The 72,089-nt window shown below is 33.4% G+C and overlaps 4 protein-coding genes across 6 annotated transcripts; 2 read left to right on the top strand and 2 right to left on the bottom strand.

Moving 5' to 3' along the window:
- The first annotated feature begins 21,076 nt into the window (after window positions 1-21,076).
- Window positions 21,077-22,627, top strand: LOC142517931 (uncharacterized). The gene is made up of 3 exons (XM_075620455.1): window positions 21,077-21,208; window positions 21,306-21,371; window positions 22,352-22,627. The coding sequence occupies exons 1-3, from the start codon at window positions 21,161-21,163 to the stop codon at window positions 22,397-22,399; spliced, it is 162 nt and encodes a 53-aa protein (XP_075476570.1). The 5' UTR covers window positions 21,077-21,160; the 3' UTR covers window positions 22,400-22,627.
- LOC142517930 (putative ribosome-binding factor A, chloroplastic) lies at window positions 22,366-25,761 on the bottom strand. Of its 3 annotated transcripts, none has more exons than XM_075620453.1 (4): window positions 25,379-25,761; window positions 24,048-24,221; window positions 23,437-23,651; window positions 22,366-22,894 (listed from the first exon to the last, which is right to left on the bottom strand). In XM_075620453.1, exons 1-3 carry the CDS (start codon window positions 25,724-25,726, stop codon window positions 23,499-23,501), a joined length of 675 nt encoding a protein of 224 aa, XP_075476568.1. In that variant the 5' UTR covers window positions 25,727-25,761; the 3' UTR covers window positions 22,366-22,894; window positions 23,437-23,498. The 3 variants fall into 3 exon arrangements, with proteins under 3 accessions (XP_075476568.1, XP_075476567.1, XP_075476569.1); XM_075620452.1 differs by lacking the exon at window positions 22,366-22,894 and adding an exon at window positions 22,973-23,279 and having other exon boundaries at window positions 23,429-23,651; XM_075620454.1 differs by lacking the exon at window positions 22,366-22,894 and adding an exon at window positions 22,973-23,279.
- A 19,106-nt stretch (window positions 25,762-44,867) lies between these two features.
- On the top strand, window positions 44,868-45,293 carry LOC142519796 (indole-3-acetic acid-induced protein ARG7-like). Its single transcript, XM_075622821.1, has one exon. The coding sequence runs from the start codon at window positions 44,868-44,870 to the stop codon at window positions 45,291-45,293; it is 426 nt and encodes a 141-aa protein (XP_075478936.1).
- Window positions 45,294-48,081: 2,788 nt separating this feature from the next.
- Window positions 48,082-51,729, bottom strand: LOC142517936 (rop guanine nucleotide exchange factor 1). The gene is made up of 6 exons (XM_075620461.1): window positions 51,588-51,729; window positions 51,214-51,489; window positions 50,669-50,785; window positions 50,055-50,587; window positions 49,009-49,362; window positions 48,082-48,780 (listed from the first exon to the last, which is right to left on the bottom strand). Exons 2-6 carry the CDS (start codon window positions 51,473-51,475, stop codon window positions 48,346-48,348), a joined length of 1,701 nt encoding a protein of 566 aa, XP_075476576.1. The 5' UTR covers window positions 51,476-51,489; window positions 51,588-51,729; the 3' UTR covers window positions 48,082-48,345.
- Between the last annotated feature and the right edge of the window lie 20,360 nt (window positions 51,730-72,089).

The following is a 72,089-nucleotide window of genomic DNA, read 5'->3' as shown; positions in this document are numbered from 1 at the left end:
CTTTATAAAGTTTACAAAGATGCTCAGGGGCTCGACAAATATGGGACTAATGTCCTGGAGTACCACATCTGAAACAAGAACTTTCATATCTTTTTGAGTGATTCTCATTAACACTCATATTTTCATGATGCCTTTTCTGTGGATGGTTTGGGACGTTCTTTTGAGATGAGTTATAAAAGTAACTATCTCGATTATTTTCAAAACCACGGCCGCGTCCACGACCACTTCCACGTCCACATCCACGACCACGACCACGACCAAGATTTCGTCCACGACCAAAATCTTGTTTATAACTTTGATTTTGGTTTCCAGATTTAAATTCATTTTTGCTTACGACATTTACTTCATGAAATGCCGTTGAACCAATGGGTCGTGCCTGATGATTTCTCACTAAATTCATTTGTTCGAATCTTTCTTTTAATCCCTTCCACAAAGCCATGGGATGCCAACGCAAAAATATCATGGCTTTTGCCTTTTCTTGGGATGTCGATATGCCATTTTCTTTTATGGTCTCATTTAGACTCAATGACTCAAGATGCATTTATACATCGAGAGTCCATGGCATATAATTTTTTTTCCGTGATATCAAGAGGAATGAATTCGAGTTTTGCCAAGTTTGACATGGTGGTACTAAAAAAAATTACGATGCATTTTATTAGTTAATGAATATTGCAATACAAAGTAATGGATAAACAACAAGTACAAGTATTTGTAAAAATAAAAAAAACACACGAGGAGGATATTCTCCGATAAATAAAATACTCGTGAGTATGATAACCAAAATAATTAAAAATAACTTTGAGAAAGTCATCTTCTTTTTTCTTCGAAAAATTTGATGAAGAATAATTTTAGAGAAGAAGAGAAAGTTGGAGTGATTGAATGTGTTTGTGAGATGATATTTGTAGGGCAAAAACTAGCCGTTTTGTTACCGTTTATGACCGTTGGTGTACAAAAAATAAATGTATGTATTTGTATAATTTTATGGTAATAATATGGTGAATATAATATTAATCATGTTTAAATAATTATGTATATCACATTATTATAACGAGGTGTCGTAAGTTATTTTGTTTAAAAATCTTATAGGCTTTTATACTTGTCGTATCCCTTACCGGGAGTGTGGGATGTCGTCTTAACATCCTCCCAGGATTTATAACAAGTTTTTGAAAAATTTATTTTTATTATTTCTAATAATAACATTATATTGTATATTAAATAAATACACAATAAATAAATAACAGTAAAATAAATATAATTATTTTTGTTACCTTTTTCTTCTGTTTGGAGCTTGGAAAAGTATGTAGGACTTTTAGAGCTTCGTGCTGATAACGTGTTGTGAAAAAGTAAAAATTTATGGTAAAAAGTAAAAATCTCAAACTCTCAAAATTTACCAAACTACACACTTTATAATATTTTTCTCTCTACTCAATTGTGATTTTCTTCACAAATGAGAGATCTATTTATAGGAAATCTTTACAAATAATCCAAAAATAAAATACATCATTACCTACATCATCACACACTAATTTTCAATATTTACAACTCTTATTTTCAACATTCAAATATTCAACATTCAAATATTCAATACTCACATTTTAAATATATTTTTCAACATATACTACATTTTCTGATTGAATATTATTCTCAATTTTTATTGAATTGATAATATCATCTTTTTGAGATTGATTTAAATAATTATCCCACCAACCATTAGGTTGGCCAGTAAAACCTGATATAATCATCTTAGCAATATTTTTATCATTATTGCCTGAAGTTTTACACACAGTACTATACATAAGCATTCTGTGAGCAGTATTATAAATTTGCTTATCACTAAAACCATCAATATTCCATTCATAAATACTTTTCCCATTATAACTATTTGCAAATATATATTCTTGTTCTTCAATAAGAACATCCATGGGAGTAGGTCTATTATAATAATATTTATTTTGGATAGATTTATCTGCCCATTTAATTTTATTAATTTTTTCATCAGAATGATTATCAATATTTTCAAACTCTTCATTAACAGTATTTAAATTAAGATTTTTAAATTTTTCTTCTAATAATTTTTCTATATCAGAAACAGAAGATTTAAATTTAAAATCTTTTATATCTGTAGGGGATTGAATAGAAGAAGTAGCAATAGAAAAAATATTAGTTTCTTCTTTAGACTGTATATGAACATCTGGTTTAATTTGATTAATGGCTAAAATTATTTTATCAATACGATCCTTAAGAGAAACTATTTCTTCTCCTATTATCGTAAGATATAAATTTGTATAATTCTGTTTTTCAATTATCTGATTAATATGTTTAACAGTTATTTGTAACATATCATTGTCAAATAATTTTGAAAAAGCGGTAAAATTTAAAATTTTATTATTTTTTTCTATAATAAAAGATTGTTGAGGTGAATAAACAGATTTTTGAATCTGTCCAGAAGAAAGTTTATAATTTATTTCAAGAATAGAAATATAATCTATAATAAATGTTTTAAAAAACCAAGGAACAAAATGTATTAATTTATTCTGATTTTCACAATATTTATAAAATTTCGAAACAATATATTCAAATTCTTTTTCAGAGAAACATTTAAAGTACCAATCTCTGAAAGATTTCCATTTGGATAAATAAAATTCTGCATTGATCTTTGCTCTAGCAAGAGATCCTTTAGTAAAATCAATTTTTGTTTTATTATTCATTAAATACTAAAATTCATTTCTTTAACTGTATAAGTTTCTTTAACCTTTTGAAAGTTACTTTTATGAACAATATTGTTTTGATTAATGATTAATCTTTCTACTGTATCTTGTACAGAAGACTCTACATCTTCTCTTATCTGAGAAGTAGAAGCTCTAGAAGTTTGAGAAACATCCACCATGTAATCTAATGGTGAAATAAAAAAATGACTAGATCTTGATCTAGCATAGATAGAAGATGGTAATAATCTTTTTTGTTCATTATTTAACTGTATTTGAACAGATCCTTCATTATTTTGTATAACTTGTTGTAAATCTCTATTTATTATAGGATTTCTAGGAACAGCTTGTTCAATTATCCAGTTTTCTGGAAATTCAATTTCTTCCCATTTTATAGATCTACGGGTTGTAATATTAAATCTATTAAAATTAGTTTCTATAAGAATAGTTTCATTTAATTTTTTATCTATTCTTTTACACATAGGATTCAGTGTAATAATGGTTTATAATAAATACGATAACAGATACATATAACTTCTGTACCAGGAGTATAATTATAACCATGAGTTTTAATATTTAATGTTAAAGAATCTAATATATTTATATCAGACAAAGATAAAGATAAATTAGGATAAACATCAAAATATATTGGACCATGTGCCAGACTGGATTGTATTATTCCCATAAGAGATTGTTTCCAATTCAAATTTCTACCATCTCTTAAAGCTGCTATGAAGATTTTTGGTAGTCCTTCTAAAGTTAAAGGTCTAAAAGCAATTTGAATTAAACCTATATGAATAAATCTATAATTTTTCCTATAAGGCAAAATATCTTTATTGTTTAACAATCTAATAACCTATTTCATCATTATGAAAAGGTACTGATGATTATGTAGTTTTAACTACCTGTTTGAAACCAATTCTTTCAAATGTTCCTAACTTATAGATCATTTTAGATTCTATCTTAGGAATAGTCCATTTATTCAATAAATCTAAATTTTCAGGTAAATCATATTCTTCATTTAAACTGTTTTGAACTAGTTTCTTTCGTACCAAAGATATTCATTTGAATAAAAGTGCTAAATTATTAACCAGACTAACTTCATGGCTCTGATACCATCTGATTTTTGTAAATATAATAATTTGACAAAAATCAACTTAAAAACTAAAAAATTTAAAAGCAACCACTAATTCGGATAATTTTAAAACTACTTTAATAAAAACTAAATTACATGATTTTATAAAATAACATTACATGAATGGATGAAATAAAAAACATGGAAAATATACAAAATATAGATACAAATACAAATACAATATATTTTATAAAATAAAACATATGATAGTAAAGTGCTCCATAATTAATAAATCAATCTTTATCCATCGTTGTGGTAGCATGCTCATACGTTTTTAACCAAGTCAACTCAAAGCTGATGATGTACTTGATTATCATGTAGCTCACAATTTTTCCTTATGTACTCTCGGAATTCAATTGTCGAGACTTGATTTATCTGTGCGGGAGGGTCGTTGTCATTTTTATCTGACCAATTGCCTATTGCATCTATCTCATATTCAATAATCATGTTGTGCAAAATTATACACGTTAGCATGATATATTTCAACTTGTTCTTAGTACCAAAATCGAGAAGGACCTCTGACTATTGCCCAACGAGATTATAGCACCCCAAATGCTCGCTCGACATTTTTCTTGCAGCCTTATGTCTTTCTTTGAATTTCTTTCTCTTTGTATTCTGGGAGCATGGAAAACTCTTGAAGAAAGTTTCCAATTGCGGGTAGATCTTGTCCATCATATAGTATCCTTTCGTGTATTGTGTGTCATTTACTTTAAAATGAACATCTAGTGCATTTTCTTGCAATGCGTTGTTGAATAAAGGTGATTCATTGAGCACGTTGATATCATTATGCGATCCTATGACCCCGAAAAAAGCATGTCATAACCACAAATCCGCAGACACGATTGCTTCAAGTACAATTGTTGGGATTCCATTATCACATCGAGTAAACTGGTCTTTCCAAGCTACCAGACAAATTTTACATTCTCAGTGTATACAATAAAGGCTACCCAACAAGCAAGGGAAGTTGTGTCTTTCCTCGTGCATTTGAAGCAAACATCGAATGTCAGTATCATTCGGCTTTCTCAAGTATTGAGCCCCAAATACGTCAATTACACATTGGCAGAAGTTGAACAAGCATTCGATGGAAGTTTTTTCAGCAACTCGTAGGCAAGGTTCTAAAAAGCGTGAAGCGCCCCGAAGCGTGGATGTCGAACTCCAAGCTTTTCAAGCTTAAGCGAGATTAGCACAAGCTTAAGCGTGAAAAAATGTTTTTTAATTTTTAGTGTGATTGTAATTATCTCAAACCAATAAATAGATAAAATAATACATAAATATGATAAATTTAAGTCTGGTACATTAGTTCTCATATTTATAAAAGCATAAAAATCTCAAAATTACAATCTTTATTTGTTTTTACAATTAGACCACATTTAAAAATGCTAAATATTTGTCAAATCATTATCAGACATGTTTAATCATAATTAAAATTAAAAAATAAACATCTAAATTATAAACCTAATTTATTATTTTAAAATAAAAAGACATACCTTCAAAATAAAAAATTTAAAAATAAATAGATGTGATAAATTGTGCTTAAGACATTTAATTAAACGCATTAATTACGCTTAATTCGGTCAAACTACAGTTTAAATTGTGCTTAAGCGGGCTTTTTAGAACACTGCTCATAGGTACTCATCGTAATGGTCGGCAGGGGCTCCATACTCCAATTGACAGATAGCAGCCGTACATTTCTAAAGTGGCGATAAACCTTTTTTGCTCGTTGCATCGACCCTCAACTGAAAATATTCAGAATGATTTTTCAAGGCTTAGACAATGCGAATAAATATTTCTTTTTGCATACGAAATCATAGCCGAAAAAATTCACTAGGAAATATCGATGCATCACTGAAGTAATCATCGACAAGACGAGCATGTCTGGCTTCACGATCTCGATTCAAATACTTTCTTCCATGTGTTCCACCGCAAGTACTTCGAGTTACCTAAAGTAGCATATGGTGGTGTTGTTGAATGATTTCCAACATCATTTGTTCATCTGTATCATCCTACAATTATTCTTCAAAGAATTCAATGATTCTATCTGAAACGTCAGCCCTTTTTATTGCTTTAAAAGTACTAGAAATTTTTTTTAAACACCCAATTTCCGGCCATATACATATCCCACATGAAAATATTTTTATAAAATATTTTACCCTTTAAAATAAAACATCAACCAACTAGCATTTTAAAAATCAAGTGAAATAGTCATAAAAATGAAATCGTCGTATGTTTTACCAAACCTAAAAAGCAATAAATTTGAAAAGTATAGCCCATACTAAACCTCTCAAAAATCTCTCAAAAGCATAAATAAATAGTCTTAAAATTTTTAACGTAAATCATGAATCATAAATCGTAAGTGCGGAAGAAGTAGAAGCGCTGGTCCTCGGGTTGTGTGCACCTTCAGTCCAGTCAAATCATCCATCAAGACCTCACTCAAATTCACCTGCATCCATCACACTTACTGAGTCTAAAGACTCAACACACCATAATCTTTATAAAAAATAATACGTATAAAATCACATGCAATAGTGAAAATACTTTTACGTGAAAATAACATTTTCATGACATGCATAAATAAACCTTAACTTTTTCCTTTCTTTTTCCTCAACATGACATAACATAAAACCTTTTTCATTATCATAAACATTTTCCTTTTCCTTTTACTTTTTCTTTGTTGAATTCAGATCGTTAATTGTGACTTTTCTCAAGCCTCAAAAGTCGCTGGATCCATCTACATGAAACCGCAGTACTGGGCGGCGGGGGACACCAGCAACACTCTCACCGGTCAACTGGGCCCTGGCCTATCCTCTTTCGAATAGAATACGATCGTCGGGGCTCTCTCTGGGGCCTTTTCCCATAAATGGGTACCCTCTGGGGCCTTTTGCCCTCACGACATTCTCATTCTTACCGTTACCTCATACCGTTACCTCATATTCGTAATAATGGAAATACGATTGTCGGGCTCCCACTGAGACCGTCGCCCTCATGATATCTCCAACATTATCGAATTAGTCACAATTACTTCACTTCCTTTAACGCTTTACATTCACATCACTTTATAAAATCATGCATAACATAACATTTCTTGTTTTTGAAACCAAGCATGCAACATGTCTTTTAAATGTCTTCCTTAAATCATAAAAAAATCTCATAGACATTTAAAAATCATAATTTAATCATGAAGATTTCATAAACTTTTAAAAACAATCATAATATCATAAAAATAGCATTTAGAACACTGCCATGACGTTTACTAATGTGTAGGTGTAAAATGACTGTTTTACCCCTGCACTTGACATTTTACGTTTTTAACCTTTTCTTGATTTCATTAACTCTAACATGTCCCAAATAATTATTTAAGTTTACATGAATTTTCTCATATTTTTATTTAGCTTAAATCGAGGACTTTTAAATTAATCTTTAAATAAGGCGTATTACTGTGTTTTAATCCCGAATTAAACCAAACCTTAATATAAAATTTCCAAATTAAAAACATTAGACTTTTAATAATTATTTAAGATTAAATCTAATTTTTCCTAATTTTATAAAGCTTAAAACTAGGTGTTTCAATTAACTCGTTAATTAGCGTTTCGTGCGACGATTAAATCCCGAATAAATCCAAAACTCATTATTTTGATCAGAAAATTTTAAACATACAATTTTTCAGATTTATTCTACCCTTCCAAGTCATGAGCCACAACCGTAGACCCATGGATTCAATTTTAGCCTTTTAATTTTCGAAACAGACACCTTATCGAACCACCCGAGCCATCTCCTAATTTACTCGAGCCTACGTCCGAGCCAAAACCTATCCAACCTATCTATGGACCCTACTGACCAAGCCCAGCCCGTAAAACAAGCCCTGGCCCGACCAAAAACTTGCTGGAACTTGACTACATAACCTGCTCGCTCATGGAGATTCTCGCGCCTATATCTTCCTAGTGCCACTAGGACTCTTCCAGCCCTTAACCAGCGACCACCTCGGACCCTCACTGACCCTGGACAACACCTAGACTCGACCCAGACCAGCCCAAGACCTGAACCCAAGCAGCGAAGCCCCTGAACCAAAGGACAGCAGCCTCGCCCCCAATCCTCCATCACGTTCCTGCTGCTATATTTTCGTGGAGGTTCTTACCCAGGCTACCACCGAGCCCAGCCCTTCCTAACCCTCACTGGACCATCCTAAGGCAGCATCTAGACCACCTAGCTTGACCCCAGACCAAGCCATGGCCCCTGGAACTCTCGGCCACCCTGAACCTGCGCGTGAAGATCTCCACTCACGCTAGGACTCTCCCAGCCCACCTAGCGCGAGCCCTATCCCTCCTAGGACTCTACCTAGGACCTAAGCGTGACCCTTAGGACCCAACCTACAGACCTTGTCGAGCCCTCTTGCCCCATGCACCACAACCGAACCTTGCACCTTACAATACCCAAACAACTTCACGGCCCTCTTCCCCTGTTCCACCTTTGTTCTCTTTTTTTTTGCATCGTTTTTGGTGAGATTTAGGACTCTTTAAATCATGTATAAACATCACTTTTTCAACACCTAAGATCATGCAGCCTCTTCACAATATAAAACATGAATTTAAATTATAGAATCATGAGTTTACCTCTTGTGCATGCCATAAATCCAAAAATGCAGAAAATAAGTTCATGTTCTTCATGCATACAATATTTAAAACAATATTATGATATGATGGATGAGAAAAGGATATGTATGGCGTGTCTTTGCGTTTTATACGCACGAAATAACGTTGACGACGAAGAATGGAGTAAAACCTTAGCTAGCTTTTCCTTGAACCCTTCGAAAATCCCTTTACTTTGTGGGGTGTGTGTGCCGTGTGTGCTGAAGGGTTTTTGGGGAGAATTTCTGAATTTTAAAAAAGTGGGAGGCGTGTATAATGATTAGGGTTTTAGGTGATTAGCATTTTAAATAGCTAATTAAATTACTAACTAGGCTTAGGCCTATTAAGCCACCAAATTAAGCTCATTAGTCTTAATTAGGATTTAATAAAATATTAACAAAGTTTTTGTTTAAATAAATTTGTGAATTTATTAGCCAGGATCGCCAAAAATCTCGCATTTTTTTGTTGAAAAACCAACACCGATAAAATTTACGTCTTGACGTATAAAATCACCTCAAAACCCCTTATTTGCAAAATATAAAAAATCATCAACATTATTTTAAACAATTAAAAATAATTATTTAATAAAAACATTTGATGTTTTTAGCTCTCGGTTTCCGTTCCTCGATCGCAACTTGAATATTCCTTTTAAAAATACATTATAATGCAACCATGTAGAAAAATGAATTTTAAACATGTCAAAATCCACAACCTAATTAATTAATGCAATTAAAACAATTACTTAAAATACAAGAGAATTTAATAATTGCACTGCATGTGGTTTACGTGGACCTTTAAATTTTCGGGGCGTTACACTATCGGTGGTTAAGTTATTTGGATCTTTAGACATTTTTGGAGTAGACTGATAAAATTGTTGGAAATAATTGTGAGATATAGCAGTACTTAGAGAGAATTTTTGCTATTAATGGAGAAAAATTTTCTAGAAAAAAATTATTGAAATTGACTGGGAAAAATGAAATATATGTTGAAAATATGAAAAATATTTGTGTTGAAAATTATAATATTGAATGTTGAAAATTAGGTAAAATTAGGTGTTGAATATTGAAAATTAGTGTGTGATGATGTATGTAATGATGAAATTGTTTTTGGATTGTTTTCCAAAGAAATCCTATAAATAGGTCTCCATTTGTAAAGATTTGATACAATTGAGTAGAGAGAAAAATATTATAAAGTGTGTAGTTTGGTAAATTTTGAGAGTTTGAGATTTTTACTTTTTACCATAAATTTTTACTTTTTCACAATACGTTATCAGCACGAAGCTCTAAAAGTCCTCCATACTTTTCCAAACTCCAAACAGAAGAAAAAGGTAACAAAAGTAATAATATTTATTTTACTGTTATTTATTTATTGTGTATATATTTAATATATAATATAATGTTATTATTAGAAATAATAAAAATAAATTTTTCAAAAACTTGTTATAAATCCTGGGAGGATGTTAAGACGACATCGCACACTTCCGGTAAGGGATACGACAAGTATAAAAGCCTATAAGGTTTTTAAACAAAATAACTTATGACACTTCATTATAATAATGTGATATGATATACATAATTATTTAAACATGACTAATATTATATACACCATATTATTACCATAAAATTATACAAATACATATATTTATTTTTTTGTACATCAACAGTCATAAACGGTAACAAAACGGCTAGTTTTTGCCCTATAAATATGATCTCACAAACTTTTTCAATCACTCCAACTTTCTCCTATTCTAAAAACTATTCTTCATCAAATTTTCGAAGAAAAAAGAATATGGCTTTCTCAAGGTTATTTTTAATTATTTTGGTTATCATACTCACGAGTCTTTTATTTATCGGAGAATATCTTCCTCGTGTATTTTCTTTATTTTTACAAATGCTTGTACTTGTTGTTTATCCATTACTTTGTATTGCAATATTCATTAATTAATAAAATGCATCGTAAGTTTTTAGTACCACCATGTCAAATTTGACAAAGCTCGAATTTGTTGCGCTCGACATCACGGGAAAAAATTATATGCCATGGACTCTCGATGTAGAAATGCATCTTGAGTCATTGGGTCTAAGCGAGACCATTAAAGAAAATGGTATATCTTCATCACAAGAAAAAGCAAAAGCTATAATATTTTTGCGTCGACATCTCGATGAAGGTTTAAAATGTGAATATCTCATCGAAAAAGATCACATGGCTCTGTGGAAAGGATTGAAAGAAAGATTTGAACATATAAGGGAAGTTATACTTCCGACCGCCCGTGATGAATGGAATATGTTAAGATTCCAAGATTTTAAGAAAGTCAGTGATTATAATTCAGTGATGTATCGAATAATCTCGCAGCTAAAATTTTGTGGACATGAGGTTACAGAATCGGAAATGCTTGAAAAAACATTTTCCACGTTTCACGCATCAAATATAACTTTACAGCAACAATATAGAGTGCGTAGATTTGCGAGATATTCTGAACTTATCGCCTGTCTTCTTGTGGCGGAAAAGAACAATGAGCTATTAATGAGAAATCATCAGTCCCGAGCCACTGGATCAACATCATTTCCAGAAGTAAATGCTGTGAGTAAAAATAAATTTAAACCTGGAAACCAAAATCAAATCCAGAGACAAGGTTTTGCTCGAGGTCGAGGATCGTTGTCGTGCGTGGACGTGGAATTGGTCGTGGTCGTGGTCGAGGCCGTGGTTTTGAAAACAATAGAGATAGTTATTTTTATAACTCATCTCATAAGGGCGTCACGAACCATTCACAGAAAAGGCATCATGAGAACATGAGTGTTAATGAAAATCACTCGAAAAGATTTGAAAGTTCTTGTTTCAGATGCGGCACTTCAGGACATTGGTCTCGTATTTGTCGAGCCCCTGAGCACCTTTGCAAGCTCTATAAAGAATCGATAAAGGGGAAAGAAAAAGAGATCAACTTCACTGAACGAAGTGACCGTTTGAGTAATTCAACTCATTTTGATGCTGCTGATTTTATGAATGATTTCTCTGGAAATGATCAATATGTTGGTGGGATAGAAATGAACAATATTGATGCTACAGATTTTCTCAATGATTTCTCTGAAAATGAACAATATAATGGTAGAATATAAATGTACAATAATTTATTTTTCATGTATTCATATAATAATGTTTTATTGTACAATTATGATATGTGTTATATTTACATATGTATTGTCAGTAATTTTACTTCATTGCATATTTTTTTTGAAGTTCAAATATAGAAAATGCTATGAGCAGAGCTGAAGTTTGCATACCCGATAAGTGGTACAACGCACACTATCCTCCGAGATAAAAGATATTTCTTGGAACTAAAACCAACAAAAACAACGGTGAATACAATATCAGGTCCTGTAGACTTGATTAAAGGATGTGGTAAAGCACAATTTTTGTTATCTAATGGTACAAAATTTTTGATCAATGATGCTTTATATTCACCACAATCGAAAAGAAATTTGTTGAGTTTTAATGATATATATTCCCATGGTTATGATACTCAAACAATGAATGAAGAGAATGAGAAGTATATGTCTTATCACATATAAATCAGGAAAGAAATATGTGATTGAAAGACTATCAATGCTCCCTACTGGATTGCATTATACACATATAAGTCCCATTGAATCAAACATGGTAGTTGATAATTCTTCAATATTAACCAATTGACATGATCGATTAGGACATCCTGGTTCAACAATGATACGAAAAATTATAGAAAATACACATGGTCATCCGCTGAAAGACTAGAAGATCTTTCAGAATAATAAGTTTCAATGTAAAGCATGTTCTCTTGGAAAACTTATTATAAGGCCATCACCAGCCAAAATCCAAACTGAATCACCAATGTTTCTTGAACGTATCCAGGGTGATATTTGTGGACCAATCCATCCACCATGTGGACCATTCAGATACTTTATGATATTGATTGATGCCTCCAGCAGATGGTCACATTTGCAAGATTACTTGCTCAAATAATAAAATTGAGGAATCAATTTCTCGATTATACAATCAAAAAAATTAGACTTGATAATGCTGGTGAATTTACTTCCCAAACTTTCAATGATTATTGTATGTCTATGGGAATCATTGTTGAGCATCATGTTGCTCATGTACATACACAGAATGGATTGGCTGAATCATTGATTAAACGTCTGCAAATGATAGCTAGACCAATGATTATTAAAAAAAAGCTCCCTATTTCTATATGGGGACATGGGGACATGCAATTTTACATGCTGCTTCATTAATTCGCATCAAACCAAGTGCATATCATAAATACTCCCCATTGCATCTTGCATTTGGTAAAGAACCAGACATTTCTCATGTGAGAATTTTTGGATGTATGGTGTATGTGCCTATTGCACCACCGCAACGAAAGAAAATGGGACCTCAAAGAAAGGTTGGAATTTATATCGGTTATGATAGTCCATCAATCATTCGATATCTTGAACCTCAGACAGACAACGTGTTCACAGCACGTTTTGCTGATTGTCATTTTAATAAGGAAATCTTCCCAATGTTAGGGGGAGAACAGAAACATACCGAAAAAGAAATTACATGGTATGTATCATCATTGTTACATCTGGATCCAAGAACAAAACAATGTGAAAAAGATGTACAACAAATTGTGCACTTGCAAAGAATAGCAAATCAAATACAAGATGCATTTGCAGACACAAAAGGGGTAACTAAATCATATATACATGCTGCAAATGTCCCTGCTCGAATTGAAATTCCAAAGAAACAAATGGAAGATACTCATGATGTCATTAAACGCCTGAAGCGTGGAAGGCCAGTCGGTTCCAAGGATAAAAATCCTCGAAAAAGAAAATTCATAGAGAAACACGATGATCACAAAATAAAGAATGATGTTCCTGAAGAAACACATGATGATCACAAAATAGAGAATGGTGTTCCTGAAGAAACACATGATGATGAAAATGTTCTGTCAGAACCACAAACTGACGAGAATCATGAAATCTCTATCAATTATATTAATACTGGAAAATATGAAACCGAAAAGATATAGAAGAAATTGATGATATATTTTCTTATAATGTGGCAATCGACATCATAAATAATAATGAAGATCATGAACCAAAATCTTTTGGTGAATGTAAAAATCGGCAGGATTGGATAAAATGGAAAGAAGCCATCCAGGTTGAATTGGATTCGCTAAATAAACGTAATGTTTTTGGACCTATAGTCCTTACACCTGAAGGTGTAAAACCTGTTGGATACAAATGGGTTTTTATTCGAAAGCGAAATGAGAAAAATGAAATAGTAAGATATAAAGCTCGACTTGTTGCGCAAGGTTTTTCTCAAATGCCTGGAATTGATTATGAAGAAACGTATTATCTCGTGATGGATGCAATTACGTTTCGGTATTTGATTAGCTTGGCGGTATCTGAAAATTTAGAAATGCGTCTTATGGATGTTGTTACAGCTTACTTATATGGATCACTTGATAGTAATATATATATGAAAATCCCTGAAGGATTTAAGATGCCTGAAGCACAAAGTTCAAAACCCAGAGAATGTTATTCTGTGAAATTACAAAGATCATTATATGGATTAAAGCAATCCGGTCGAATGTGGTATAATCGACTAAGTGATCACTTGATGAAAAAGGGATATGTAAATAATTCAATATGCCCTTGTGTTTTCATTAAGAAAACAACATCCGGATGCGTAATTATTGCTGTATATGTTGATGATTTAAACATCATTGGAACGAATAAGGAAATTCAAGAAGTTGTGTCATACTTGAAGGAAGAATTTGAAATGAAGGATCTTGGAAAAAACAAGTATTGTCTGGGTTTACAAATTGAACAAAAAGAATGTGGAATATTTGTTCACCAGACAAATTATACAGAAAGATCCTTAAACTTTTTAATATGGATAAATCAAATCCTTTAAGTACTCCAATGGTTGTTAGATCATTAAACATAGAAAAGGATCCATTCCGTCCATGTGAAGATGATGAAGATATTCTTGGTACAGAAGTACCATATCTAAGTGCTATCGGTGCCCTTATGTATCTTATAAATTGTACAAGGCCTGATATATCTTTTGCCGTAAATTTGTTGGCAAGATTTAGCACATATCCAACAAAGAGAGACTGGAACGGAATTAAACATATATTCCGTTATCTACGAGGAACGACAAACTTGGGACTTTTGTATTCAAAATATGCTAATCCAAGTATAATTGGTTATGCCGATGCTGGAACTTATCTGATCCACACAAGGCATGTTCCCAAACTGGATATGTATTTACTCGTGGAGGCACTGCAATTTTTTGGCGTTCACAGAAACAAACGCTTGTAACAACTTCATCAAATCATGTCGAGATTATTGCACTACATGAAGCAAGCCGTGAATGTGTGTGGTTAAAATCAATGAGCCAACATATCCAAATCTCATGTGGATTATCATTCGACGAAAAGCCTGTGATACTATATGAAGATAATGCTACATGTGTAGCTCAAATGAAAGAAGGATACATAAAAAGCGATGGAACTAAACATATTCCTCCTAAGTTTTTCGCATTCACCAAGGAGCTTGAGAAGAATAAATGTATTAATGTTCGTCACATTCAATCAAGTGAAAACTCATCAGATCTCTTCACAAAGGCACTTCCTACGACAATATTCAGAAAGCACATATATAATATTGGGATGCGCAATCTACGAAATTTGCGAAGAATTGTTCATGTCAACATGAGGGGGAGTTTACGTGACTGCACTCTTTTTCCCTTACTATGGTTTTTATCCCAATGGGTTTTTCCTAGTAAGGTTTTTAACGAGACAGTACAAAATCACGTAATGAAGACATCATCGTATCATGATCATCATCACAAGGGGGAGTGTTGAAAATATGAAAAATATTTGTGTTGAAAATTATAATGTTGAATGTTGAAAATTAGGTAAAATTAGGTGTTGAATATTGAAAATTAGTGTGTGATGATGTATGTAATGATGAAATTGTTTTTGGATTGTTTTCCAAAGAAATCCTATAAATAGGTCTCCATTTGTAAAGATTTGATACAATTGAGTAGAGAGAAAAATATTATAAAGTGTGTAGTTTGGTAAATTTTGAGAGTTTGAGATTTTTACTTTTTACCTTAAATTTTTACTTTTTCACAACAATATGGATAGATGTAGGAATGTATCCATTGAAAAGATTCATATTTTTAAAAAAATTATTTTAAATTAATAAGAAAAAAAATTAAATTATAAAAAGCAGCAGGCGGCGTTGGGGCTTGCTGCTTGACGCACGCGTGCTGCTAGAAGGGAGAGTGCACTCCCCTTCAATTGAGTGGGTAATTTAAAAATAAAAAATAAAAATCTATAAACCGGACCCAAGATTTTGAATCGGTTTATAGAAAAAATAAAAACCTCACCGTTGCAGTGGTCGTGGAAGAGGGGTGGACCCTACACTTTTGAAAATTTTAAGTCTATTTTTTAAAAATTTGACCGTCCGGATCGAATGGTGGATATGCCCAATGAAGGGTCAGCAAAAATTCGATTACATCGAATTAATCGATCGAACCGAATTTATAATACATTTTTTAAGTCAGTTCATTCGATTTAAATGTTTTATATTTAATATTGTACATATTTATTTTTATTTTGACTTTTTTTTAAATGAAAAATGTGTTTTATTATGGTTAAAATAGAATATTTCAGTCATTACTTTTATATATAGTTTTGCTAATTTTAAATTTTTTTTAAAAAAACTTGTTAATTCGATTGTTAACCGAAATAATCGATTTTAATTTAGTTCAGTTAATTTCGTATTAGTGAAAAATCGGTTCGTTTAGCTTCCAACAAATTCAAGTAAATCGATTTTTGATTAATTCAGTTCAGTTTTTGACCGAATTAACCGAATGCTCACCCCTATGCCCAATTAGGGAAACTCCAACCTTGCACTAAAACAACGTGAAACCTTATTTTGATGAAGGTAATTGTTCTTCAATGGGGCTCCATCCTATAGGTCTGAGCCAAATTTGGAAATAGCCTTAGCGTCAAGATTTGGAATTCAACCTTTAAAAAACACAAATATCTTCCACATATTTCATTCCTCTTTTTTACTACCATAGAATTCTCATTATCTTCGGATGTGTATTGAATAAATCTTTGGAGTAACTTGCAAATCACGTTAGTCAAGTAAACTGTGATGAGCATACTCGTCGGATAAAGTATTAGTAAGGAGAATCTAACTATCAGGCCCCGGGCTCGAGGCTTATAGACACGGGCATAATCACACAATCGTAAAACTACAAGCACGGTAATAAAATGTAAACCAAACCAGTCTATTTCATAAATAACACAAAATAATCTTGTCTTTACAACTGAAAACTCTAAAACAAAACGAATATGAATGTGAATGCGGGAGAGTTTTACAACTTAAATCAATAACGAAAATTAAAAGGCTGGTCTTGATTGAGGAAAGATTATTTCCATCCTCAAAAGTACTCGTGTTCTTATTATTCAATTTGTTCATCATCCTTATTCGGAGAGTGATTATAAAAGGGTCAGTATTTTGAGAAATACTCAGCAAGTGGAGGTCATTCGAGTCATATAACAACATATATACATATGATTTCAAATTCATATCCATCAACACATATCATATCATAACCGTATAACACTGAAATTCATCTTCTTTGCATGATTTATTCATATAAGTCCCTAATTTTTATTCATCTGAGAGACGAAGTCATATAACGGTTACAATCTTACCATGTAAGGGGTCTATATCTTATCATAGTTCGGAAATTATTCTCATATCCAGGTTAATCCTAACAGTGCTAAAAATATAGGGTACTTTAAATATCCTCAAAACATAGGGTACCTTAAACACGATACAAAAAGAATAAACTCGTAGTCGAACGAAACTCTCGAAAACCGAATTGACTCATATACGAATAATATTTTTAAAAACATAAATTCATTTACCTTAATCTTTCTTGAATTTAAAAGCTATAGAAAGATTTCTCGAATTTCAGCAGAACTTGGACGCAAATATGCTTTCTACAAAACGAAAACCTATTACGCTCTCTCTAATTTATAAGTACTGTGATGCAAAACTTACCAAAACCGATTGATATATTTCCATAATATCGAGATTACCAGGTTTATTCAAGGTAATGATTTCTATTTTCTTCCATAACTTCCACTATTGCCACAACTTGATAAATCAGTGCTCAAGTTTGTAATTCTCGAAAATTAAGGGCTCTTGTGGCAAAATTCTGGGTTCTCACACTAACTCCTAACAATTGATTAAATTTTCACTTGTTTCATCAATTCGAACACTTCTCAGTCACACATTTCATTCTCTTACTTACATATAATGTAACAAAACAAGCAGACGAAGAAAATGATCTAAACATATAGATTAATTCCCACACCAATACATCAAATCTGATAGACCGGTCTCACAAAAAATAAATATAAATCTCACTTTAGCATTCATAAAATTTCACTTTCTAACGTTTAAATGATGGAATCATCATATAAACATAGATTCAAAAAGTACATACAATTGGTGTTTTGCACGCAAAGCCAAGGAATCTTGTGGAATCCCATAGCCCCACTTTCCTTTTGCCTTGACAATGAGCTCTCGGTCCTTTGGTGCCATGGGAACTGGCAGAGGTACACATGGACGTAATTAAGAAGAGATATCCCACACTCATTGTTTAGCACCAATTGCCCTACAATCAATTGGGGAAGAAAACTTGTTATATTTCCTTTATCATCCATCAGATGGATCAAAATTTTACACATTGTCCACTCTAATTATCATTCTTTACATTTAGATGTTCACGTCACCACGCAAGATAGAGATATAGTCATCGTGATCCTCAACAAAATAAAATAAAAATATGTATGTATTATTAAATAATAACAGATTTAAGTGACATATACTCAAGAGTCGAGTTCGAGGACGATTAGAAAACATAGATTCTCTTACATTTCTTTGGCTAAAAGTCACAAAAAAATCTTGTAATGGGAAATTGTCTTTGAAGTAGGATAACATTGAATTAGGAGTCTTGGCTACAAATTTGTTACAAATAAGGTGAATCTAAAAACTCATGTTTAAAAAAGAACTTACATTTTTTAAACATGGTAAAAAATTAAAATTAACATTCAACATATTTGATCAGAGTTCACATAATATTTGTGTATAATAGACGATTTTATAAATTCGAATTTAGTATTCTGCCAATAATTTTTTAAAAAAATGATAACTCGTTATGAGCATAATAAATCAGTGATTTTGAAATTTTAATTTGTATATGTTTTATATGATATAGCTAGTATTTATTAAGCATTAAAAATATGAATTTTTATATAAAACTTTATATGGAATGAGGCAACTAACTTCGTAGGAATCCATAACTGTTATACTTCGATGTACACTGAGTAAATTCTTATACTAACCACATAGTGTGCAATCCAGAGGCGACTAACTTGTTTGTTCTCTTCAGAGGTATGTGAAGGCTGAACATCAAATGGCATGTTTATCACAACCAAACCCATATACAGAAATGGATTCAAAAAAAAAAAAAAGGATATGAAGGTCCTAGCCCATATGGGTTTGGTCAAGCAGTGTTTTGAGAACATGTTGATAATTATAACTTTTTTTGAAAGAAAACATAAATATTAAATTGATATTAATGAAGTCTTTATAAATAGACAAAAAATGTGTGAGATGTTCTCACGGGTCTTATTTTGTGAGATATATATCTTATTTGGATCATCCATGAAAAAATATTATTTTTTATGCTAAGAGTATTACTTTTTATTGTTAATATCGATAGAGTTGACACGTATCACATATAAAGATTCATTAGACCGTCTCACAAGATATCTACTCTTATAAATTACCAAATCTTTAAAACACGGGATAAACATAAGAATTATTTAGGAAAATTATAATTTTAATCCTGTAAGTTGGTTCATTTTGGGTTTTTTTTAGTCATATAGTTTGTCGATGTTTAATTTACATGTAATAACTTGGATTTTTTTCTTTTTTGATTCTTTTCTCAACCAAAATCACTAAATCTACCAAATATTCGACATTGATACTTTTTTACATGACTCATATATCGAGAATAAAATATATACTATACACATTAAAATTTATCTGATAAAAATAAAGAGAAACCCCGAGTTTTTTCCTACCATTTTGAAATATAAGTGTCGTTTTTTTAGTTTTTCATTTTTTTGTTTAGATTTATTTTACTATGTGTAATGTATGTTATTCTCGATACAGGAGTTATATAGAAGAATATCAGTGTCAAACAAATAATGTTCGATAAGGTTAGTGACTTTTGGTCAGAAAAAGGATCAAAACCAAAAAAATTTCAAGTCACTTGACGAAAACGAAATAGAGAGTATAATCAAGTTAAGAAACCAAATAAACGAATACTCCTAACTCAATCACCTGCTTGTTATATAATATTACTATATTTACTTTTTAAGTTCAGAACATCAATATGTATAAAGTTTGGAATGAAATCTTGACTTCAAAACTCAATTATAACAATTTTTTCCCAAACTCAAAAAAAAAAAAAAAACACAAACAACTAATAAATATACAGTTGATAATATACATGTTTTGATTAAAAAAATTTAATCTAAAAAGATTTTATTAAATTATCTCATTTGTTAATTTTGTGACGGGTCTCCGACCCGATTCAACACGTGAAAAAATTTATTTTTTATGTTAAGAATATTACTTTTCTCTAGATATATAAACCCGATTGATTAATCTCACGAATATAAATTCGTAACACTCTCACATAAAGATTTACTCATTTTTCCTATAATTTTCATATCTATACTATCTATACTATCTATACTATATTCTATACTATTCTATACTATATTAAATGTGAGGACATGATAATAACTACCTAGAGAGGACACCAACTTTTTCTTCCAATTTTATCCTTATATGATACTAATATTACACTTTTGTTCTTTTGTTTTTTTTTTTCAATTTCAACACACAATATTCCAATTTTACCCTTATATAATACTAATATTACACTTTTGTTTTTTGTTTTTTTTTTCAATTTCAACACACACTTTTATTTTTTTTTATTTCAACAATTCAAATATCAATTTAGTCCCTCCATAATTTGTCAAATTTCACTTTAGTTCATCGATAATGATATAAAAAGATTGTATACACACGCATCGCGTGTGCAGAGTAACTAGTAACAAATAAAATATGAATGAGTAGTTCTCTTGTGAGACGGTCTCACGAATCTTTATTTGTGAGACATGGCAATCCTACCGATATTTACAATAAAAAGTAATACTCTTAGCACAAAAATTAATATTTTTTTCATGAATAACCCAAATAAAAGATTCGTCTCACAAAATACGATCCGTGAGACCGTCTCACACAATTTTTTGCCAATATGAATAGCATATCCCGTTATGTTTCATCTGATATGATCAATATAATTTAAATTATATTTTTTTCTACTTTTTAAATTAAAGTAAATCAATAAATCTAAATTATATAAAAAAACTGAAAAAATGAAAATGTTTAAAACTTGAAACCCCATATATTTTATTTATTCTTGTCCAAGTTGTCTTTCTTAGGATAAATTTTGTGTTCGCTGCTTGTTTTTCCTCATCTCTTAGAATACGCTCAACAATGGCGCCGCCTCCTGGACCCTACTCCGGCACCAGTACCCTAGCTTTGGTAACGTCGATGATTACTCACGATCTGTTACTCCTCTATAATAATGCGTATCCTCTATTTTTTTCTGGAATTTTTTCTGAATTTTATCGTCTTGCAGGTGGCTAGGGTTTCCGCTCTTTCATTCGGACTTGTTTACGGAAGCGTGAAACTTAAGATTCTCAAGGTACTATTTATTTTGTTATGTTTTTTGGTCAGCTGGAAAGCCTGCAATATGTGTATTCTATTTACATTTGTTGCTTAGTTTTGATTATCCCGGTTCCTAATCAAGTTGGATTTGGTCGCTTTCAATTTTGATCCGCTCGGTGTTTTAGTGTTGATAAGAACGTAGATCTGGCATTTGGGTAGAAATTACTGACTTTTCCAAACAAGTGGGATTTGGGTGCTACTGTTACTGAAGCAAGATTTGAGGATGGATAAAATTGAAGGAAAAATTAAACTAAGAGACTGTAGTTAAGGTAGAGGCTTGAGGATAGGATGCTTATTAGTTGTTGGTTTGAAGTCAATGAAGATGAGCTTAATTAACTTTTGAGATATGTGAGGGGTATGGGACTTCTCCAAAACTGAGTAGCAATTTGGTTAGGCAAATGAAACATCAGATTTGGAAGAGGATGGTGTCTAACTATAATCTATGTTTTACAAGATTGTCATTCTGAAAGCTGTTTTCTTCATCGCTCTTCGTTTTTCAATGAGTTTTGTCAAAGAATTTACACAGTAGCAAGTGTTGGACATGGATGACGTATGATTGCACATTTTACTGGTTGAGTCGGTTTCTTGGTCGACAGCAGCCTTATCTTGGGTTTGCACTTTGCATAACTATACAACTTTTGAAGATGTTTGGAATCAACCAAACATTGTGAATATAACCATGGGAAGCTTGCCCAAATATGTTAGATTCTCAATCATCTTACGTTGATTTATACCAAGCACGCTAATTTTTATAAAATAGTAAAATCATAGTGTCAGCTGATGTAACTTCGATGAAGACCGAGTCTTCTATGAGAAGGATTTATATTTAAAACGATAAACCCAAGCCTCTCTGTTTGGGGGAAAAAACTCTTATTATAAGGCATTGCCCGTGCTGTTTATTAGCTATCAGCACTCTTTACATATGGATGTGATGGTTATTCGTCTTATTTTCACCAGGCAAAGGCGAAATCCCATAAGAAGGCTGAAGCGAAGGAACATCACTGAAGGAGCCATATTTTTTTGTTTTAGGCAATCAAATTAACTAACGAACATAATGGTGATTCATGCTTGCCATGATCAGTGAGACCATTGTTTCCATACTTTTGTGGAGAATTACTGCATCACCCTGTCTTTACATCTCATTGGTTTTGTTATAAATTTTAACCGTACAATAATGACACTTTGTGAAATGAGGACATTTATGGTTGAATTGGAAGAACTCGAATTTCTCTAGCAGAGGCTTTTTAAGATTAATTTCTGGTGAACCACTTGTGTCAGCCTTGTAGCACACATGAAATAGTTTTCAGTTCGCTGTCTTTTAGGAATGGTGTATTTACTGAGATTTCAGTTAATAAATGTGCTAATACTAGCACTGTTTTGAGGTTACTGAGATAGCAGCCGAGCACGCAGAAACACGAAATCTCTACAAGAGGCGGCCCTGATCAATTGAAATTCACTCTAGGAGACTCGGGTTCTCGTCCAATACACAATTGCTAGGTCCTGTCATGAAAGATTAAGCCACAAATGCGGTTTATGAAGAGATAAAGCACAATATGGACAAACATTGATTCACATCGGAAAGAAAGAAGAAAACTTTTCTTCTGATTTTGACTTGCGAAAGGTGCATCAAATATGGGTTTTGATACCCCTTTGTGCCTTTCTTACATGTATATCACTCAATTTTGACATCTAGTCCATGTATTGTGAAAACAAAATCAATTTTCCACCTTCCTCCATAGATAGCAAAATATATTGGGTTGGGTCTAATGGAAATGCATTTATCAGATACATTGTCTTTGAGACCACATTCAAACATTAAAGAGAAAGAAATGGTGGCACTCAGGCAGCGATTCCGAATAAAGATCATCGCGTCACATAGTAATATCTGCTAGACCGATGCAAAAAAGAGTTAACATAAGAGATCCAGAGATGAAAGCATGTATATTTTTGACTATCTCATCTCCAAATCAAGCTAAAATGTACTGTGAATTCATAGTCACGTTTGTTTCATTATCATTGTGATTGCAAGAGAACTAGCTAACCAGTGAAAGTAGCAAGCTCTCGATCACATCCAAAGTCGGATGACTCAGAACTTTATGCAAAATTACTTTACATAGATTATCCCTTCATCATCAAGGTCATCTCCCTCCCACTCCACATCATTGTTGCCCCTAACAGATAGCTCTTCCGAATCATCTTCACCTTCTATAGCTTTTTTCTCATTTTCATCCTTTATTCTATCCAATATTTCAAGTACCTGAAATCGATTATTTCATGTCAATTACCATTTCGGAGAAACATCAAAGAGGAAATAGTCGATATAAGCTGAGTCAGTATGACACATCAAAGGCACACCTTCATCGCATAAACTGATAAAGTTTGGAGTTTAATCCATACAACAATATGCTAGAAAATATTCAGACATTAAAATGCGAAAATGGTTTCAACTCATCCCCTTAAACCTTCCTAAAGTTTTAAAAAAGGGGTAAATGCGGGTCGATATCAACAATTGACGAAAACCAAAAGTATAAATAGAAACAAACACTTGAGCAAGTAGGACAGATGATGAAAGATATGACTACCCAAGTAGCAAACAGAATCAGATAGAAAAACACACACAATTAGATCATTTCGTATAAAATAAAAATCTGACCCTGCTTCCTCGTTCAAGAGACTCATCTTCTATGAAACGAATTTCGGGAGTGAGCCGCAACTTCATACGCCTACCCAGCTCACTGCGAACATATTTTGCTTTTGACTTGAGCCCAGCAAGGGAAACTTCTTTTCCTCTCTCATCACCAAAAACAGATACATATACTTTTACCACCTGCATATTAGATGTGCAAAAAATGGTCAAGTATATTGTGTAGGATAGTAGGATATTTCCTGGGTTCACATATGTTAATTAATTGATCATAGACCAGCAATCTAATAAACAGTCAATAAAATAATTTGTTAAATCATTGATTTCTAAAATATTAAATTAATTGGTACGCTCAACCTTATGGATAGAAATCAAGCCCAATTAAATCTTTTATCACGGGTCAAAGAATCTTTTATCACGGGTCAAAGACTTGTTATATCTATATGTAGGGTTATGATCCGCAAAACATAGAGAATAATTCAGAATATACGCATGCTTGATACAATCTTTTTTCTTGCTCCCATTTTAGGCAAGAAAAAGGCAATGGTTTTCTCTATTCCAAGGATACAATCTTTTTTCTGGCTCCCATTTTAGGCAAGAAAAATGCAATGGTTTTCTCTATTCCCTTGGAAGATCCATGACACCCATACTCGATCAATAAATGGAACAGTACATGTTTACTGTTATTTTTCAAGATGAATTTCTGACCTTTTATGATATATAATTTTTAACCACTAACGTATTGCACAACAATTACATCATACTTGAATAATCCAAAAGAAAGAGTAACGAGTGTTCTTTCAAGAAAGCTAAAAATTTAAATAGAAAGGGAAAGTTCACTGCTTTGACACACTTGAAAAGGACATTAACAAGCTTGAATCAGCGAACTACCGATGACTTCCCGTTTCACAAATGTAAAGAGTGCAATTTAACTGAAACCTGTTCGATGCTACTTAACAGTGGTGCATGAGTCGTGTTAGTGATGGCTGCTAAGTGGGAGAATGTCCGAATTCGAAGAAGAAAACCACAAATCATTGTATCCCGATTCCAGATGCTCAGCAAGTTTTGATAATAGCAGATGAGAAATGGACGGATTCAACTTCTAAACTGTTCTCCATGCCTCATTTGGCGAGTCTGAAATTGTGTTCTCACACTTCATGACACAAAACAACGAATATAAAAAAACAACCTTCCTCTTGAAAAATGACTGCGTAATTGGAATTTCAATGACCCAACACTGACAAGAAAACACATGTACCCGTAATTTCAAACCCCATTTCTCAATGACACTCAACACGTGATTATCAAGAAAAAAAACTAAACTAAACTTCCAAAAGTACCTGCAAATCAGAAGAAACTTCAACGTCACTAATTGTCGTGAGCGAGGAGAGATATCGATCCGCGCCTAAAGCAGCTTCAGGCAAAATCGCGAACTGCAAAACCTCATCGGTAAGCAACATATCGGAGAGCTCCCTCATTATCTGCTTCGCCACCATTCTCACTCTTCTAGGGTGGGCCATACACCTGATTGTTCTACCTCCGACACCGCCACCGCCGTTGGTGGAAGTTATATCGCGCGGCGGCGTCTTCAGAAGGGTAATGGAAGCGAGACGGCAGAACCACGGCGGTGAATTCGCGATTAAACATGGCGGAACAACTGACGAGCGGTGGATTTGAAAATGCGTCATCACAGGATTCCGGATTATCTGTTCCCCTTGGAGGGTAATTTGGGTCATCTGATATTGCTGCTGTTGGGCTTTTATTGGGATATGGCCCAAGATATTAATGTGAATCCATTTGATATTGCCCGATAACAAATTCTACAGTGGCAAATACAACCAGAAGCCTAAACGAATTGAATCAATCAGGATATCATTAAAAATTCAAGGCTTGAATTCAGCTCGAATTAAGTATATAAGTTCGAGCTCGATTCGAAACTCAAAAAATTAATTTTTTTTTGACTCGAGTTTGGCTGAAAATATATGAATCTATTAGCGAGCTATTCGAACTATTGCTCGGACTATTAAGGTTAACGAGCGACCCGCGAATTATCGAACAAAATAATTTTGACTCGATTTTGATTCGAAAAAGTTCGAACTTGTCCGAGTTCGGCTCGATTTCGATAGTTCGTAAAAAAGTGAAAACATCAAGATCATAAAAGAAAAAACTATGATTTTCAGTCTACTCATCACCATTGATTTCCTCATCTTCACTTTCAACTAGATCTTGTGCAGGTTCTATTTCTGCCCTTTTTTTTTTAGTCTTCTTCTCCCTTTTTGGCATTACTGGCTTTGACTGAATGAATAAATACAAATAAATGCTGAGAAAGGTTGTCAATTCGGTTATCCAAAGTCTGAAGATATTGATATTTATCATTAAACTTTGCATCTAGAGCGTCGACTTTGGAATCGAGTGAACGAATAGAGTCTATTCGGGAAGTAGCAAAAGATGAAAGATCAGTATGAGCTAGTATGACATCTGATTGAATTGATAAAATTAGATTTGAGACCAGAAATATGAAATGACATCTTAGTCACATCTTCGCTAATAGAAAAAATTATACACTGAAATTTCATGAATATATTTAGTTAGACAAGTTTCTGAGTATAAATTTTTATGGTCTATAATTTCAAGCACGATGGAATTAAAAATGAAATTACGATATGAAATTGTGACTAAAATTGTGGCTCTATAGACTTGAACAACCGTCGCTAATATTAGCGACGGTTATGTGAAACCGTCGCAAAGTTGTTAAAACTTCAATTGTTAATTGAAATAACACTTTTAAAATTAAAGTTGTGCAATAGTAGCACTTTTATTATTGAGTTAACAATTTTATAATTAGTGAAATATCACCTTTATTATTGGATTAACGCTTTTAAAAATCAATAATAAAAAGAGAACTCTTCCCACAACATTCACGCAAAAGACACTCCAAAAATCACAAGGAAAGGGCGGCTAGGATCCTAGCGGGGGACCGAATTTTTGAGCAAAATTTGAAGGATTTGCACATGTTCGTCGTGTTTTATTTTTGCCGAAATCGTCTCCGAACCATCTATGATAAATAAAAATGAAAGAATTTTGTTAGCATGCATTATATGTATATGTAATTAGCGTGAGTAAGTATGTAAGTATGCATTCTGTGTGTGCAGATATATGTATATATGCTGGTGTCTTTTTTTTATATATAGAACAGGGCAAGTAGTTTTTAAGTTCGTGCAGTTTGTAGCTGATAAAAATTTTCCCTGCACCACGCGGTTATATATCGTTTTTTTTTAAAAATAACCGCAGTTGAAAAAATAAAAAAAGAAACCGCCTCGCCCCCGCGGTGCGGTTATAATAAAACACAAGATATTCAATAGATTTCTCATTTCTGGCTTGTGCCGCCGCCTTCCTTCTTCCAACTCTTCTTCAAAAAAAATTTTTCCATCTTTCTATCTTGTTCATCTATTTATTACTTCTGTTTATACAAACAAATATTCTTCAACATGATTTTATAACCACGAGCAAGGATGAAACTTCAGGCACCCTAGAAGATGAGAATATGTCAAATATGGTAAGTTTTAGTTTATATTTCTACTTCTAGTTTTTTCATTTAATTCTTTATTTTAAACTTGATTTTGGATGTGTGATTTTGTTTTTAAATTTTGTTTGTCCACGTTTCAGATTTTTTAGCGATCTTCATCCTTGTCCCATTTTGTTTTAAGCTGGGTTTTTTTATTTATGCTCTTAATATCAAATTAGTTTTAAATTTATATCCAATAAAATTACCTTGTGTATTTTATGAACGAGAGCAGATCAAATTAATTCTCACGCTAATTTTGTGGCATTCACTTCTAATTTAGTCTAGATTCAAGATGTATTACTATAGAGAAATAAGAAGCAAATTGTAATAGTCAAGAATTTCTATGTGAAAATGTATTTCTGGACCTCTCGCATGTGGAATAAGTTGCAAATATTTATAGTAATTTTCCTACTGAATTGAAAGTATTTCAAACAGTAATTTGCACACAAAAATTAAAGATTAAATTTAATTGAATTTGTATTTTTTTTTTTTTCACGGGAGGATGCTCGAACTTCGAATGAACTTTGAACTTTGCAAATTCAAGCCCAAACAACGGCACTAATTAAGGAGCAAGAGCAGGCTTCAAATATTGATCAATCAGGTGATGGCCTTCCACATCTCAATTCACATGTCACATAAGAAGTAGAAACAAACTTTCACAAAAAAACCATCTAAAAAAAAGAAAAGTACAAGCAATTGATATCATTACCAAAGAGGGTTCAAATATTAGCTCTGAAATATGGGGTCATTTCACGAAATTAAAATATAGTAATCCACCGAGAGCCGCATATAATTATTGTAGTAAAACTTATGCTGCTCATCCAAAATTAAATGAAACAAGTAGTATGTGGACACATTTAGAGTCTTCATGCAAGAAGTATACATTTGGATACGTCGCAAAAGACTTTGTAAGATTATAAGAATCTGAATGGAAGTTTTATAAATTAAGTAAAGATCTTAAATGTTGAAATTAGGACAAGTCTTGTAAAAATGATAATCATTGATGAGTTACCATTTAGAATTGTAGGGAGTGAAGGATTTACATTGTTTTGTGAAGCTATGAAACCAAGATTTGAAGTATCTGAAATTGAAACGGAGAGAGATAGAGAATCAGTGAAACGCACCGTAATTTCTTATTCATCAAATGTTTAGGTTACAAGGATTAAATAAAGAAATAAAACAATAAGATAACCTAATCCTAGAAATTATATAAAGATATAATAAAGATAAACAAGTAAAGATAAGATGATAAATTCCTATTCAACTAATTAAAGATAAGATAATAGATAAAATCAGAAGTTCAACACTACCCCTCAAGGTGGGTCGTAGAGATTTATCATTCCTATCTTGGAACACAATTCAGCAAATGTTGGGCGGAACATCAACTTCGTCAGTATGTCAGCCAGCAGAAATTGAGAAAGAACGTAGGTGACAGTAATAACCACATCTTCAAGCTTCTCACTAATGAAGTGACGGTCTACCTCAATATGTTTCGTCCGATCATGGTGTACCGGATTCTTTGATATGCTGATGGCTGCTTGATTGTCACACAACACTTCAACTGGGGAATTTTCTTTCACTTTTAACTCTGTTAGCAATCTTCTGAGCCACATCCCCTCAAATATCCAATGGGCCAATGCCCGAAATTCAGCTTCAGCACCACTGGGGGCAACGAAATGTTACTTCTTACTTATCCACGTCACTAGGTTTCCCCATACAAATGTACAATACTCTGATGTGGAACGTCGGTCTGTAGGGGATCCAGCCCAATCAGCATCACTATATACCCTAATTCTTCGGTCTGTAGTCTTCCTAAATAGGATTCCTTTACCAGTAGACCCTTTGAGGTACCTCAACACTTGATATGTAGCAGCCATATGTTCCTCGGTCGGATTGTTCATGAATTGACTGATAACACTTACTACAAATCCAATATCTTGTCGTGTATATGCCAGATATATTAATTTCCTCACTAGTCTTTGATATCTTCCCTTGTCTACTAAGAGATAGTCCCCTTTTTCACCAATTTTGATATTCGGATCCATCAGAGTGTTTGTAGGTTTACGTCCTAACATTCATGTTTCTTTCAGAAGAGCAGTAATATATTTATGTTGAGAAATAAATATGCCACTAGAAGATCTTGCTACTTACATTCTCAAAAATTATTTTAGATGTCATAGATCTTTCATCTCAAATTCCCTACTGAGAAAGAGTTTCACATGATCGATTTATTCTTTTTGATTCCTTGTGAGTACAATGTCATCCACATAAACAACAAGAATTGCACTTTTACCTTCCCCAGAGTGTTTCGCAAATAAGGTGTGGTCGGTCTGACATTGAGAGTAGCCATCGTTCTTTAACACTTTCATGAATCGATAAAACCAAGTTCTAGGAGGTTGTTTAAGCCCATACATGGACTTCCGAAACCTGCACACCTTGTTTACTGGTATTTGAGATTCAAAGCCAGGAGGGATTTTCATGAAGACTTCTTCCTCAAGATCACCATTAAGAAATGAATTTTTGACATCAAGTTGGTACAATGGCAAGTCGAAGTTAACAGCAAGTGATTGGAGAACTCGGACAATGCTGAGTCTGGCAACAGGAGCAAAGGTTTCTTGGTAGTCAATTCCGTATGACTGAGTGTATCCCTAGGCTACAAGTCTTGATTTTAGTCGTTCTATACTCCCATCATACTTATGTTTGACTGTGAAGATTCACTTGCACCCGACCGATTTCTTACCTGATGGAAGATAAGTGATGTCCCATGTGTTGTTCTTTTCCAATGCCTTTATTTAATCAAAAGACAGTAATTTTCCATTTTGGATCATTTAAGGCATCTTCTATAGTGGAGGGAATCTGGACCTGATCTAGATGGAAATAAAGGCACAATACGTAGGTGAAAACTGTTTAAATGAGACGAAGTTTCCTATATGGTGTTGTGTGCATGATCGAGTTATTTTTCGTAGTGCAGTAGGTCTTTCATCAAGGTTATCAACAATCTCACGGTTGTTAATCACATGAGTATCAGTAATGGTTAATTCTTGTGAGTGTGTACCTGGATTTATCCTTGGAGAGATGTCATTAGCAGCCTGAATCTGTGCGGGAATTTGTATTGTCTCATGACGATGATGGTTTCTACGAGAATATGTATGAAATGGCTGAGAAAGATACACTTGAAAGCTTGTGGTTCAAGTTTATTACAATTATGTGAGTATGTGGACAAAGGACGAACAACCAAACACCTTAACATGAATATCATGAATTAAATGAGGAGACTGATAAGTTTCTAGGAAGGTCTGGCAGTATCCTTTAGGGCATTCTATTTATCAGGTAAGTGGCAGTTAGTATTGCATCACCCCAATGGTAACGAGGAACATTTGAGGTAAAGAGTCGTGCACGACAACCTCAAGAAGATGGTGATTTTTATGCTCAGAGACTCCGTTTTGTTGTGGGGTATCCACACGTGAGATTTGCTGAATAATCCCATGCGATTGCAAATAACTCCCCAACACAGAGTTGAAATAATCACGGCCCCTATCAGTGCGTAGCACACTAATATGAGAAGAAAACTGGGTTTTGATCATTGAATGGAAATGTTTATAGACATGAGTACTTTCTGATTTTTTTTTTCATGAGGAAGACGCAAGATAGACGTGTGTGGTCATCGATAAATAAAATAAACCAGCGAGTCCCGTTGGGGTATTTGATGGTCCCCAAATATCACTATGGATAAGGGAGAATGGCGAAGATGGTTTATAACAATTGGGTCTAAAAATTGTATGAATATGTTTTGAAAACTGACATACATCACAATTAAATGGAATGGAAATTTTATTACGAAATAAGTGAGGAAACAATTTTTGAAGATACAATGGATTTGGATGATCTAAACGGTAGTGCCATAATAAATATCATTGATCTTATTAGAATTTAAAGCAGAAACTAAGTGAGGTACTGATTTTGGGGCAGAAATTTTGTCCAAGGCAGCATCAATCTTGAGAATGAACAATCCCGCAGAAAGTTCAGCACTGCCAATTGTCTTCCCTGATGCCACATCCTGGAAAACACACGAATTACCCAAAAACTTAGTCAGGCATCCAAGTTCATGATTCATTTTACTAACAGACAGTAGATTACAAGAAAGGTCGAGCACAAACAAGATTGAATGAAGACAGATATCCTTAGTTAATTGAATGGAGCCACAACCAATCACGGTGGATAGATAACCATTGGCTATCTGTACTATGTTAGGTGCGTTGCACTGCCGAAAATTATGAAAGTAGTTGAGACACCCAGTCATATGGTCGGATGCGCACGAGTCGATTATCCAATAATGTGACAGATCATGCTGTGAAGATGTAAAAGAGGCAATACCTGAATGAGCCACATTACCGGTGCTACTGAGAGACGGAGTGGGTGTGCAGGAGGCTGTCCAAACAATTTCTGGAGAGCATCAAGTTGCTCCTTCGTGAAGGGTTGCTGCTCTGAAGTTGGAGGATCAACAACAATTATTTTTGCATGTCGCTCTCTCACTGGTTTCCAATCAGCAAGTTTCCCATGAATTTTCCAGCATGTATCCAATGTATGTGTGGATTTTCGACATTTGGGACACAATGGAAGGCTTTGCTTGAATTTGCCAGTGCTGGGTAAGTTAGGAATCATACGCATACCACCAGTAGAGTCATCGTTTGGTGAAGGGAAGCGATGTCGGGCAGCCAAGGCGGATGTGTCAACAGAGGAAGGAAGATATGTCATTGTCAACATAATCTTCTGACAGTCACCATATGTTGGACACTCCCACTCATATACTTCGAAGAGGTCTAATTTCTGCCACAAACGGGTAAGTGTGTTAAAGAAATCAGTGACCGAAGACTCTCCTTGGCGGAGATCTTGCAATCGGCATTCGATTGCAAACAATTCGAAGGTGTTATCTTTGATGGAGTATGTATCTCTTGCAGCTTCCCAAGTATCCTTGGCACTGCGATAGAGGAGGAAATTCTCTCCTATCTCGGTTGTCATGGAATTTATTATCCAGGACATAACCATGCAATTCTCTGAATTCCAAGTCCGAAATTTTGGATCCTCAAACGCTGAACATAGAGCGTCGCCGGACAAGAAGCCATCTTTCCCACCACCACAGATAAAGAGCCTGACATATTGTGACCACTGTAAATAATTCTTGCCATTCAATCGATGACAAGTGATTGGTACCGACGGGAAATCAATTGCCGAGGGGTTGGACTCTGTAGGCAGGGATATTTTAGGCGATTCCATGCCGTGTTTGGTCATGTATATCCCTGGTGCTCTGATACCATGAACTTGAATTAGAAAGAGAGATAAAGAATTGGTGAAACACGCTGTATTTTCGTATTCATCAAATGTTTAGGTTACAAGGATTAAATAAAGAAATAAAACACGCTGTATTTTCTTATTCATCAAATGTTTAGGTTACAAGGATTAAATAAAGAAATAAAACGATAAGATAACATAATCCTAGGGATTATAATACAAATATATAATAAAGATAAGTAAAGAAAATATGATAAGTTCCTATTCAACTAATTAAATATATAATAGATAAGATAAGCAGTTCAACAGTATCATCTAGGCATATTATTGCCAATGATTGCATGAAAATTTTTCTTGATGAGAAAAGGATTTTGGAAACCCAAAGAGCATGCTTGATTACCGATACATGGACATCAATACAAAATTGAATTACACGTGTCTCACTGCACATTGCATATCTATTGATTGGAACTTGGAAAATAGAATAATAAACTTTTGCATCGTTGAAAATCATAAAGGAGAAATAATTGCGAAACAAATTGAAGAATGCTTTATTCATTAGGGTATTGATAAATTTTTCACGATTACCGTAGACAATGCTACCTCTAATGATAGAGCAATCAATCACTTGAAAAGGAAATGCAAGTGAAAAGATAGTATCTTGAATAATGATTACATGCATGTAAGGTGTTGTGCTCATATTGTTAATTTCATTGTCAAAGAGGGATTGGAAGAGCAAAATGAGGTAATTATGGGAATTAGAAATGTTGTTAAATATGTCAGATCTTCTCTGGTAAGGCTAAATGCTTTCATGAAGTGTGTGGAAAAAGAAAAATTGATTCTAGGAGCCTTGTTTGTTTAGATGTTGAAACACAGTGGAATTCCACTTATATGATGCTTGAGGTTGCTGAAAAATTTGAAAAGGCTTTTGAAAAGTTTGGGGATAAAGATAAAAAATACATGAACTAGTTTGATTGTTATGAATTGAATTAAAATGAGAACATGGAGGAGAAAAATGAAAAGGGAAGGTATTGGTCCTCTAGTGGAGATTACTGGATTGTTGCAAGTAACTTTGTTAAGTATCTGAAAATTTTCTATCATGCGACTTTAAAGTTTTCTTGTTCATCATATATCACTTCAAATATTTTTTCCCACGAGCTTGTGATTATGCCTGTTGGTTTGTCCAATATGTTTAATAAGGGAGATTATCATATGATTTCTATGACAATTCGAATGAAAGAAAAGCTTAACAAATATTGGGAAAGTACTGCTAAGATCAATTGTTTGTTGTTTGTTGTTGTTGTTTTGGATCCAAGATACAAGTTAAAGTATGTTAATTTTGTCCTCTCAACAATTTATAAGAAAGATGGTTGTTTTGAAGTGAAAATGGCGGGTAAAGTAAAAGAAATGTTAAATTTGCTATACAAGCAGTATGCAAGCTCAAATTCTCAACAAAGTGGCAAAGATAAAAGTACTCAATGCTATAACTATATGCTAGAAAATGAAGAATATGACATAAGTGAGCTATTAGAATCTCAATTTGTTGAGCATTTGGAAGAGGAGCAATGTGTTCAGAGTAAATCTGAATTATCAAGATATTTACTTGATGGGTGTGAAAAGTCAAGCAATGATTTTGATATTTTGAATTGGTGGAAAGTGAACACTCTGAAATATCATGTTCTTTTTAATATTGCAAGAGAAGTAATAGTTATATCAGTGTCTACCATTGCTTCAGAATCTACTTTTAGTACAAGTGGTCGTGTGATTGATCCATTTAGGAGTTATTTATCTCCAAAAATGGTAGAGGCTCTTATATGCAGTCAAGATTGGTTACGTGGTACAACTTCTTTAGTTGATCTTCGTACAACAATAGAGGATGATGCCGAATTATTTGAAAAACTACAAAAAGGTGAGTTCTTTATGTTTTTATTTATTATTAATTTATGTTTCAAGTGCTTCTTAGTTTTATTATCAAAGTTTTATTTATTTTTAAGAATTGGAAGGATCGAGTTCTAAAATAAAAGAACATGATGATTAATTTTAAAAAAGTATTTTCAAAAGGTTAATTTTAATAAGAATTATTGTTTTACTTTTCTTATGCTTATATTTTGTTTCTTTTATAGTTGGATGCTCTAATTCTTTTCTCCTGCAGCCGAATGAGTTTTAGAGCAAGATCATATATTTGTCAGTTCCATATCTAGTGTTTAAAGTTTGAAAGTGACAAATGATGGGGATATCGCAACAACATATGTGATTTTTGAAAGAAAATATCAGGTTCAATTGTTATGATTGTGTGATTAAACAAAAAACAAAACAAAACCATATACTAAATTGTTTGTGGGTGTTTTTTTTATGTCTAAACATATTAGAATTGTTTAACTTTGTTTTGTCACTTGACTGTTATTTTATCTAGTTTTATTTTGTTCATTATTATTTTTTTTAGTTCTTTTAAATTTAAATAATTTGAATATTTGTTTTTTTTTCCATTCTACTTATCATCCATAAAAACAACGCAAATCGACCGCAACTGCTTAAAATCGCTCAAAACCGCGAAACCGATTTTACATATAAAACCGCGATAAAATAAATAAAGTATAACCGAACCGTAAACAATTCGGTTTGAATTTCATACAAAAAATACCGCAAAAGCGCACCGTTATCGCCCTTAGTTTGTAGCTATAAATTTTAAAGGGAAAATTTTTAGAGGATTTTAAAAATATGTGGCAAGCTTATGACTGATTTTTACGGGAGTCTGGATATCGGCCTTCGGATCGGGATGCCCAGCCAAATATAAGAATCCATTCCGAGGAGTTAAGCTAGAAACTTTGAGATACATTCTGAGGAGATAAACCAGAAAATATGAAGATCCATTCTAGAGAGTTAAGCCATAATATTTATGACTTTATGAGCCAGATTTTGTCAAAAGGTTAGATTATTTGAGGAAAATATTAATTGTTTATGTGTTGCGTAATTTTAAATAAATTAAAATATTGAGAAAAGTATTTAATATGATGGGGTTTGAGGTTTATATTTGATGCATGTCATTTTTATTATGTATTATTGGTTATCTACGGAACTACTTGCTGGAGGTTCACTAGTTTTCGTCGATGCAGATGAAGAAGACTGAAGTGGCATTGACTGACGATGAATGACGGGTTGGGGTTGAGGAAGAACACGTACCCAAGCCTTGACATTCAAGAACCTTAAATTTCCGAGTCTTTTTAATCTAGTCGATGAATAATTAAGATTGTGTTATTATCTAAAAGGTTAACGTTGACATCGTGTTGGACATTTTACTTTTATTTTAAGTTGTTCATGATTTTTGGTATGACATGGTTAAAGGTTGATATTTCATTTGGGCGGTGTGTCGATTCAAGTAGATTTCTTTAAAAGAATCATTTAGTAGCGTGTCTACACCTTATGCTTATTGATGAGATGAAGTTTTTAAAGAAGGAATCACCCAGTGCCGTGATCACGCCTTGTGCTTAAAAATGACTGATTTTTTTCTTTAAGAGCAAGTCGTATAGTTACGTGCCGATGCCTTGTACTTCATGATAGGATGAAATTTTTGAAAGAAGGGAATTACATGTTGATGTGTCCACATTTTAACATCTTTGATGATCTGCAAAAAAAAAAAAAAAACTTTCTGCATTTCATTCTTTTTAATAAAACTTAAGACGTCATTCCTGAAACAAGTTTTCAGGTGTCATATAGTTATAATAATAGTTAATCGTGTTAAAAGTAAAAATTTACGGTAAAAAGTAAAAATCTCAAACTCTCAAAATTTACCAAACTACACAATTTATAAAAATTTCTCTCTACTCAATTGTGATTTTCTTCACTCATTGAGAGACATATTTATAGAATTTCTTTGAAAATAATCCAAAAATAAATACATTATTACATACATCATCACACACTAATTTTAAATATTTACCACTCTTATTTTCAACATACAACTTTCTTATTTTCAACATTCAAATATTACAATTCATATTTTTCAACACTCCTCCTTGTGATAATGATCATGATATAATGATTGTCTTTATTACGTACTTTATACTACCTCATTAAAAAAATTACTAGGAAAAACTCATTGGGATAAAAACCATAGTAAGGAAAAAAGAGTGCAGTCACGTAAACTCCCTCTCATGTTAACACGAACGATTTTCACAAATTTCGTAGATTGCACATCCAATGTTATATATATATATATATGTTTTCTGAATATTGTCGTAGGAAGTGCCTTTGTGAAGAGATCTGGATGAGTTTTTACTTGATTGAATGTAACGAATATCAATATCTTTATTCTTCTCAAGCTCTTGTGTGAATGCAAAGAACTTAGGGGGAATATGTTTAGTTCTGTCGCTTTTTATGTATCCTTCTTTCATTTAAGCAACACATGCATCATTATCTTCATACAGTGTCACAGGCTTCTTGTCGAATGATAATCCGCATGAGGTTTGGATATGTTCGGTCATTGATTTTAGCCACACGCATTCACGACTTGCTTCATGTAGTGCAATAATCTCGACGTGATTTGATGAAGTTGTTATAAGTGTTTGTTTCTGTAAACGCCAAGAAATTGCAGTGCCTCCACGAGTAAATACTTACCCTGTTTGGGAACATGCCTTATGTGGATCAGATAAATACCCAGCATCATCATAACCAATTATTCTTTGATTGATATCCTTTGAATATAAAAGTCTCAAATATGTCGATCCTCGTAGATAACAGAATATATGTTTAATTCAGTTCCAGTGTCTTTTTGTTAGGATATGAGCTAAATCTTGCCAATAAATTTACAGAAAAAGATATATCAGGTATTGTGCAATTTGCAAGATACATAAGGGCACCAATAGCACTTAGATATGGTACTTCTGGACCAAGGATAACCTCATCATCTTCACATGGACGGAATGGATCATTTTCTATGTTTAATGATCTAACAATCATTAGAGTACTTAAAGGATTTGGTTTATCCATATTAAAATGTTTAAGGACTTTTTCTGTATAATTTGACTGGTGAACAAATATTTCACATTCTTTATGTTCAATTTGCAAACCCAGAAAATACTTTGTTTTTCTAAGGTCATTCATTTAAAATTCTTCCTTCAAGTATGACACAATTTCTTGAATTTTCTTATTCGTTCCAATGATGTTTAAATCATCAACATATACAGCAATAATTACGCATCCGGATGTTGTTTTCTTAATGAAAACACAAGGGCGTATTGAATTGTTTACATATACCTTTTCATTAAGTGTTCACTTAGTCGATTATACCACATTCGACCTAATTGCTTTAAACCATATAATGATCTTTGCGATTTCATATAATAACATTCTCTGGATTTTGAACTTTATGCTTCAGACATCTTAAATCCTGCAGGGATTTTCATATATATATATATATATATATATATATATATATATATATATATATATATATATATATATATTACTATCAAGTGATTCATATAAGTAAGCTGTGACAACATCCATAAGATGCATTTTTAAATTTTCAGATACCGTCAAACTAATCAAATACCGAAACGTAATTGCATCCAAAACAGGAGAATACGTTTCTTCATAATCAATTCCAGACTTTTGAGAAAAACCTTGTGCAAAACGTCGAGCTTTATATCTTATTATTTCATTTTTCTCATTTCGCTTTCGAATAAAGATTAATTTGTACCCAACAGGTTTTACACCTTCAGGTGTAAAGACTATAGGCCCAAAAACGTTATGTTTATTTAGAGAATCCAATTCAACCTGGATGGCGTCTTTCCATTTTATCCAGTCCTATCGATTTTTACATTAACCAAATGATTTTGGTTCATGATCTTCATTGTCATTTATGATGTCAAATGCCACATTGTAAGAAAATATCTCATCAATTTTTTTTTATATCTTTTTGGTTCCATATTTTTCCAGTATTAATATAATTGATAGAAATTTCAGGATTCTCGTCAGTTTGTGGTTCTGACGGAACATTTTTATCATCATGTATTTCTGCTGGAATATCATTCTCTATTTTGTGATCATCGTGTTTCTCTATGCTTTTTCTTTTTCGAGGATTTTTATCCTTGGAACTGATTGGTCATCCACGCTTCAAGCGTTTAATGACATCATGAGTGTCTTCAATTTGTTTGTTTGGAATTTCAATTCACGCAGGGGCATTTACAGCATGTATATATGATTTAGTTACCCCTTTTGTGTCTGCAAATGCATCTTGTATCTGATTTGATATTATTTGCAAGTGCACAATTTGCTGTACATCTTTTTCACATTGTTTAGTTCTTGGATCCATATGTAACAATGATGATGTATATCATGTAATTTCTTTTTCGATATTTTTCTTTTCTCCCCCTAACATTGAGAAGATTTCCTCATTAAAATGACAATCAGCAAAACATGCTGTAAACACATCGCCTGTCTGAGGCTCAAGATATCGAATGATTGATGGGCTGTCATAACCAACATAAATTCCGATTTTTCTTTGAGGTCCCATTTTTGTTCGTTGAGGCGGTGCAATAGGCACATATACCATACATCCAAAAATTCTCAGATGAGAAATATCTGGTTCTTTACTAAATGCAAGCTGCAATAGGGGAGTATTTATGATATGCACTTGGTCTGATGCGAATTAATGCAGTAGCATGTAAAATTGCATGACCCCATATATAAACAAGGAGTTTTGTTTTCATAATCGAGAAATTGATTCCTCAATTTTATTATTTGAGCAAGTAATCTTGCAAATGCCACATTACAGGTTGATAATAAACATACATGTGACCATCTGCTGGATGCATCGATCAGTACCATAAAATATCTTAATGGTCTACATGGTGGATGAATATGCTCACAAATATCACCTTGAATACGTTCGAGAAACATAGGTGATTCATTTTGAATTTTAGTTGGTGATGATCTTATAATAAGTTTTCCAAGAGAACATGTTTTGCATTGAAATTTATTATTTTGAAAGATCTTCTGGTCTTTCAGCGGATGACCATGTGTATTTTCTATAATTCTTCGCATCATTATTGAACCAGGATGTCCTAATCGATCATGCCATTTGATCAATATTGAAGAATTATCAATTACCATGTTTGATTCAATTGGAATTATATATGTATAATGCAATCCAGTAGGGAGCATTGGTAGTTTTTCAACTACATATTTCTTTCCTGATTTATATGTGGTAAAACACATATATTTCTCATTTCCTTCATTTATTGTCTGAGTATCACACCCATGAGAATATATGTCATTAAAACTCAACAAATTTCTTTTCGATTGTGGTGAATACAAAGCATCATTTATTAAAAATTTTGTACTATTATGTAATAGAAAATGTGCTTTACCACAACCTTTTATCAAGTCTATATGACCTAATATTGTATTCACCATTGTTTTTGTTGGTTTTAGTTCCAAGAAATATCTTTTATCTCGGAGAATAGTGTGTGTTGTACCACTATCAGGTATGCAAACATTCATGAGATTAGTTTCATGTTTAGCTTTGTTCATAGCATTTTCCATATCTGAACTTCAAAAAAAAATATGCAATGAAAAAATTATTGACACTACATATGTAATTTATTGAAAAATATAACACATATCATAATTGTACAATAAAACATTTTATATGAGTACATGAAAAATACATTATTTTACATTTATATTCAACCAATATATTGTTCATTTTCAGAGAAATCGTTGAGAAAATCTGTAGCATCAATATTGATCATTTCCATTCCACCAGCATATTGATCATTTCCAGAGAAATCATTCAGAAAATCTGCAGCATCAAAATAAATACATCATTACATACATCATCACACACTAATTTTAAATATTCAACTTTCTTATTTTCAACATTCAACTTTCTTATTTTCAACATCCAAATATTACAACTCATATTTTTCAACAAATCGAATAGTCAAATAAATTTACAATTGAAATGGCTTGTATCCGAGCTCATATGCTTGAGATAATTCGATTTTCAACCACAAACAGGTATATCGAAAACTCAATTCGATCGATACAATATTATTTATTCCAACGTACATGTAAAGTTGAGTGCTGGTAGAACATGAAGTTTTCTGCGCTCATTTCTACAGCGCCTGCACTTAGAGTTTGTAATGAAATAGGTTGTCCGCGAAAAACCAAAAGTAACAAAGTCGTATATGTTTTCTTATGGGACTTGAGGCGAAAAATAAAAAAATGTATCCTCTTATTATGGTAAATAACTGTAAAATTCAGTTCACATATAAAAAAATAACTAAAAAATACATATAAGGCAAAATATGATTTATGTCATATATTTACATAATTTCGATTTTTTTTTACTATGTGTTATCAAATTTCAATTTTATTATGCTATATTTGATTTTGATTTTTTTTTAAATTTCATCATTTTCCACCGAGACATTAATAATGCTGACATGAAATCGACATGATTTTCACGTATGCAATGTCATATGAACAAATATATCGATAAAAAGACTGAAATTGCCAAAAAAATATGTAAGATACATACTAAAAATTTGTCAATATAGCAAAAAACCAAAAAAAAAATAATAATAATAAGACCAAAATTGTAATTTTTACTAAGAATAATAATTAAGCTTTAATTAATATCTTAAATAAACTCAATCCATTCTTTAGGAATTAATTCAATTTGTTCCAATTTCATTAAAATTTGCTCCACATAAATCTTTAAAAATTTAATTAATGGACCGGTAATTTTTGTGATTTGATCAGTTAAATTCCCTATTTTCATAAATATTATATATCATAGAATATCTGATCTCTCTTTTGAGCACCCCACCCCCTTGGGTCATTGTACTTACACAGATTAGACTTCCGCAACTGATATATTAATTGCCTAATCCCATAGTCTTTTTTTATTTTATTTTTTCTCCTGAAAATATCAACTCTTGCGATAATTTAATTCCCTTAATTATGTCAGTATTAACTCGATGTTAATTTTAAAAAAAGTAATAAGAAAATTAACAGATGTAAAGCTATGAAAATATTTGCAGATTTGTGTTGTTGAATGTGTTCCCGTTTTATTCTTTCCGATCTTTTTCAATGAATTTTTTGAGCGGTTTCTCAGGGTTTGTAATCCTTAAATATATATTAAGAGCTCGTGAGAAAAATTGTCATCCTTAATAATATATACTAGTTCCCCAGGGACATGATGCGTACATACATGTTAATTGTGTTAAATAAATTTTGTGCAAAAATTCTAGTGATTATATTAAAAATAATTAAAAAATTTCTTTATTATAATGTTTATGTTATGGTGATATGAAAGTACAAATAAAGATAAATAAATGTTTTATTAAAATATGGTAATTACATATTAGATACAAACTTAACGAATAAGTTTTTATGTTATTTTTACTAAATTAAACATTATGGCACATCATATATTATTCAATCTTATAAAAGATTAATTAAGATAATGCCCATTACTGTTTTAAATAATGTGAAACAAGAGATATTCAAGAGAAAATGGGAAGAAAAACTACGACATTAATGTTGTCAAATAGATTTTGTGATAGTGTATTATTTGCCTAGTTAATAGATTAATAGAAATAAAGGACCACGAAATAAGAAAATGTTGGATGCATTTGACTTTATGTCAAAATTATATAAATTTTAGATAATTTAAGACAATGCAAAATGTGGAAAGGTTATAATCAAAATTGATTAACCAAGTTGGAAGTCTAATATTATTTTAATACACCATGCATTGTGATTGACCCAATAATTTTAATTTATTGAATAAGCTTACTTGTATTATAAGGATGTGGTTTTGTTAGCGTCAGACGTTTACATAAGATTAAACATTATAACTGTTAGTTAATGCGTCACTTTATAGTAATAGTACATAGTGCATCTACTTGGGTGATAATGGGTCCGCGGGCCGTTAGACTCATGAGTCTGAAGAGGTGCATGCCTATCTTTCGATACTATCTCATATCCCTTAAATATCAATCTTAACATTTTCCTAATGCTGATCTTGTCCCCAACAAATATATTATTACCCGTTAAGTCTGGCATCCTTATTTTACGTCCCACGTAGTCAACCAGATCAAACGGATCAAGTAGGTAGCATGACACACGATAATTCCCAGGAGGTCACCCATAATGACCTCGCTTTGATATCAATTGTTATGATCAAACACTTATCATTATGCCAAAAGCTATGGCTATTAACCAAAGCACAACTTAATTTTCATATACTCATGGCACCGCATAGTGCATTTATTTTGGTGATAATAGGTCAAGCTGTTAGACTCACGAGTCTGAGGAGGTACGTGTCTATCTGCAGGTGTTGTCTCATATCCCTTATATATCAGTCTTACCTTTTTTCTACCACCGACCCCTATCCTTTGCGGAGGCAGTATTACTCGTTAAGTATGGCGTCCCAATTTTATGGTCATATCCAATCAAATCAAACGGTACAACGTCTGCAACTTGACACACTAGTACTTCCTAGAAGGTCACTCATCTCAGTACTACTCTCATTCATGCACACTTAACTTAATATTCCCCCAAAAAAATATAGAAATATGTTTTTTGAGATACTTGAACTTATGATCTCGCTCTGATACCAATTGTTAGAATCAAACACTTTTTAATAGGCCAAAAGTTATAGCAATTAGCCATGTGCAACTTTATTCCATTATATTTGTGGTAGCGCGCGTGGAGTGTATCTACATGGGTGTTAATGGGTCGGACTATTAGTTTATAAGTTCGAGGAGGTGCGTGTTTATTTGTTGATATTGTATCGTATCTCTTACGTATCAATTTTACCATTTCCTTATTGTCGTCTCATGTGCCCAATAGAAACAGTATTACCCGTTAAGTCTGTCATCCACGGCACAACATCACCACCTTGCTTTAAAACTAATTGTTAGGATCAAGCGCTTACCACTAGACCAAAAGCTATAGTTGTTAGCCAAGACACAACTTTATTTCCTTATATTCTTGATACCTCGAGTGTACCTACGATCGAGCTATTAGGCCCATGAGTATGGAGAGGTGCATGTATATCTATTGATGTTATCTCACATAATTAGATATCGGTATTACCATTTTCCTAACTTCGGTCATGTCCTCAACAGAGACAATACTACCCGTTAAGTTTTGTGTCCCTATTTTATAGCTCAAATAGTCAACCAGATCAAATGGAGCAATGTCAGTAACTTGACGTATGAGACACGTCATAATACTACTCTCACTCATGCACGCGTAACCCAACAGCTTCAAACTTGTGTATATATATTATTAATTTAAGCCTATTTTTAGACTATTTTAAGTCAGTCATTGTTACCCCATTATTAATATGCGAAAGTAATTTTCTCGTAGGAGTTCGTAACTTGTGGTCGTATCATATTATTATTAAAAAGAATAATGTGCGGTTTCTTTAATTCGATAGTTTTTTCTTACATTCTTATCAAACAAATGGAACCTATTAAGATTCATTTTTTTAGTCTCTGGACCAAATTTATCATCTTCAGATATTTGAAGTAGTCGGCTGACCATGACTATTTAAATTAATGGTTAGACTTCAAATTTCGTCGATCAACTTTGAATTTCAAAGTATAATTTTTTTCAAATTTTGCATTATACAGTTTTACCATCGTAGATGTTTCTAAACATGCAAGCAAAATGAAACAAATTTCTAGACGTCGTGAATCGCACGGTATCAAGGACTTGTCGTGATGTTCCTACGTATCATCTTCCAATGTAGGGCTATTTTCGTCATCGCGGCCGATAGACTGGCGGGCGAGACCAGGTAGATTTCTGCGAGGTCCCCTTCCCCGCTTCGAATGGCAAGGCCAACATCCTTTTGTCGCATATATATATCAACTGTATGCTGACCCGAATTCTAACAAAATCCATTCTCACTCGCTGGCTATCAAAGCACGCGCGCACAGCTTCCATCACTCTCAATGGGGAAATATACTAAAATTGGGCACATTGTCCGAATCCATCAGATGCTGAGTGCATGGAGGAAAAAGAAGCCGCTCCGGTCGGATGTGCCGCCCGGACACGTGGCTATGTGCGTGGGGAGCAACGGCAGGAGGTTCGTTGTTCGTACGACGTACCTGAACCACCCAATCTTTAGGCAGTTGCTGAGAGAGGCGGAGGAAGAGTATGGATTCGCCAACCAATCCGGGCCGCTGGCTATTCCTTGCGACGAGTCGGTTTTCGAGGAAATACTCGTGTTCGTGTCCCGAGCTGAGTCTGGCTTGAAGAGAAGCTACCGTGGGAGCATCAGGAGCCAGGATTTTGGTTTCTCACGCATTTGCTTTATGCCTATTGATGTACACATCCGGGTTAATTTGTTTCGGTACAAGGGAGCCATGGCCTGCTGACTAGCTTTAGTCTACAAGTTAGCCGTGATTTTGATTTTGGTTCTCTAATTAATTAGTTGAATTTTGGTCTCCGTGCAACAGCTTTTTCTCTTAATAGTTTTAGTTTCTTCCGTCGGAGCTTTAATCCGAACTCCGACGTCGAATATTGCGAACGTGACCCTCCTCATTAATAACATGATGGTGGATATTACTAACGTATTCGACGTCACGTCTAAAAAATTGCAAAAGAAATAAAGTTATTGTAACAAGTCTGGAATTTGATTCATCGGATGACCAAAATCCAAATTAGGTCAACATACAATATCGGCGATTTCATTAGTTTCCGGGATAGCTAATATTGAACTACAAAGATCATCGACCAAAGTAACTAATTAAGCATATTTGTACCAAAAATTAAGGACTGAGCCTACATTGACAGCATATATCTTAAACTCTTGTGAAATACTTTTAATGCATCAAGTGTATAATGTTCTCAAATTTTATTGTTATTACTATTATCACTTTGGCGAGGGTGTAGACTGAAAAGACTTCAAGGGTCAATTTGGATCTTAATTTATGGTGAAAAATAGCTTATCTCCTTGTGTATAAAATCCAAGGTTCTAAAAAAAAAACGTGAAGCATCCCGAAGCGCGGATGCCGAGCTCCAAGTTTTTCAAGCTTAAGCGAGATTAGTACGTGCTAATTAAGCGTGAAAAATATTTTTTATTTTTAGTGTAATTGTAATTATCTCAAACCAATAAATAGATAAAATAATACATAAATATGATAAATTTAAGTCTGATGTTTAATTCTCATTTTTATAAAAGCATAAAAATCTCGAAATTGCAATCTTTATTTGTTTTGCAACTAGACCACATTAAAAAATGCTAAATATTTGTCAAATCATTATCATACATGCTTAATCATAATTAAAATTAAAAAATAAAAATCTAAATTATAAACCTAATTTATTATTCTAAAATAAAAGGGCATACCTTCAAAATAAAAAATTTAAAAATAAATATATGCGATTAATTGTGCTTAAGCACACTTAATTAAACACCTTAATTACGCTTAATTCGATCAAACTACAATTTAACCGCTTTTTTCCGTTTTTCTCCAAAGCGAGACGTTTTTGTTATATTTCATTCAACACAAAAACTCTGGTGAGACTCGTTGATTATAAAATTATTACAATTGTTTGTTGTATTTCATTCATCACAAAAAAATCTTGTCATACGGTCTCACGGGTCAATTTTATTAGACGAATATTCTATTTTAGTTAGTCATGAAAAAATATGACTTTTTGTGCCAAAAGTATTACTTTTTTATTGTAAATATAACAAAGATTGACACGTCTCATAAATAAAAAATGTAAGATCGCATGAGAAAATAAAATTAGTTTCGAGCTTTCTTGTACTTCGGATATTTATCGTATAGGGTGTGGACTATATCGAAAAAGATTAATATACCTTCTGCTTATAAAACAAAATTAGTTTCGAACTTTCTTGTACTTCGGTTGCTACATTCAACTCAGCTGATTTAATGCAGACGGTGACAAACAGCTAGCGCACACATACATATATATATATATATATTATTTTTTGCTAATTAAGTTTTAAGATATTGATTCATTTATATTCGAATTAAAAAAAAATTCTCTATAAAAGTTAATGTGTGTGTATATATATATATATATATATATATATATATATATATTGTTTGTAACGACTCATGTAAAAGAAGATGGTTAGTGTTGTAAGACAGAAGATTTGTCGCATTATCAAAAACTATAGTTGGTGATAATTGTGCAATATAATTTTTTTCTAACTCGTGCATCAATTCCAACACCACAGTTTGATCGGCAGAGACAATTATTACACATAACCGTTAGTTTTGGATTCGGAAACTCATATTTGGTGACCAAAATAATTTCTCTAAGTTCAGTTTTGTAATGAACTCGACCTAATTGTACATATTTTCAAATTCCGACAGACTTGTGTAGAAGCAGCCGACCTCTCGAGCTGATACTGTAGCTATTTGACATAATTTTTTTATTATTTCATCCAAATTCTAATGGTGACGTACTATATAATAAATTTTTATTATTTCATATTGTCGATAATGGTGACGTCCCCCCATCGGATAGAGTCCAAATTCTTCTTCGGCTTTGAATTAGAATGAATCGAGAATGAGTCCAAGATAAAAAAAAAAAAAAAAAAAAAAAAAGACATCTCCTTTGTCTCCCAATCATGAACACAATGCACTTGAAAACATCATCGGTCGAACATGTCAAATTTGGTGAAAGGCAGTAGTCATTCAGAAGAAAATCTTGCATATGCAGAAAGAGGCGTCATTTGTGGGTGGAGAGATGTTAGAAACAAAAGCACTCCAGTTGGGCAGTCACAATATTGTCTTCAATTGCTAAAAGGATGTAACAAATACAAATTAAAGCAATTTTATCATATGGATAGTAGTGCTCGGCAACCAGTAACCATGTCTATTATTAAACTTAAAACGGTACTCCTTTTATCTGTCTATTTCTAGCACAAACATGATACATTAAAAACGACTCTTCAACATATTTTATGCACCCAATGCAGAGGCATTTGTGCAAATGGATGTTAAGAAAAGTAAGCATCATCAAAAGCAAATTATAACAAAATCATAAATCGTTTTCAAGAGTTTTTAGCATACTGAGTACTTCCGCTTCAAACAAAGTACAGTGGTAACAAATATTCACATGTCTGGCAACTTGATTCCGATTAAAACTTACACCATAATCAGAACATGCATGGTGTCGTTCAGATTGAAACAAGATGTATACAACCTTTGCTTAGCAATTATACTATCATAACTCCAGATACACAAGAAAAGGTCCTTTTCAATAGATCCGATGAAAAATAACAAAGCGAGTGATAAAATAAACCTAATTCATATACCAACAGCTAAAGACCATGGCCAAAACTTTAAACACAAATACTCATGCTAGACCACCATATACACAGGATAACTGTGACTACTTTTCTTCACTTCCACATCTCTCGTGGTTTTGGCTATACATAAAATCAAATCAGTCACGCTCCCGAGCATCCCCATGAACAGTTCTGGAACCAAGATTGCCAGCATATGACCAGAGTTTATCCAAGTCGGCAGGGACCACTTTCTCGAATTTGTGGTTTGTCAATCCTGGGAGACCACTCTTACTGTGTGGAGAGACAGACCTTCTAGGGCTACTGGGGACTGGAGGCGACGAACAAAATGTTGGAGTTGCGAACGGGGATGTGTAAGGTGTGTGCTGGATTGAGAATGGACTTGGTGACATCTTCTTTTGAATAGGTAACCCATGGAAGCCTCCTCCCCTACTAAAAATTGACAGAGACTCAGCAGCAGCACAGCGCTTGGTGGTGTCATCTACATACAGGACATCATCAATCCTAGCGATTATGTTGAACGCTAAGCTTTCCATAACCCTCGAGTAGCTTTCAAGAATTGCATGTCCAACATCCTGCCTCAGAAAGACCAAGAATAAGACCCACAAATGTCAAATTCAAATACAATAATAAGCCAAGTAATTAACTTCTTCAAGCACAGACCATATCAGATCATCTTATTGTTTTTGTCTCCATAAAGGTAAGATTGCATTCTCTTAATTAATGTGATTCAATATGTATTATATTATCTCTGTCACTAGTCTGAATTTAATACAGCAAGGAAGAATGATGGAATGACAAACCTTGTTGTACTGGATTTTGTTCATATCAAGTGCAGTTTGTGGAAGACTTGGAAACCTAAGTCTAAGGCTATGTAACAGAGACTCTGCGCGTTGCGCCAAGAAGTGATTCTTTTCACAATCAGTAACAAGGCCCTTCACCTTACCACCCCATAACTTTCTTTTAGATATCTGAGAATTGGGGTGTTTCTTCCGGTCTTTCAGCTTCCACACATGCACAGCTGCCTCGGTTCTATTTACAACATCAAGAGTAAGATGTTCTGATGACAAGTCTAGGCAATCAAGAAGACATTCTGGTGAGAACTGCTCAGCAGTTATGTAGCGATAGATGATATCACCCAGGCAATCTTTTCCATTCTGCAGGGAAATTTTACACATCACAAGACTGAAAATCAATGACTATAACATGATAACCACCGTGCAATACCTCATTCAACAGAATAGATAAATGATAACATAATATTTGTTCATGTTTGTCGAGGAGATAGCACTGATGTTAAGCTTAAGATCATAAATCTAGTTATATATACTACCCTATAAACACAATAAATAATAAAACCCAATATCAAAACAAAAATATCTGTGATGGAGGAAGAAGTTAACAAGATCCCACTTGTAATGAATGCAGGTATATTCCATGAAAAACAAGAAATTTCTTAAACCCAGAACATATATAGTGCATACCCTTTCGAATCTTTAAAGCAACAAAATGTGGATACTAGAGTAATGAGTAGTAGAGATCAATTAGCTGGAACAAAATGAAATAGTAATTTTGTTTTCAAAAAGCATATTTGGGTTGAAATTAACAAAAATCATGAAGAAACACAAAACCGGCTATATCAGGGTCAATTCAGCTCCGTCATCGAGAATCTATATCACGCTAGGAAACTAGACCAAATATGTTCAGAAACTCTAGCAGTATAATGCTTACGACCATGTGGCATCTTAATCATATTTCTTCGGGAATATATAAAACTATAATGAGTCTGAAAATTATTCAGAGGCATGCACATGTAACTCTACCAAGAAGTAAACAATTAAAGAATCACCTTGGGTAAGGTTTCCACATAGGCAGCTGGTATTTCCATCTCAGTAAGTACATTGCTATTAATGGCCATGGCTGCCTTCAGTAACTGGTTTGTGCAATCCCTGCACTGCTGCAAACTCTTTCTGGAGACCTCTGACAATCCCTTTCCAGGAACTTTAGGGCATGGAAGCCACCACTTCTCTTCCTGCCTTACTGAAGGCCTCCCGCTCAAAACACCTCCCGAGGCATACTTGTCATAGTCATCCACAACTATCCCACGGTCAACATACCCAAACTCTGTGTCCCGAAATCCGTCAAGAATGCTTATTAACATTGCGTCAAGCTTCTTGAGTGCTGGTAAATTCATATGCAAATCAGAACGTGGTCGTGTCTCCATAACCTCGTAAGTCCCCCCACCAGGAAATTGCTGCACTGAAGGCACGAGTTCCACAATCGAATCACTCACAGATAAGAGACATTCCATTTCTCTGCGCCACATAGCCTTCTTTTGTGTAGCCAACGGCTCCAACCTCCACAGCTCTCCAAATACAGTTGCTAATATCCCAAATCACGGTTAAGATACATTAAAAAGGAACAAATTAGAGCACACAACTTTTGAACGTTGGCAGTACTAACCAGAAAGATTGGTGATGGCATTTGAAATGGCTAACGCAGTACAAACTCCTTTACCCCCTCCAGACATGTCTTCCCCAAGGAGCAGCTTGGCAAACCTTTCTTTCATCATTTCGGTTTCTAAAACATTTAGAGAAAATAAAATAAACAAAATTACCATAAAAAGGACATGATTTTCATGAGGTAAAAAATAAATCACAAATGTGATACAAGAATGCATGCTATTCATCTGCTAGATTGCAACCGCACGGATGAAACACAAGTCACGAACAAAAGAACGAACGCAATGGAGGAATATGAACAGGCAGACAGTCGCAAAACTTCTCAAGAACTCCAAACAACACAATTACTTCCATGAACTTGGTACACAATATCGTCGACATTTTTCAAGCAATGACAACACGGCTTCTTATTTCTTACTTCAAAAGCGACAAGATTCTACCTAAATAAACAGAGTAAAACCAAATCATTAACAGTGAAAATTCAAACGCAGCTTCAACATCACTGAAAATGAGAAAATCAATTAATGAGATAAAGCCCACACAAACCGGACAAATCAGAGCCACGCTTCAGCGGCTTATCATCCCAAACCACCACATCTTTGCCCCCAATCACCGGAAAACTGAAAGTCGGCGTGACCGCAGCCGAACCACCAGCGGCGAACGGAGAATAAACCATAGATCTCGAGGTGGGCCCATCCTCCTCCTCCGCATCGTAACTCGAACTCCCCGCCTCGCTGACGTCAGCGCTGAGGCTGTAGCTCCTCCCGCACCTGTCCTCACTCCCGTCCTCCGACGTCACACTCCCCATGGACTCAGCAAATGCTGCACACGCCAAAGCTAAAAAACATGAGACAACGAACAGAGAAAAACCCAGATGCACATTCCGTCTCCCATCGAAGCAAGCTCAGATGTGGCTTTACCTTAAATCTCTTCTGCAGATAAGAGCCTTGGTGGAGGAGAGCTCGAAAAGTAAAAGCAGACTACGGCGCAGGAATGTCACCCCTCAATCACTCTACACAATACAGTGATTCATCTGCCCCCTTCTCTCTGCGCTGTGTCATATGTCAGATAACGCAGTTAAAATTCCACTCGTCCTTTTCCCATTAACAAACGGTAAAGGCTTGGCCCGTCAACTAACGACGTCAGAAAGATTCCTATTAAAAAATTATTATGTAAATCCTATCGAATAAATTTTACAACAAACTAATATATTAACGAGAGAAATTAAACTTTTAATTGTTAGTCAAAAGTATGACTACTCAATCACACATATTTGTGTCATTTTAGAAAATTATGTATTGATACGATATCATTATGCGTTGTTCAATTTAAAATATTAAAAGATTTCAAATTTTAAAATCCTAATCTACATGACTCAATTTTCCTGGCTTCGTCACTCAAGGTGACAATTACCTAGTAGATGTATAATTTTGATATGTTTAATCGCATTCATTGAGTAAGTGTCACTTCAATGTTAGACACAAATTTGAGCAAAGTTGGTTAACAACAGATCAAAACTATTGTGTAACACAGATAACACAAAACTTTATATGAGATGGTCACCATTAAAAATATTATTCTCGTCTCACAAATAAACATACGTGATATCGTCTCACAATAAACATATTATATATATATATTTAGATATTATTAGTCATGGTATAGTAAAGGTCTATCCTGCCCTTCTATTTGGAAGCATGCTAATCCAAAATATAGTGCCGTACGATTACGAAACGGTGGTACTCATGACTAGGGTTTCGTCGTTTAACGGCAATATGGCCATTGTCGGCGTACAACCCCATTTGCACACGAACGTTATTGGTCATGTATCACATTAATTCGTTCTTCCTTAAAAAAATATTAAAAATATTGTAATAAAAATAGATTTGAATATTTTTAGGGGTTTCAGTATTGTTTTTTTTTTTTTGACAAGCCCTCAAATGGAATAAAATAATATAAAATAAAATCAAACAAGAGAAATATTTGCATAATTTATTATATGATTTATCGTATCTTGGACCTTTTTATAAATTTAATCCTGAATATGTATATTTCATTGCTTCTATTTACGTTATATTATATCTTTTCTGGTATGTCCTAAAATAAAATGTATATGGTTAATAAAGATTTGTAAATTTAGCTAAAACGATGAACCATTTTAAAAAAACCTCTAATTCAATTTAGAGTAGGTCTCTGTGAGACGGTCTCACGAATCTTTATATGTGAGACGGGTCAACCCTACCGATATTCACAATAAAAAATAATACTCTTAGCATAAAAATTAATATTTTTTCATGGATGACCCAAATAAGAGATCTGTCTTACAAAATACGACCATGAGACCATCTTACACAAGTTTTTTATTTCAATTTATTGTACATGATACATGCTTCTCATTAATAACCTTTCTTATCTCCCTAGTTGAATTTTTGAAATTCTAAAATTTAAAAATATGAGACTACATTTATATTTTATCAATTGTTATTTCCCATACAAATGTGATCTTTTTTTCTAAAAACACACATACCAAAGTGAAACAAATAATAGTGTTGTGAAATTATAACATTTTTGGCAAAAAGTTGTTTGAGACGGTCTTACGAGTCGTATATTGTGATATGAATCTCATATTTTGGTCATCAATGAAAAAATATTACTTTTTATGTTAAGAGTATTATTTTTTATTGTGAATATCGGTATGGTTGAACCGTCTCATAAATAAAGATTTGTGAGACCGTCTCACAAAATACCTACTCAATATTTTTAGACGACACTGGCTCGGTATGGTTTATCTAACTATCATGATTTGTAAATTATTCGATTAACTCGAAGATCAACTCAGTGTACATCAAACAATAGCGATACCGGAAAAAAATCGAAACATTCATAATTTGTTGCTAATTATTATATATTTTTGCATTTCTTGGAATAATAAATAAAAATAAAAAAGTAGTATGTAGGTTGCGTGTAAGATTAGATGAAACGGCAGTTTCTTTTCGTTATCACATTTAATATATCACGTAACAACAATGGTGACATGTTTAGTGCAATGAGTGGGATATGTTAAGAAGTGGGCGTCCCCATGGTAAGAAATATAGGCGTCGGATCTGAGAATCTGCTTAGTTGAATACAAACTTTTTCCCTTTTATTTTTATATTTAATAAAAATAATAATACACATATTCCCGTAATTATGCTTTATGGGGTCTCTCTATTATTATTTTTATTATTATTTTATATTTATATTATTACAATAAAGTAGAATAAAAATTTTGAAAAATATATTTAAAATGTGAGTATTGAATATTTGAATGTTGAATATTTGAATGTTGAAAATAAGAGTTGTAAATATTGAAAATTAGTGTGTGATGATGTAGGTAATGATGTATTTTATTTTTGGATTATTTGTAAAGATTTCCTATAAATAGATCTCTCATTTGTGAAGAAAATCACAATTGAGTAGAGGGAAAAATATTATAAAGTGTGTAGTTTGGTAAATTTTGAGAGTTTCAGATTTTTACTTTTTACCATAAATTTTACTATTTCACAACACGTTATCAGCACGAAGCTCTAAAAGTCCTCCATCCTTTTCCAAGCTCCAAACAGAAGAAAAAGGTAACAAAAGTAATAATATTTATTTTACTGTTATTTATTTATTGTGTATATATTTAATATATAATATAATGTTATTATTAATAATAAAAATAAATTTTTCAAAAACTTGTTATAAATCCTGGGAGTATGTTAAGACGACATCCCACACTCCCGGTAAGGGATACGACAAGTATAAAAGCCTATAAGATTTTTAAATAAAATATCTTATGACGCATCATTATAATAATATGATATGATATACATAATTATTTAAATATGTCTAATATTATATACACCATATTATTACCATAAAATTATACAAATGCATACCTTTATTTTTTTATACACCAACGGTCATAAACGGAAACAAAACGGCTAGTTTTTGCCCTATAAATATGATCTCATAAACACATTCAATCTCTCCAACTTTCTCTTCTTCTCTAAATATTATTCTTCACTAAATTTTCGAAGAAGATGGCTTTCTCAAGGTTATTTTTAATTATTTTGGTTATCATACTCACGAGTTTTTTATTTATCGGAGAATATCATCCTCGTGTGTTTTCTTTATTTTTACAAATACTTGTACTTGTTGTTTATCCATTACTTTGTATTGCAATATTCATTAACTAATAAAATGCATCGTAATTTTTTTTAGTACCACCATGTCAAACTTGGCAAAACTCGAATTCATTGCTCTTGATATCACGGAAAAAAAATTATATGCCATGGACTCTCGATGTATAAATGCATCTTGAGTCATTGGGTCTAAATGAGACCATAAAAGAAAATGGCATATCGACATCCCAAGAAAAGGCAAAAGACATGATATTTTTGCGTTGGCATCCCATGGCTTTGTGGAAGGGATTAAAAGAAAGATTCGAACAAATGAATTTAGTGAGAAATCATCAGGCACGACCCACTGGTTCAACGGCATTTCCTGAAGTAAATGTCGTAAGCAAAAATGAATTTAAATCTGGAAACCAAAATCAAAGTTATAAACAAGATTTTGGTCGAGGACGAAATCGAGGTCGTGGTCGTGGATGTGGACGTGGAAGTGGTCGTGGTCGTGGTCGTGGTCGTGGACGCGGCCGTGGTTTTGAAAATAATCGAGATAGTTACTTTTATAACTCATCTCAAAAGAACGTCCCAAACCATCCACAGAAAAGGCATCATGAAAATATGAGTGTTAATGAGAATCACTCAAAAAGATATGAAAGTTCTTGTTTCAGATGTGGTACTCCAGGACATTGGTCCCGTATTTGTCGAGCCCCTGAGCATCTTTGTAAACTTTATAAAGAAACATTAAAGGGGAAAGAAAAGGAGACCAACTTCACTGAACAAAGTGAACCTTTGAGTGATTCAACTCATTTTGATGCTGGAGATTTTCTGATTGATTTCTCGGACAATGATCAATTTGCTGGTGGAATAAATATGTAAAATATTTTATGTACCCATATGATAATGTTTATTGTGTGCTATATTTTTGCATTTTATTGTCAGTAATTTTATTTCATTGCATATATTTTTTGAAGTTGAAATATGGAAAATACTATGAGCAAAGCTGAAGTTTGCATACCCGATAGTGGTACAACGCACACTATCCTCCGAGATAAAAGATATTTCTTGGAACTAAAACCAACAAAAACAAGGGTGAATACAATATCAGGTCCTGTAGACTTGATTAAAGGATGTGGTAAAGCACAATTTTTGTTACCTAATGGTACAAAATTTTTGATCAATGATGCTTTATATTCACCACAATCGAAAAGAAATTTGTTGAGTTTTAATGATATATATTCCCATGGGTATGATACTCAAACAATGAATGAAGGGAATGAGAAATATATGTGTCTTATCACATATAAATCAGGAAAGAAATATGTGATTGAAAAACTACCAATGCTCCATACTGGATTGCATTATACACATATAAGTCCCATTGAATCAAACATGGTAGTTGATAATTCTTCGATATTAAACAATTGGCATGATCGATTGGGACATCCTGGTTCAACAATGATGCGAAGAATTATAGAAAATACACATGGTCATCCACTGAAAGACCAGAAGATCTTTCAGAATAATAAGTTTCAATGTAAAGCATGTTCTCTTGGAAAACTTATAATAAGACCATCACCAGTCAAAATCCAAACTGAATCACCAATGTTTCTTGAACGTATTCAGGGTGATATTTGTGGACCAATCTATCCACCATGTGGACCATTCAGATACTTTATGGTATTGATTGATGCCTCCAGCAGATGGTCACATGTATGTTTATTATCAACTCGAAATGTTGCATTTGCAAGATTACTTGCTCAAATAATAAAATTGAGGAATCAATTTCCCGATTATACAATCAAGAAAATTAGACTTGATAATGCTGGTGAATTTACTTCCCAAACTTTCAATGATTATTGTATGTCTATGGGAATCATTGTTGAGCATCCTGTTGCTCATGTACATACACAGAATGGATTGGCTGAATCATTGATTAAACGTCTGCAAATGATTGCTAGACCAATGATTATGAAAACAAAGCTCCCTATTTCTATATGGGGACATGCAATTTTACACGCTGCTTCATTAATTCGCATCAGACCAAGTGCATATCATAAATACTCCCCATTGCAGCTTGCATTTGGTAAAGAACCAGACATTTCTCATCTGAGAATTTTTGGATGTATGGTGTATGTGCCTATTGCACCACCGCAACGAAAGAAAATGGGACCTCAAAGAAAGGTTGGAATTTATATAGGTTATGATAGTCCATCAATCATTCGATATCTTGAACCTCAGACAGGCGACGTGTTCACAGCACGTTTTGCTGATTGTCATTTTAATGAGGAAATCTTCCCAATGTTAGGGGGAGAACAGAAACATACCGAAAAGAAAATTACATGGCATGTATCATCATTGTTACATCTGGATCCAAGAACAAAACAATGTGAAAAAGATGTACAACAAATTGTACACTTGCAAAGAATAGCCAATCAAATACCAGATGCATTTGCTGACACAAAAGGGGTAACTAAATCATATATACATGCTGCAAATGCCCCTGCTCGAATTGAAATTCCAAAGAAACAAATTGAAGATACTCATGATGTCATTAAACGCCTGAAGCGTGGAAGGCCAGTCGGTTCCAAGGATAAAAATCCTCGAAAAAGAAAATTTATAGAGAAACACGATGATCACAAAATAAAGAATGATGTTCCTGAAGAAACACATGATGATCACAAAATAGAGAATGGTGTTCCTGAAGAAACACATGATGATGAAAATATTCTGTCAGAACCACAAACTGACGAGAATCATGAAATCTCTATCAATTACATTAATACTGGAAAAATATGGAACCGAAAAGATATAGAAGAAATTGATGATATATTTTCTTATAATGTGGCAATCGACATCATAAATGATAATGAAGATCATGAACCAAAATCTTTTGGTGAATGTAAAAATCGGCAGGATTGGATAAAATGGAAAGAAGCTATCCAGGTTGAATTGGATTCGCTAAATAAACGTAATGTTTTTGGACCTATAGTCCTTACACCTGAAGGTGTAAAACCTGTTGGATACAAATGGGTTTTTATTCGAAAGCGAAATGAGAAAAATGAAATAGTGAGATATAAAGCTCGACTTGTTGCACAAAGTTTTTCTCAAAGGCCTGGAATTGATTATGAAGAAACATATTCCCCCGTGATGGATGCAATTACGTTTCGGTATTTGATTAGCTTGGCGGTATCTGAAAATTTAGAAATGCGTCTTATGGATGTTGTTACAGCTTACTTATATTGATCACTTGATAGTAATATATATATGAAAATCTCTGAAGGATTTAAGGTGCCTCAAGCACAAAGTTCAAAACCTTGGGAATGTTATTCTGTGAAATTACAAAGATCATTATATGAGTTAAAGCAATCAGGTCGAATGTGGTGTAATCGACTAAGTGATCACTTGATGAAAAAGGGATATGTAAATAATTCAATATGCCCTTGTGTTTTCATTAAGAAAACAACATCCGGATGCGTAATTATTGCTGTATATGTTGATGATTTAAACATCATTGGAACGAATAAGGAAATTCAAGAAGTTGTGTCATACTTGAAGGAAGAATTTGAAATGAAGGATCTTGGAAAAACCAAGTATTGTCTGGGTTTACAAATTGAACAAAAAGAATGTGGAATGTTTGTTCACCAGACAAATTATACAGAAAAGATCCTTAAACGTTTTAATATGGATAAATCAAATCCTTTAAGTACTCCAATGGTTGTTAGATCATTAAACATAGAAAAGGATCCATTCCGACCATGTGAAGAAGATGAAGATATTCTTGGTCCATAAGTATCATATCTAAGTGCTATCGGTGCCCTTATGTATCTTACAAATTGTACAAGGCCTGATATATCTTTGCCGTAAATTTGTTGGCAAGATTTAGCACATATCCAACAAAGAGACACTGGAACGAAATTAAACATATATTCCGTTATCTACGAGGAACGACAGACTTGGGACTTTTGTATTCAAAAGATGCTAATCCAAGTATAATTGGTTATGCCGATGCTGGATACTTATCTGATCCACCCAAGGCACATTCCCAAACTGGATATGTTTTTACTCGTGGAGGCACTGCAATTTCTTGGCGTTCATAGAAACAAACGCTCGTAACAACTTCATCAAATCATGCCGAGATTATTGCACTACATGAAGCAAGTCGTGAATGTGTGTGGTTAAAATCAATGACCCAACATATCCAAATCTCATGCGGATTATCATTCGACGAGAAGCCTGTGATACTATATGAAGATAAATAATGCTGCATGTGTTGCTCAAATGAAAGAAGGATACATAAAAAGCGACAGAACTAAACATATTCCTCCTAAGTTCTTCGCATTCACCAAGGAGCTTGAGAAGAATAAATGTATTGATGTTCGTCACATTCAATCAAGTGAAAATTCATCAGATCTCTTCACAAAGGCGCTTCCTACGTCAATATTCAGAAAGCATATATATATAATATTGGGATGCGCAATCTACGAAATTTGTGAAGAATTGTTCGTGTCAACATGAGGGGAAGTTTACGTGACTGCACTCTTTTTCCCTTGCTATGGTTTTTATCCCAGTGGGTTTTTCCTAGTAAGGTTTTTAACGAGGCAGTATAAAAACACGTAATGAAGACAATCATTATGATCATCATCACAAGGGGGAGTGTTGAAAAATATATTTAAAATGTGAGTATTGAATATTTGAATGTTGAATATTTGAATGTTGAAAATAAGAGTTGTAAATATTGAAAATTAGTGTGTGATGATGTAGGTAATGATGTATTTTATTTTTGGATTATTTGTAAAGATTTCCTATAAATAGATCTCTCATTTGTGAAGAAAATCACAATTGAGTAGAGAGAAAAATATTATAAAATGTGTAGTTTGGTAAATTTTGAGAGTTTCAGATTTTTAGTTTTTACCATAAATTTTACTATTTCACAACAAATCCGATTATATTATTTTAGTTCCTTCTATTACCAAGGAAAAAGGTGTAATTATGGGAATATGCAGATAATATTATTTGGTTTACCATAAATACTTTTTTTTATAACAAAGCATAAGTTCATTAGTATGGGATATTATAATTTATTATGATTAAGTTTTTTGTGAGACGTTCTCATAAATCTTTATTCAGGATACGTGTCAACCATGTCTATATTTACAATAAAAAGTAATATTTTTGGCATAAAATTAATATTTCCCATACAAATGTGATCTTTTTTTCTAAAAACACGCATACCAAAGTGAAACAAATAATAGCGTTGTGAAATTATAACATTTTTGACAAAAACTTGTGTGAGACGGTCTCACGGGTTGTATTTTGTGAGGCATATCATTTGGACACAATAACTGATAGAGAATTTCAAAAACCTGCGTATGAAAGAACTCATATATGACAGCATCTCCAGATAAACACAACAATTGGACTGATATATGGGAGCAAATCCAGATAAGCACAACACGGGGAATAATCTTTGTTTTGCGGAACAATATCCCAGGGTTATAAAAGGAGGCCAAAAACTTTTGTAATTTAGAAGAGTTTTTCTTTTGTAAAACTTAGGTGACATCAATAAAACAAGCTTGGTCATTCTTCCTTGGATGTACGTTTTCGACCGAACCACGTAAATTCGTTTGTGTCTTGTTGCAAATATATTTGTTATTAGTGTTTGATTAAAAGTCACGATCTAATTTCGAGTTCAATATTCGGTTCGAGATTCTTGTGTTCTTCCTTCAACAACAATCGAATCATATTTCTAGAATTCTAATCAACAAAAGAAAACCAATTCATAATAATAACATTATATTGATGCTATCACATGTGGTGCTAATTAACAAGAGATGGTTTATTGTTAATAATTAACGATGATCTGAATTGTATTTTGTGGTTATGATGGATTTGTTTTGAGGATTTATCGTTTGTTTATAAGAGTGTGAAAACTCAAACAAATGAGTGAAAAGGGTGTCAAGATCTGGTCGATGAAATTTTTTTATTAAAGTCGGATGTTGTAAAAGTATGTGCAAAGATAATGAATTTTGGTCTAATTTCACCTTCAAAAACTAGCTCAGTTTGAAATAATTTTTCAAATCAATATATACAATTCTAAATAACTTAATTAAGTTGACGTTTCGCATGTAACGGTATGGTAAGTGCAATACAATGGGAGAAATCTTCTAATACACATTTTTTTTTATTTATATTTATACACATATATACACACACATACATATATATCCCAAAAATAATGCCGAAAAACCTCAATTCGAATGATACAACTTTTCGTCCCAAAAAATTTGAAGCTGTTGTATATATATAAAAAAAACTTCCCAATGAAGAGTTGTATCCTTTCAAATAATTGAAAAATACTCATTCAAAAAAGACACCTCGTGTCTACGACAATACCTTTCTAAATAACAACTTTGAAATAATTGGACATTCAAACTTACAAAATCAAATATCCATTAATTTATAGCAAAAATTTGTGTGGGACGGTCTCACGGATCGTATTTTGTGAGACGAATCTTTTATTTGGGTCATTCATGAAAAAATATTACTTTTTATTTTAAGAATATTACTTTTTATTGTGAATATTGATAAGGTTGACCCGTCTCACAGATAAATATTCGTGAGACCGTCTCACAAAAAACCTACTATTAATTTATTTATTTTTTCATCAACCGTGTCAACATTAGTACTCATTAATGAAATGTCATTCACTATTGGATATACAATTTTGTCATGTTTCATTATATCCAATAGATGAATGTCATTTTGTTGATAAATATTAAAATAAGCACATTTAGTGGACTATATAACAAAACTATATTATATATATAGTTTATAATGAGCAGATTTTGTCATTGGATTACAACATGGAGAAAGAAGATAATGATTGGGCAGTGTGCTTTGGGTGCTTACAGCGGCAAGGATAGGTGGCTAGCCGTTTGACACAAAATCATGGACAAGGTCATGCTACGTGACGGATTGTTTCACCATGTCCGTGCAGGCACTGCAATGAACGGTCCGGATCACTCCACATGAGTGATCCGGACCCACCTCCATGTAAAAAAAATTTTTTGACTCGGAAAAATTCGAGTTGTTGGATCGACCCTTGCGAGCACTGCCAGCAAGGATAAGGTCGAGTAAACCCTAGGTGACCGTGCTTTGCTTTGTTTCCCTGTTTTCCCACGTCACAAAACCAAATCTTGACCGAAAATCAAAGTCTATTTTATTCCCTTAGTATCTAAATCTATACAAATAAAAATTTATCTATATTACATTAGTCTAAATTTATTCAGTATATATCGAATAATAATGTATTGAGTTGGTGAATATATGAATTTTACTGATATGATATAATGATAGTTATATTAGAAAAAAAAATGTTGAAATTGTATAATTTTTATTTAAACAAAATAAGAGCAATGTTTTGTAAGATCGAAACTTCTCACGTAAAAAGAAGTTATAATTTTTGGTCAACGTATAACTCAAATTTTTTAAATTGTAAGACAACCTAAACACCACTATTTTGTTGTTCTGTAAAAACAATTATAATAGCAAACAATTTTTTTATAATGTTGATTTAAAATCATCATTGTTTCTTTCAATATTATATATATATAATAAAATCATGGTAGTTATTAATGGATAATGTGATTAGAATATTTTTAATAAGACATAATTTATATTTTAAAAAATAAAGATAAAGTTAAAAAAAATTCATTTATTTTTATATATAATTAGAGTATGTCTCTCGTGAGACGGTCTCACGAATCTTTATCTGTGAGACGGGTCAATTCTACCGATATTCACACTAAAAAGTAATAGTATTAGCAGAAAAAATAATATTTTTTCATGAATGACCCAAATAAAATATCCGTCTCACACAAGTTTTTGCTATATAATTATGTACCCTTGGGTACAAAACGATTCAAAGGTAAGTTACACTAGTTTCAATGGGCAAATATTTAAATGCATTGTAATTGCTGCAAATAAATGAACAAATGCATTAATAACCGTTGGATGAAATCAAAGCAGTCAGACTCAATAATCAAGCGTAATTAATGGCACTAAATGTAATTTGATTCACGCACCTTTGGACGTTCAACATTCCAATTTATTCTCGACTTGCATCCCACGATGACCACCCCCACCCCACCCCACCCCACCCCAATAAATATAAAATTGTAATTTTGGTATGGCACGTATACTCTTTTTATTTTTGTTTTTGTAATTTTGATAATATTTTATGGTGTTGGAACACGAGACAGTGTCATAATAAAATTTTTAATTAAAAAATATATATTGAAATTGTTAAAAATTGAAAAATATGCAATTATGACCTAAATTTGACACGATAGAGGATCAATATTACAAAAATGCATATATATAAGACAAAAATTGTAAATCATAACAACCCTAAATGCTTATGTTTTCAACTTTTGTATAAAATATTATGAAGATTTTTTCAATTTAATACAGTTGAGATGTTTGGGTTAGAAAAGTTGGGATGATAACATTCAAAAAGATAAAAAAAAATATATATCATTTCCCAAAATGAAAATAATTTGTTCTTGGGGTACTAAATTGGAATAAAATAAAATTACACGAGTGAAGGTTTACCCATAAATAAATCCAAGACTAGACAATTTCCCAAGCTACAAATGAATCAAGACATGTTGGGCTAAAAAGTAAACATAGACACAAATGTTTAGGGTTTGCTACCATGTAAGAATGACAATCATCTACACAAGAAAAAGCCTAACCTCACTTAAAAGCTTACCACAAACTCCCGACTATGTGTGCTTGCGAGTCAAACTGCTCGTGAGCGGCTCAATCAAAACTAGAGCCGAACTTCATTTAACTGAGCTCGATTTGACCGAGCTTGAATTTCAATTATTTATATTTGAGTAGCTATATATTATTATTTTGGTAAAATGCTATATAACTTGAGAGTATTTGTGTAAATATAAATATAAAAGTTAGTCTCTAAAATTATTCTACAAACAATTTAGAGCTTTACGAATTTGAGTAATTCAATATTTTCAAAAAACAAACTCGAGTTAAAAATATGACACTAAATAAACATCTAAATGAAAAGAGTTCAATAGTTATCACATACCAATAACATTGGTAAAAATTTGTATGAGACGGTCTCGCGGGTCGTATTTTGTGAGACAGATCTTTTATTTGGGTCATCCATGAAAAAATATTATTTTTTATGCTAAGAGTATTACTTTTTATTGTAAATATCGGTTGGTTGACCTGTTTCACAGATAAAGATTCGTGAGATCGTCTCACAAGAGACCTACTCCAACTTATTTGATTCCATGTGTATCTTTACGGGGAAGTGTGTTGCAGTCTACATCCACATACCAACACCACGCGCCCAATCATGCGTGTCCCGCTCACGCCCCCACCATCTAGGGATACTCATTGAGATGGTGTTCAACAACTATATAGTTTCCAGTTTAGATATTCATTTATAAAATTTCAAATCAAATCAATGAAAATCATAAATTATTTTAATTTATAATCAAACCAAACCAAGATATTGGTGTATTTGGATTTGATTTATTTTGGATGATTAGTTTTAATTTTTTAAATATCATAGTGCCATATGATAAAAGTTTAATAGACATTTTATTTGATTGTAAATTATAATGATAATAAGTAAACTATCATAAACTAAAATATTATGCACAATTTTTCAACTTATGAAAAAAAAAAACCTAAATTTTATGGTTTTTATGTTTGTTTGAGCTAAAATATGTAATAAATAAATTCTCAAAATATTTGGATAGTCTACAAAGCTCATTGACCAAATCAATTTTTTCGATTTGAATTATTTTAAAATCAATATAATCCTGATTGACTTAAAATTGATCAAAACCATATAATTTGGTTTGGTTTTGTTTGATTCGATTTTTTGAATACCTTTAGATGTCAAGTCGTGACTAAATCGAATAAACAATTATCTTTTTATTTTTTTTATTGCACCAAATTAAAGATGCCTGAAATAAACATATATTTGGATAAATTTTACTAGGTTTTTGTAAAACGGTCTTACGGATCTTTATTCGTGAGAAATATCAACTATGTCTATATTTATAATAATACGAAATATTTTTTGTACTTTTTCCCGGTTGTCTCACAAAATTAACTTGTGAGAACGTCTTATAATTTTTTTTATATATAAATTTATACGTGGTGTATTTCCAATATGTCTTTTTTGATTTAGTTTAGAGAACTGTGATGTCATTTATACAAATCAAATACACATGAATCTTTCTAATAAAAACTTTTTTTGGGATAAATTTATACTGGGTGTATTTCCAAAATGTCTTTTTTAATTTAGATTAGATAACCGTGATGTCATTTATACAATTCATATACACGAGAATTGTTTTCTTTTTCTTTTTTTTATCCGTTTTGGTCATGGAATACATCTTGACTTCACGAGTATTTATGTCAGGCGACTCATCCTCACATTTATATAGGTGGTCTTCTTTTTAAAAAAATATTCTATCATACTCCGGTTTTTTAAAGCAAATGAACCATTAAAAGTGGAACTTATCCTTATTACATTTTTAGACAACAATCTTAGCCATAAAAATGAGAAGAGGATAATCCTCAAGTGCTAGCACAAGTTTTCTTTATTTAGTTGTCTTATTGAGCCAAGATCTTGATATCTCCAATCAACAATGTTGGGATGCTACTATAAAAACTTTAATTTTAGATTTAAGTTCATTCTTTTTGATAAGCTATATACTCGATCTCCATCCAATGCTTTTTTATAGCGGATCCGTTGAGTTATCTTATGATTTCACTCAATCAAAATGATAGCACTAAGTTTATCACGATATTCTATATTTGATGTATATGTCGAGACCTATCATCATTCATTTAATTTTGTGTCATATTTTAACACGATATTTTTACCTAAAAAATACAGCATCCCACATTTCGAGTTATTTATAAGACTTTATGACATTTTTTAAATTACACAAACTTTGGAATGTGTAGAGTGCTATCAAATTTGAATTATAAACGTTAAAACTTATAAATCTAAATCCAAGAATTAATTTCTTGCAAACTTGGATTTAAGGACAATTGCTCAAAGAATTCAAAACAACTCTCTAATATAATTCTAAAGTTCGAATTTTAAGCGCATAATTTAGAAAACCTAAACTTAAGAGTTTATATCTTATAAATTTTGGATTTTTAAACGCAAAAGCTTAAAAAATTTGCATGTAGAATTAATTTAGAAAGGAAAAAAAGGAAAAGGGTTTAGTTCAATTATAGTTGTCAAAGGCTTCCCCACAAATTTGGATAAGCACACCTTTATCAAATTCTATGCAATATGAATTTATAAATCCAAATTCAAGATTTTATGTCTTTTACTCAGTTTGGATTTAATCGTTTTTCTCAAAGAATTCAAACTTTATACATTATTATCAAATTTGATATATTGTATTTTTAAGTCTATCACTTCATCTGTTGGTGGATTGGTATTGAACTTCAAAATTTCCAAATTTTAATCGTTATAACTTCGAAATTTAAATTGAAGATTAAATATCTTGCAAATTTAAATTTAAGCGAGTTTGCTTACGCAATTTAAAATTTGGAATATCGGATTCCAATCACAATTTGAATTTTAAGTGTAAAAGTTTAAAAAACTTAATTCAAGATTTAATATCTTGCAAATTCAAAGTTTTAAGCGTACAAAACTTACAAAATTACTAGAATAAAAAAGACAGAGAGTGGAACAATTTGTCACAACACAACATGTTGTATATAATTGATACATCATTTTTATGTCATTCAAAAGCCAATAAAGATTCATCTTACATTTTGCAGGATATACTTCTCATATCTTTTACTATCATCAACGAATGTGATGGCATATTCTTTTCTCCTATCAAATGATCCATTCACCTTTTAAATAAATGGATTGAAATCATTTATGCTTCAACGTGTATCCTTTTTTTATGCTGTAAAATTTTAGACATATGATTGATTATTTTTTTCAATTCATAGTCTAAATTTAAGATCTCGATTCACATTCCGATTTTCTGTCTCTTTAGTTTCAATAATTTTCTTAAAATAATTACACAAAGTATTGAATTATTAAGCCAAGAAACTACTTAAATAGATTTATTAATTTCATTGTTTAGCATAATCCTCGTCATTTATAATTTACAATCCTTTTATTTTCCACATGAAATAAACAAATTCATAATTTTTCAGCCAAATGATTTGAAAGAACATCAAATTTAAGGGTTATTACAAAAGAAGCAATTAAAAGTTCAAAACACGATATTTGAAACTCAGTGATTCACAAGTTGTCGTATTATCGTGAGACTTCATAATTTGAAGTCGTTCATGTTTATTGTCACACATCTTCAAAGTTGCAAACCAAAAAAGTAAAAAAAATCCAAAGGATAAAGATCCGTCTTATGATTTTGTTGGTGAGATTCTCTTTAACAGCTTCGTTTGAACTACAACTTGAAGATAACTAAACTCATGAAGATATGTTAGCAATTTGAAGTCGAGGCAAGATAAAACTATTTATCATTAAGAAAAATTTATTCTGCACATAATGCTCACGAGATATGACAATCGTCTTCAAGATAAAATAACTTCCAACTTGTGCGCTAAGGCACTTCAACACCTCTCTTGTTGTTTGAGCTACAAGAACAACCATTATGTTAGTCTTTGTTGGAAGCTTTCAAGGTGAATATTTGAACTTTTTTGTTCAGTCGAGTTTTCTTTATCTTTTCTTTTGATTAATTTATATTCATTAAATTTGATACCCCAGGGATGAACCCATCAAGATCCGGCCCAAACTCCCGGCCAATCTCTAAGGCCCACAGGTGAATGGCCCATGACAAGCCCAGGTATTCTCCTATAAATACCAGGTTTGAGCGTATGATTATGCATTCAATATATTGTTTTTCAGCAGCACCCTTAGCTGCTCCCCCCATATATCCTCAGTCTCTGACTTGAGCGTCGGAGGGGCTACGTCAGGACACCCTCCTAGCCCCCTCCTAACGATCTTATTTGTGATTTCAGGCTCAGGATAATTCCAAAGCCCGCGTCTGGACTAGTGACACTTGCTGGAATCGGACCCTAAATTTCCCGTGAGTATCACTTGGCGCCGTCTGTGGGAACTTTGAGTTGAGACGTAGAGATGGTAGGCAAGAGAGGGAGTAGAAGAGCTACCTCAGCATCATCGCGTCCTCAGAGGGGACCCGAACAACCGCATCTTGAGACGAGACAGGAACAACCTCGTCAAGAGACAAGAGCTGAGCAGCACCTTCATGAGACAAGGGTCGAGCAAACATGTCCCAATGAGAATGTGGGGAACTTGACCCTGGAACAGTTGGACCAATTTATCACCCGGATAGTGGATGAGGCAATGAAGAGGAATCAAGAGTCTATGTTTGCAGAAGAGCAGGCCGCTCGCTAGGAGCAAGAGGAGAATGTGGAGGGCCACCAGAGCCGAGTTGAAGAGACGCATCCCCTCCAAAGTGGGGAATTTAGTGAGATAGGAGAGATGTGGAAGGAGATACAAATGTTGAGGCAGCAGGTAGGAAGCCGAGCGCCGGTACCCAAGAGAGGAAGTCCTTTTTCATTGGCCATCTTGGAAGAAAGACTTCCTCCAAATTTTCGACAGTCAAACGTAGGAGAATATGACGGACATACTGACCCTGAAGAACACTTGGGGAGATTTGAGAATGCGGCTCTGTTGCACCAATATTCGGATGGAGTCAGGTGCAGGGTGTTTCTGGGCACGTTGGTGAGGTCAGCCCAGCAGTGGTTTAACACCTTGCAGCCCAACTCTATACGTTCTTTTGAGAACTTCTCAGCTGCCTTCTTGCACCGATTTGGTAGCAGCAAGAGGCACCAGAAAAATTATTTGATCATGTTCGTGATGAAACAGCAAGAGAATGAAACTTTGCGAGAATTTGTCCAGCGTTTCAACAGTACAGTGCTGGAAATACCAGCGGCTACCCCTGACATCATGATAAGTGCCTTCACACAAGGACTGAGGGGAGGAGAGTTTTTCAAGTAGCTGGTCAAGAAGCCTTCGTCGAGCTATGATGATCTGTTGGCTCGAGCTGAGAAATATGTAAACTTGGAAGATGCCCAACGGTACAGAAGGATGGAGAATCGGCCCGGAGAAAGTAGAGTTGAGGGAATGGAGAAAGGAGGAAGGAAGAGAGGTGCGGGGGAAAGAGAGGGGGACAGAACTATAAGTAGAGAACAATTCTCATCACATGTTCCCCTGGATAGGAGTCGTGACGAGGTGATGGAGGTGAGGGAGCCTGCGGGGAGGTGGGAGAATCACGAAGGGTTGAGTGCAATGCTAAATTGCCTTCGCGAGACAGACGAGAAGGATCCGCATCCGGGAGTCGACCGAGGTCTCGCCCGTCCCCTAGACGTGGTCAAGGCCCTCCATGGATAAATAAGTGGGTGGGGGAGCAGAGAGGGGAAGGTCGAGGTCAATATGTCCTTCAGGAGCCCGTCGAATCGAGGAGGGGAACAAATGAGGATAACCACCCTACGAGAGGAATGATTCATATGATCTCGGGCGGTGCTATTGTTGGAGACTCTGGGCGAGCTCGGAAAGCACATGGGAGAAGGTTGGAGAACTTTGAGATATCTAGGGGTGCAAACTTACCACAAGACCCCATCATCAGCTTTGGGCCGGAAGACCTCCGAGGCGTTGTGACTCCACATAATGATGCCTTGGTGGTGACGGCCACCATTGCCAATTATGATGTGGCAAGGATATTTATTGATAATGGAAGCTCCGTGAATGTCTTGTTCAAGAGCACGTTGGGTCAAATGAAGGTGGAAGGATTTGAGTTTGAGCCGGTCTCCACCCCACTGTATGGGTTTGCAGGACACGCCATCCCGCCTTTGGGTCAGATTGTGCTTCCCCTATCCTTGGGGACTGATCCTCGGCGGGTAACAAAAATGATAGCGTTCACTGTGGTGGATACCCTTTCAGCGTATAATTGAATTCTAGGACGGCCAGCCCTGAAGGATTTCAGAGCCATAACTTCCACTTATCATCAGAAGCTTAAGTTTCCTGTAGGAATAGGAGTTGCAGTCTTGTGCGGAGACCAAAAAGTCGCTTGTTGGTGTTATGAAGGGGTAGTGAGGGAGGAGGGAAAAAGAGCGTGTGTGGAGCTTAACATGAAACGTCCTGTCCTTTTTATTGCTTTAAAAGTACTAGAAATTTTTTTTTTAAAACCTCACTTAGCATCGGCCGAACCATAAAATATTTTTGACATCATTTTTAAAAATAACCATCCAACTGCTATTTAAAAATCCAAAGGAAAATATTTTAAAGCATAAAATCGTCAAACATTTTACCAAACCTAAAAAGCAATAATTTGAAAAGAATAGCCCATACTAAACCTCTCAAAAATCTCTCAAATGCATAAATAAATAAACTTAAAAATCTTTAACTTAAATCATAAAGCATAATGCGGAAAATGTAGCGCTGGTCCTCGGGTTGTGTGCGCCTTCAGCCCAGTCAAATCACTCATCAAGTCCTCCCTCAACACCACCTGTATCCATCACACCTAGTGAGTCTAAAGACTCAACACACCATAATCTTGATAACGAGTAATACGTAATACAGTCAACATATAACGGTGAAAAATACTTGTACTTAAAATATCGTTTTCATGAAGATGCATAAACATAAACATTTACGTAAACATTTTCATGATGCATAAAACTTTAAACATAAACATTTTCATAAATAATTTCATGATGCATTACATAAACCTTAACATTTTTCCTCTTTTTTTTTTCCTCAACATGACATGACATATACATTTCCATGATCATAAACATTTTTTCCTTTTTCCTCTGTTGAATTCAGATCGTTAATTGTGACTTTCCTCAACATGACATGACATGACGATGGATCCATCTACATATAACCACAGTACTGGGCGGCGGGGACATCAGCGACACTCTCACCGGTCAACTGAGCCTTGGCCTAACATGATCGAATAGAAATACGATCGTCGGGGCTCCCTCTGGGGCCTTTTCCCATAAATGGGCTCCCTCTGGGGCCTTCTCCCCTCACGATATTCTCATTCTTACCTCAAACCTCATAACCTCATATTCGCAATGACGGAAACACGATCGTCGGGCTCCCACTGGGACCATAACCCTCACGACGTCGCCACCATTAACGAATTAGTCACAATCACTTCACTTCCTTCAACATTTTTTCATTCATATCACTTTATAAAAATCGTGAATAATATTTACATTTTCATTTTGAAACCAAGCATGCAACATGTATTTTAACGTCTTCTTAAAATCGTAAAATCCCTTAGACATTTAAAAATCATACTTAAATTGTGGGAAATTCATAAACATACAAAAATAGTCATATTTCCATAAAAACAGCATTTCGGGCACTGCCACGACCTTTACTAATTTCTAGGTGTAAAAAGACCGTTTTACCCCTGGACTCGACATTTTACGTTTACGACTTTTTCTTGATTTCATGACTCTAACATGTCCCAAATAATTATTTAAGCCTAAATTAATTTTTCCCATAATTTTATTTGGCTTAAAACTTAGACTTTTCATTTATCCTTATTTAATTGTTTTGACGGTGTTTTAATCTCGAAAAATCCCAAACTTTAATATAAAATTCCTAAATTCTAAATTTAGTCTTTTTATATTATTTTAGCCCTTATGGACCACGACTCGACCCCCCCGTGAGCCGTTTTCCAATTTTTATTCTTTTTAAAACCCTATTTGACACATAAATTTCAACCCCGAGCCATCTTTTAATTTTCACGAGTTACTCCCGAGCCATGTCGAACCAAAACTTGCCCAACATGCCAAAGTACCCTACTGGACTCTAAGTTCACCAAGACTTCACCCCAAAACCCGAAAACAAGCTGCCCCAAGCCCCACCATGTTCTGGCCGAGAGTTTAATGTGCATGACTCCTACGTTTTTGGTGTCTAGACCTTAACCCATGGCTTGAATCTCTAACCAGCCTCTCCAGCACTCGCCTAGGACCCTGAGGACTTGCCCTAACCCATCCCCCGAGCCCTGGGCCGAGCCCCTACCCTCTACCGATCGCACGAAGTCTGCACAAAATTTGTGCAGCTTCTCGGGTGGGAGTCCTTGCGCGCAAGGACTCCTCCCCGCCCCTTCCAGACCGAGTCCTAGCATGGCTAGGACTCTCCTCCTGACTCACCCGTACCCTTGGCTAGCCCCTGTACAAGCC

Source organism: Primulina tabacum, chromosome 11 (genome assembly GCF_025594145.1).
Source record: "Primulina tabacum isolate GXHZ01 chromosome 11, ASM2559414v2, whole genome shotgun sequence".
Taxonomy (NCBI): domain Eukaryota; kingdom Viridiplantae; phylum Streptophyta; class Magnoliopsida; order Lamiales; family Gesneriaceae; genus Primulina; species Primulina tabacum.
This window is presented reverse-complemented; position numbering and strand designations above follow the sequence as displayed.

Coding starts and splice junctions, on each gene's coding strand:
- LOC142517931 (XM_075620455.1), top strand. CDS start 21,161: ATGGCGCCGCCTCCTGGACCCTACTCCGGCACCAGTACCCTAGCTTTG. Junction 21,209..21,305: donor GCACCAGTACCCTAGCTTTG/GTAACGTCGATG, acceptor ATCGTCTTGCAG/GTGGCTAGGGTTTCCGCTCT. Junction 21,372..22,351: donor TGAAACTTAAGATTCTCAAG/GTACTATTTATT, acceptor TATTTTCACCAG/GCAAAGGCGAAATCCCATAA.
- LOC142517930 (XM_075620453.1), bottom strand. CDS start 25,726: ATGACGCATTTTCAAATCCACCGCTCGTCAGTTGTTCCGCCATGTTTA. Junction 24,222..25,378: donor AAGTTTCTTCTGATTTGCAG/GTACTTTTGGAA, acceptor TCTAATATGCAG/GTGGTAAAAGTATATGTATC. Junction 23,652..24,047: donor CTCTTGAACGAGGAAGCAGG/GTCAGATTTTTA, acceptor AATCGATTTCAG/GTACTTGAAATATTGGATAG.
- LOC142519796 (XM_075622821.1), top strand. CDS start 44,868: ATGGGGAAATATACTAAAATTGGGCACATTGTCCGAATCCATCAGATG.
- LOC142517936 (XM_075620461.1), bottom strand. CDS start 51,475: ATGGGGAGTGTGACGTCGGAGGACGGGAGTGAGGACAGGTGCGGGAGG. Junction 50,588..50,668: donor TGCCATCACCAATCTTTCTG/GTTAGTACTGCC, acceptor TTGGGATATTAG/CAACTGTATTTGGAGAGCTG. Junction 49,363..50,054: donor ATGTGGAAACCTTACCCAAG/GTGATTCTTTAA, acceptor ATTTCCCTGCAG/AATGGAAAAGATTGCCTGGG.